Source organism: Canis lupus, chromosome 9 (assembly GCF_011100685.1).
Source record: "Canis lupus familiaris isolate Mischka breed German Shepherd chromosome 9, alternate assembly UU_Cfam_GSD_1.0, whole genome shotgun sequence".
In the NCBI taxonomy this organism is placed as follows: Eukaryota; Metazoa; Chordata; class Mammalia; order Carnivora; family Canidae; genus Canis; species Canis lupus.
Window position 1 is genome coordinate 21,018,048 of NC_049230.1, and position 67,705 is coordinate 21,085,752.

At 52.7% G+C, this 67,705-nt stretch overlaps 5 protein-coding genes across 6 annotated transcripts in view; all 5 read left to right on the forward strand.

Moving 5' to 3' along the window:
* The first annotated feature begins 1,349 nt into the window (after positions 1-1,349).
* KRT42 (keratin 42) lies at positions 1,350-12,858 on the forward strand. 2 transcript variants are annotated; one of them, XM_038547350.1, is made up of 10 exons: positions 1,350-1,595; positions 4,884-4,977; positions 5,622-6,164; positions 8,441-8,523; positions 8,651-8,807; positions 9,941-10,102; positions 10,703-10,828; positions 11,090-11,310; positions 12,376-12,425; positions 12,549-12,858. In XM_038547350.1, the coding sequence occupies exons 2-10, from the start codon at positions 4,939-4,941 to the stop codon at positions 12,644-12,646; spliced, it is 1,479 nt and encodes a 492-aa protein (XP_038403278.1). In that variant the 5' UTR covers positions 1,350-1,595; positions 4,884-4,938; the 3' UTR covers positions 12,647-12,858. The 2 variants fall into 2 exon arrangements, with proteins under 2 accessions (XP_038403278.1, XP_038403279.1); XM_038547351.1 differs by having other exon boundaries at positions 1,355-1,595; positions 5,974-6,164.
* Positions 12,859-13,419: 561 nt separating this feature from the next.
* On the forward strand, positions 13,420-19,814 carry KRT17 (keratin 17). Its single transcript, XM_038547353.1, has 9 exons — positions 13,420-13,528; positions 14,452-15,231; positions 16,280-16,362; positions 16,744-16,900; positions 17,524-17,685; positions 18,271-18,396; positions 18,489-18,709; positions 18,806-18,831; positions 19,610-19,814. The coding sequence occupies exons 2-9, from the start codon at positions 14,800-14,802 to the stop codon at positions 19,702-19,704; spliced, it is 1,302 nt and encodes a 433-aa protein (XP_038403281.1). The 5' UTR covers positions 13,420-13,528; positions 14,452-14,799; the 3' UTR covers positions 19,705-19,814.
* A 6,319-nt stretch (positions 19,815-26,133) lies between these two features.
* KRT16 (keratin 16) lies at positions 26,134-29,058 on the forward strand. Its single transcript, XM_038547352.1, has 8 exons — positions 26,134-26,738; positions 27,202-27,284; positions 27,407-27,563; positions 27,657-27,818; positions 27,910-28,035; positions 28,336-28,556; positions 28,652-28,698; positions 28,803-29,058. Exons 1-8 carry the CDS (start codon positions 26,205-26,207, stop codon positions 28,904-28,906), a joined length of 1,434 nt encoding a protein of 477 aa, XP_038403280.1. The 5' UTR covers positions 26,134-26,204; the 3' UTR covers positions 28,907-29,058.
* A 19,988-nt stretch (positions 29,059-49,046) lies between these two features.
* KRT14 (keratin 14) lies at positions 49,047-53,436 on the forward strand. The gene is made up of 8 exons (NM_001253741.1): positions 49,047-49,660; positions 50,895-50,977; positions 51,531-51,687; positions 51,839-52,000; positions 52,096-52,221; positions 52,313-52,533; positions 52,629-52,675; positions 53,180-53,436. Exons 1-8 carry the CDS (start codon positions 49,106-49,108, stop codon positions 53,275-53,277), a joined length of 1,449 nt encoding a protein of 482 aa, NP_001240670.1. The 5' UTR covers positions 49,047-49,105; the 3' UTR covers positions 53,278-53,436.
* A 9,142-nt stretch (positions 53,437-62,578) lies between these two features.
* KRT9 (keratin 9) overlaps positions 62,579-67,705 on the forward strand; it is a 6,893-nt gene continuing 1,766 nt past the window's right edge. The window contains exons 1-8 of the mRNA XM_038546100.1: positions 62,579-63,172; positions 64,710-64,792; positions 64,911-65,067; positions 65,344-65,505; positions 66,272-66,397; positions 66,522-66,745; positions 67,108-67,220; positions 67,320-67,547. Of these exons, the coding sequence (XP_038402028.1) occupies positions 62,579-63,172; positions 64,710-64,792; positions 64,911-65,067; positions 65,344-65,505; positions 66,272-66,397; positions 66,522-66,745; positions 67,108-67,220; positions 67,320-67,547 (1,687 nt within the window). The remainder of the gene's footprint in view (positions 63,173-64,709; positions 64,793-64,910; positions 65,068-65,343; positions 65,506-66,271; positions 66,398-66,521; positions 66,746-67,107; positions 67,221-67,319; positions 67,548-67,705) is intronic.

A 67,705-nucleotide genomic window follows, 5' to 3' on the forward strand; every position in this document is an offset into this window, starting at 1 on the left:
CCAGGGGCGGAGGTTGGGGGGTGTTGGTGGACAAAGTATTCCATGGAGCCCAGGCCTCTGCACAGGTCTGCTCCTGCTCTGTCCTCCTGTTTTGCCCTTGGAAAGGACAGATGCCCTACCTTCCCAGTGTGACCTCCTCAGTTGGGATCGAAGGCCCCCTTCTACCTCCTCCTGCCTGCCTTTTATCTGCCATTCCATGATTCTTTCCTGCTCTTCCTCTCCCTGAGCTCTCCTTCCTTCATCCTCCCTGCCTTGGTCCTCCACCTCCTCTTTCCTGATCCTCCTCCCCTCATCCTCCTCTCTGATCCTCCTTATCCTCCTCTGTGGTCCTCCTCCCCTCATTCTCCTTCCCCTGGTCCTCTACCTCGTCCTCCCTGAGCCTCTTTTCCTCTTCCTCTCTCCTTTGGTCCTCCTCCTCCTCCCTGATCCTCCTCCCTGGTCCTGCCTCCCCTGGGCTTCCTCTTCTTCCTCCTTATTTCTTCTCCCTGATCTTCCTCTGTGATCCTCCTCCCCCTCATCCTCCCTCCCTTGGTCCTCAACATCCATCTCTGTGATTCTCCCTCCTTTTTGGTCCTCCTTGATCCTCCCTGTCCTCCTCCATGATCCTCCCCATTCTCCTCCTTGATTTTCTCCTGTTCCTTTTTCTATGAGCCTCCCTCCCTCCCTCCTACCAAGGTCATCTTCCACCCCACTCCCCCCACTGCTCCTCCCCCCTTGTTGGTCAGGGTCACAGTGTGGTGGACTGGGTGGTCGGCACAGAGACAGAGAGCCAAGAGACATTGCCCCTCATCCTGCCAGCCTTGTTACGTGAAGGAAGAAGGAGCCAGGCCACGCTCAGAGCATCCCTGGGCTCACACGGGGAGGCACAGTCCCCAACCCAACTGAGCTCCCAGTCTGATGGGGGAGACACAGCTGTTGTTGCGAGGAAGTGTCCAGTCTGAGGGGAGAGACAAAGCCTCTCCCTGGGAGACTGGCCCACACTTGCCCCTGGAGATCACTCTAGGAGCATTAAAGATTAAGTACAAATGGGTGTGGATTGATAGGGAGCAACTGGCCAGTCGGGGGAAGAACAGAGTGGGCAGGTGGGGCAGGGCCTGAGGGTCTGGGAAGGCAGGGAAGGAGCCTGGACAGGTCCCTTCAGGATCTGACTTCTCTTCCCTCAGATTCTAGGGCCACCTCAGCCAGTTTGTAAGATAAAATGGGGAGAGGGTGTGAGCCCCAGGCCTGAAAGGGGAACCCAAGAGGCTGCTGCCCTCAGGCCAGGGAAGGTGGGGTTAGAAAGAGGGAGGGAGAAGAGGAGAGAGGGACAGGGAGGGAGGAATGGGAAGGAGGAGGGTGAGAAGGGCAGAGGAGAGAAGTCGGTCCTGTCAGGCTGGAGCCTTCTAGGCTGTGGGAAGCAGCAAGAGTTCCCACACATGCCTCCCTCAGGCCCAGACTTCCTCTCCACCCATTCCCGCTGGTTCCCTGCCCTCCTCCCTTGCCCTGTCTTCCTACCTGGGTCCTGTCTGGACCCCTAAGGGCTCTGGGTCCTTTTGGGGGAGGGGCCCCGGACAGCTGATGTGGCTCTCCTGGAACGGTGCGGTGTTCTGGGCGCTGTAAGTACCCTATGCGTTGGGTCCCCCCCAGGCTGATGGTTCCTGGAAACCAGTCAGAGGGAGGTGGCTGAGTCTGTTGTCCCTGAGGAGAGCGTACTCAGAGGCCCCTGATGTGTAAAGGGACACTGGGGGACCCCTGCCTCCAACTCCCCTAACTGGGAGGAGACTCAGGAGTCCCAAGAATGTTCCATACTCCCACAGCCCCTGGAGTGGAGGGGAGAGGCTCTCTTTGGAGCTCCACAAAAGTCCTCAGTGGGTGGATCTGGGTGGGGTGGGCCTTGGGCCTCAGGACAGAGGCTGAGGAAATGGTAGAGGAAGAGGAGGCTTCCACCTGAGGGCAGGTGTGGCTGGGCATGGAGGCCCTTCTGAGGGCATGCTGGCCAGGCAGGGGACCCGTGGGCTCCTTCATGGCCCTGCTGCTCCCATCCCAGGCAAGGTTCCCACACAGGAGGGGTGAGAAGGGCTCAGGGTCTGTGGTATGTGGAAAGGAGCAGATAGGTACCTAGTAGCAGGTGTCTGCGGGTAGCATCAAGCTCTTTGGGACCCCTGAAGGATTTAGGGCCCTTTCCTCCTCAGTTCAGCCAAGGTCCCAGTGGGGAGCCCCCCCGCCCCCCCCCAGACTCCTGGGCCTCTCACTTCCTCCACCTTACCTGATATGGACCCTTTCCCTCGGTGGAGAGTGAGAGATAGCCATGTGTTTCCTCTCTGGGCCCGTCTCCACCCCAGTCATGGTCCAGCAAGCACTTTAGAGCTCCTGCCTTGTCCAGGCTGTGCCCCGGGTTCTGGGTGGGGTGGGGGGTGGGCACTGTCCTAGGGGGTGACAGTTAATGCCTGGGGGGTGAGCCGTAGAGCCAAGGTCAGCTGGGATGATGTGGCATGACCTTGGTCAGTATTAATAGGCATCTATTTTTTTTTAAGATTTTATTTATTTATTCATCAGGGACACACACAGAGAGACAGAGAGAGGCAGAGACACAGGCAGAGGGAGGAGCAGGCTCCATGCAGGGAGCCCAACATGGGACTAGATCCTGGGTCTCCAGGATCACACCTTGGGCCTCAGGCGGCCCTAAATCGCTGAGCCACCCGGGCAGCCCCGGCATCTATTTTTTTTAAAAGTTTATTTGTTTATTTAAGTAATCTCTACACCCAATATGAGACTTGAACTCATGGCCCTGAGATCAGAGTTGCAGGCTCTTCCAACTGAGACAGCCAGGGGCTCCTTAACATGCATTTATTAGACATCAACTGTGTACTGGGGCCCCCAGTTACTCCACACTCTGAGCCTTCCATCAATATCACAGGGGTGATATCACAGGGGTGGTTCCAGGGACGCTCTCCCCACCCCCTGGTCCTGCTCAGATCGGAGGCAAGGCCTGTGTCTACTCCACCGGTGAGCACACTGGCTTCTCAGCAACCTCTGGAGACGAGACCCAGGGCCTGTGGGCTTAGGCAAGCCTCAGGCTGGCCTGACGGCCCTGGGGACCCTGGGGGTGATCTCAGCCACTCCCTGACTTCCTCGTCTGGTCCCCTCCCGCACTGTGCTTGACTCCCAGCAACCTCTGGGGCTGGAGCTCTTCCTCCTTTTCTTCTCATCCTCCATGTGGGCCAAGCTGCTGATGACTGCGGGGGCTGTGGGCCTGGTGCTTGGCTGCCAGGGGCCTCTCCCTGCCGGGGGTGGAAGGCAAGCCTGGGCAGGAGGCGTCATGGCCGAGAGGACCTCTGTGCAGCCCTCTGGCTGGCTCCTGTCCGACCTTCCTCCCCTCTCGCAGGGAGAGTGGGAGCTGCTGGGGCCCTGGCTCCGGGCCTGGCTCTGTTGCTAATGCCGGGCCACCCCACCTGGCCCTGCCTGCCTGCCCGCCTGCCACTCAAGTGTTGTGTGCCTCAGTTTCCTCTCAGCACTGCTGGGAAGGTGTGGCGAGGGCTATCCCTGAGCTGTGTAGGTCTCCTTGGCCAGGGATAGTCAGGTCCTGCAAAGTGTCAGGGAGGCTTCCCTGGGGTCTAACTCTGCCCTTTCACTCAGCCTGTGAGGCCTTCCTGGGTTGGGATGCCCTTGGGGGATCCGTAGATGGTGGATCTCTCTCCAAAGAGCGAGACAAAAGGCCTGGGAGTCACCAGTGTGGGGAGACAAGCCCAGACTCTGGCATGCAGTCTGATGTCAGGGGTGAGGGAGCTTGAGGGGCCCAGGTGGTGGTGATGGTAGGTGGGGCCTTGGTGATTTGGCAGGGAAGAAGGGAGGTTCATGAACTCTCTGCCCCCTGACACTGGGGCTTGAGCCTAAGATCTGGGAGCTTTGGAGGTAGGGTGAGGGCTGAGCTGTGGGCTCCAGGGAGAGGCATGCAGAGCCCCTGGCTGTGCTCCAGGTTCTGTGTGGAAGGCAGACGCTCAGCCTAGGGAGGCCTGCCTGGAGGGGACAGGTCAGTCGGCTCCTGGAAGACGGGGATCCCTGGGAGTGTGGTTCCCGTGGGGAAGGGAAGGGTCTGCTTTGCGTGTCCTCCTGTGAGAGGGCGATGGGCTGGTACAGGGCCTGTCTCTGGCCCACTCAGGTGACCCTGGGTCTTCCCGAGGTCCTGGATGGCCAGGAATTCCTCCCTGATGTCTATCCTCATGTGAGAACCCTGCTGGTCTGACCTGGCTCCTGTACCTTGGCTTCGAGCCCCCTCTCAATCCTCCCACCCTAGCCACACTGGGAGCCCCCAGAATTCACAGGCAGGGCCAGAGTAGGGTTAGGTTGGGGTTCGTCCCCTTTCTCCCAGATAGCTTGAGCTGTTCCCACTTCCCCAGAGAGGAGACATCTTCACCTGAGAGGCCCCCCCACTTTCTAAGCAAGACGTCCTTCTGGAAGTCTAGCCTCAGCACAGCAACCTGGCTTACGAGGAAACCCTGATTCCCACCCTGTCCCCGTGTGTGGGCTGAGAGCCCAGGCCACCCGCATGGGCTCCAGGTTCGCCCTCACCTGCCTGTCCCTCAGGCCCTGGGCGCCCCTGGGAGCTCCCCATTCAGACAGGCCCGGTGCAGACGCCAGTGTCCTGGCAGCACCTAAATCGTTAGCGCCGAGGAGATTAGGCTGTAATCTCTTGTTGGGCGGCGGGCGGGTGCCAGCTGCCAGGATGTGGGATGCAGCTTCCTCACTGGGGCGGCCCTTCCCTGGGGCGCCGCACACTAGCTAGGGGAGGCACCCTGCTTCTCCTCCTCCAGGGGGGCCCTCAGGAGTGGCTTTCCTTTGCTCTGGGGGCATGAACAGAAGTGGTCACCCTAACTCTCTGCTTCATTTTTTCCCTCTGGTTTCAGACCTCTGACCTCAATTTCCCTGATGGCACCGCCTCTCTAGATTCCATCAAAGACCATGGGAGACAGGAATTACCCCATTTTACAAATGAGGAAGGTGAGACTTGTAAATTGACTTCCTGGCAATTTGCATCCAAAGCTCCCTCGGGCCAGAAGAAATGTCTGTTCCGCTTAGATCCCGATCCCCCAGGCCAGGAGCTGTGTCCCCTCCCACAGCTGTGGACTCTTCAGCTGGAAGATCCCCCTCAGCCTGGGGGGCCCTCGCAGGGCCATGTTGTACCTGGGAGAGGGTGTCACCCTGAATCTCTCCACCCTCTCTCCCTGGGGCCCAGGAATGCTGGTTGGGGGGCCAGACCAGCCTCGGGGCTCCAGGCCTGTGGAGCCTTGTTCCAGGCCCCGTCTGGCTCCCAGGGCTGGGTTCTCCGGACTGCCCCCAAGAATGAGCTCAGCTGCTTAATTGTGGCTGAGGATGGAGGTTCACCCTACCCTGGGGCTGTGGCTCCAACACCACCTTTGTTTCTGAACAGACAATGGGCTGCTAAGAGGCCACCTGCCCCGGCCCAGATCAGGCAGGGGAGGGGTCCCCGGGGATGCACTCAGCATGTCCAGCCTGAGCCCCGGGCCCTGGGCGGCTGGTACCGAAGCAAATTACATGGCTGGGTTTTGGCTCTGACTTCAAGGGCCGGGGGCCCAGCCTCCCTTTAGCCTGGCTATAAAGGGCTGCCCGGGGTCTCTGTCCAGACCAGACCCTGCTCCCGACTCGTGGACACCATGGCTGCTACCACCACCAGCATCCGCCAGTTCTCAACCTCCGGCTCCGTCAAGGGCCTGTGCGGGCCCGGAGGGGGCTTCTCTCCGATGTCCTCAGTTCGTGTAGGGGGCGCCTGCAGGGCCCCCAGCCTCCTGGGAGTCGGCAGCTGTGGCACCATGTCGGTCACCTCGTCCCGCTTCTCGGCGGGCTTGGGGGGTGGCTACGGTGGCGGCTACACCTGCAGCCTGGGTGGGGGCTTCGGCTCTGGCTTCGGCTCCGGCTTTGGAGCGGGCTTCGGCGTGGGCTTCGGCTCCGGCTTCAGCTCCTCGGACGCCCTGCTAGGGGGCAGCGAGAAGGAGACCATGCAGAACCTCAACGACCGCCTGGCCTCCTACCTGGACAAGGTGCGCGCCCTGGAGGAGGCCAACGCCGACCTGGAGGTGAAGATCCATGACTGGTACAAGAAGCAGGGGCCCGGGCCCGCCCGCGACTACAGCCACTTTTTCAAGACCATCGAGGAGCTGCGGAACAAGGTGTGTGGGCCAGGCAGTTCCCTGCCCTCTGCCCTCTGTCCTTACTTAGTGCCCTCCTCAACTTTGGACCTTTTGGTACATTTCTTCTCTGCCCTGGGTCTTCATTCATTCATTCACTCTTACTCGCTCAGGAACCCAGCCCTGTGCCAAGGTGCCAAACCTGGAGGGCATCCCATGCAGGGAGACTGGAGTTCTCCCTTTGTGGGGGGGGAAGTATTTGTGGGTGAGTGATGGAGGAGTGGGTGGGGAAGGCTTCAGAGCTTTGAAGGCAGCAGACGGCATTCCTGGTACAGAGAACACTGTGGGCTCAGGCACAGAGGTGGGGGAGTTTGGTGTGGCTGCTGGGAGATGAAGCCGGCCGTCTCCTTCTCACTATTCCATTCGTCTCTGGTTGTGGCTCTCTGCCTGTCCCACCTCCTCCAGGGAGCCCTCCTGAATGGGTGGCACTTGCTTTCTATCCCCAGATCTTGAGGTCCCTTCAACATTCTGTGGTTCAGTCAATGCCCTGTTCACTGCGCTGGTTTCACGGAGTCTGGCATATTCTCACAGCTGGTTTCACTGTGGGTCATCCTCAGTCTCTCCGTGATGGTGACTCTGAGGGTCCCAGAGGGAAGGAGCTATGTATTCCTACTCAGACTGGAAGCTCCCAAGGGCAGGAATTACTCTAAGTCCGAAGGAGAACACAACACATGCCCACATGCTCATGACCTCTGAGAACATGGCCTTGGGCTTCTGTGCATGAGGCATCTGGGTCTTCTACACAGGCCTTGCCCTTGGAGGGTCCTCGGGGGGCTGTAGCCCCCAGAGGTATGTGAGACCTCAAAGAAATGTGGAGCTGTTTAGGGGAGGCCACGCTGGGGCCTGCTGTCTTCTGGTGGAAAACCAGGTCTGGTGCTGCCCTGTGAGGGGCTTTGCCCGTTCCTGCCCGGGACCTCAGCCAGGAAGGGAATTCCTGCAATTGCCCCCTGGAAGCCGAGCTAGTGGGAGTGCCAGATCAGATAATGGGCTTGGTCTGGGCAGTGGGGAACCCAGGGGAGCCCTGGTGAGTCAACGTTCCAAGCTTTGGGGTCAGCCAGCTCCTCACCACCAACCCCCAGTGCACCACATCAGGCCTCTGCCCTTCTGAGTCATTGCATCCCTCGGGGGTTTGCACAAGGGCCCCTTGCTAGGCCCAATCAGCCTCCTGAGCAGGGAAGTGACTGGGAGGCCGGTCTGTAGGCCACCGAGGCCAGGGATGGGTAACAAACTGGCCCTTGGGCTTGCTCTAGAAATAGGGCCTGACCCAGGGTCACTTCACAGGGCCCTCAAGGGGGCTCAGAGGCCCAGAATGAGGCTATTGCGGCTGCTTTTCCCTGCTGGGGCTGTCTCCTCTTATATGGTTCTGTGTGTCTGCCTGGAGCCTTAAAAACATCCAGAGGTTTCCTAGCTCGTCTGCCACCTCCACGGAGTTCCTCCTCTCTCCTGCCTCTGGGTGGCATTTGGGGGCCTTCGTGTCCTCCCACCCACATGGCACTTGAGTAGACCCTCTCTAGGCATTTCTCACAAAAACAATGACAGTAGTAGTAATAATACCCAACCCTCTGCTCCCTCCAGAGCCCATTCCCTGTTCTCATTTAAACCTCTGAGATGATCCTGCGGGGGGGGGGGGGGGGGGGGGGGGGGTGGGGGGGTGGGGGGGGAAGGAAACTTTGTTAAAGGCTTGAGGTGGGGCTGGTCATAATCTTATAAATAAATAAATGAATAATTTAATTGCTTAATTAAACTAATGTTTCCTGGGGGCTGACTGTGGGCCAAGTACTTTGCTCAAGGCTAGGGATTCTGAAGAGAATGACCTTGACCTCCTGGAGCTCAGAGTCCATTGGAGGAAATAACCAAATAACTCATGGAAAAGTCACAGTTGTGAGAAGTGTTGTGAAAGAGATGGGCAGGGAGGAGGTGTGACTGGAAGGAGGGATCCAGAGTCAAGGAGCGCTTCCTGGAGGAGGTGGCAACTGAGCCTTGAGGTCAATTTAGTTGGGGAGGAGAGTGTGAAGTCCATGCAGCTTGGCCAGTAGAGGGGTGAATATGTGTGGGTCTATCTCCTGGCCTTATGATTACCTGTGGCTAGGCTTTGTGCCCCCATCATTCTGGGAGCCCTCCAGCAGGGTGCTCAGAGGGGGAGACTGCAAGGAAGGACCCTCACCTCCTCTGTCTGGTCTACTCTCCAAAGGGCTGCAAGGAGGGCATTGCAGGGCTTTCCCATAGTGCTTGTTTATCTAGCCCACTATGCCCCCCAGATCCTGGCGGCCACCATTGACAACGCTAGCCTGGTGCTACAAATCGACAACGCCCGCCTGGCAGCTGATGACTTCCGCACCAAGTGAGTCTGGGCCTCCAGGTCTGCCCCTGGGGCCTGGTGGTGGGTCTGTCTCTGCACATCAGAGCTCTCTGTGTGTACAAGGGGGTGTCCTGGGGTACTCCTTGGCTCATGCCTCCACCCTTTCCAGGTATGAGACAGAGCTGAACCTGCGCATGAGCGTGGAGGCTGACACCAATGGCCTGCGCCGGGTGCTGGACGAGCTGACCTTGGCCAGAGCTGATCTGGAGATGCAGATCGAGAGCCTCAAGGAGGAGCTGGCTTACCTGAAGAAGAACCACGAGGAGGTGAGGCTGACCCTGGGGAATGCAGGAGAAACTCCTACAAGGAGCAAGGCTGGGATCCTCAAATCTTCTTGGGCCAGGGCCATACTCTCAATCCAGTTCCCATCTCTGGTGCGTTCCTGGTTCTGATCCTGAGAGACCCTTGGAGGGGCCTGCATGAAGCCTGGAGGGCTCTCTCCCCTCAGAGATATTTCCCTTGTCCCTTGAGGCACAGCCTCTTGAGTGGTGGCAGTTAACTATCTAATGAGCAAATCAGCCTAAGAACATGCATGCTAATTACTCTAATTAATTGTAATAGTGATAGTCATAACAACAACCAAAATCTGCTCAGCACATTACAAGTGATTCATGGCAATTATCTCAGCTGATCCAGTGGCGCTGGGGGTAGGGAGCTCTGTCCTCCCTTTACTGGTGAAGAAACAAGCTCAGAGAGGTTCAGAGATTTATCCAAAGCCACACAGGTCTACCTGACCCATATCCACACCCAGGCCACCACTTTGCCCCCTCTCCCACCTCCCTTTTTCAGAGGGTCTTGGGGCCCTGGGGACCCTAAGACTCAACCCAAGGATGGGGATCCCAGGCCCTATAGGGGGACAGCAGCTTCCTTCTCAGCTGACCTTTGGGCTGGCCTGAGATTAGGGGAACCTAATCTTAGAGTAGCAGGAACCCAGAAGATATCTCCACTTGGCTTTGAGGCTGGTCATAGGGATTGCATCCCCCCAGCAGATTAACATTTCCTAATGAGGTTTGGCTCCTCGCTGATACCAACATGGGGCTGCTTCCCCTGTGCCCATACTGTGTGGTTGGTGGTGGGGGATAAAGCAGGCAGTCAGGGTGGTGAGCAAGGCTGTCCTGGCTCATCCCCTGACATGTTGCGGAGTTGCCATCTCTCTTTGCCTCGCATACATTGGAACTGGGCAAAGTCCATCCCCGAGGACACGTTGAGGGAGATGGTCCATATTCACAACCCTGTGTGTTTGAGACAAGATCACATCTGCCTCCATCTTCAAGGGGAGGAGCCATTGAGCTGTTTGTGTCTGTCTGCCATCTGTGCCTGTCTCCCTGAGGCTGAGAAGGCAGGCCCTGGGGTCTCTCCCTCAATGGCCTTGGTGAGCTCCTGCTCTCCTCTTACCTAGGAAATGAATGCCCTGCGAGGCCAGGTGGGTGGGGATGTCAGCGTGGAGATGGACGCCGCCCCTGGTGTGGACCTGAGCCGCATCCTGAATGAGATGCGCGACCAGTATGAGAAGATGGCAGAGAAGAACCGCAAGGATGCCGAGGACTGGTTCTTTAGCAAGGTGGGTGGCCGTGGGTGAGCAAGTGTGCACATGTGTGCATGCATGTGCTGGGTGTTGGGTATGGGCTGGAAAACTTGTAGATCTACAGGCAGTCCCAGCTGGAAGGACCTTTGGAAACCAGTTGGACCTACTGCTCATGTCTGATGCATGATGTGAGGCTCAGGGAGGCCTCAGGCTCACACAAGCCATACTGCAGCTGGGGGAACAGATCCAGATCTCGTCATCCCTGTGTAGGGCTTCTCCCAGCACATTTGTAGGTGTGTGTGTGTTTGGATGAATAATTCATGCCTGTAGTAGATTCACACTGAGTAGCTACAGCGCCCAGGATGGTGACAGGCACAAAGAGAATTGAACCTGTCTTTGAGCCGTGCTCGGTAGGAGTATGGGATGCAAAGCAAGGTGCATCTGCTAAGTTCTAGGGTGGGACAGAGAGGGTGTCTGTGTGCAGCTGAGTCTGTAGCCCCACAAAGGCCAGGGAGAGGCAGGGGGTGGAGTGGGGTGGGAATTGGATCCAGCAGGTCAGGGCTCAGGGGCAGACCCTGTCCTCTGCCGCACCTCTGCAAGCCTTCTCAAGCCCCTGTGGCCCACCCTGCTTTTCAGACGGAGGAGCTGAACCGGGAGGTGGCCACCAACACCGAGGCTCTGCAGAGCAGCAGGACGGAGATCACGGAGCTCCGCCGCTCTGTGCAGAATCTGGAGATTGAGCTGCAGTCTCAGCTCAGCATGGTAGGGCCTTGACCCAACCCCCAACCCCGGCCTGTACCTGTCACCCCAGGGTGGGCTCAGCCTAGCAGACTTCCACTTGGAAAACTCGAATTCCCACCCACCCCCAGCCTGTCATTCACACTCAGTGACACGGGCCCTCACCCTGCCCCATGGCACCAGCAGTACCCATGACCCCACACCGGTGAGTCCTCCTTCTGGGTCCTTGCCCTGGAGAAGGGCCCCAGCTTGGTCTCACCCAGCCACCTCTACTCTGGCCCACAGAAAGCCTCGCTGGAGGGCAGCCTGGCGGAGACCGAGGCCCGCTATGGGGCCCAGCTGGCCCAGTTGCAGGGGCTCATTAGCAGCATCGAGCAGCAGCTGGGTGAGCTCCGCTGTGACATGGAGCGCCAGAACCAAGAGTACCAGGTCCTGCTGGATGTGAAGACGCGGCTGGAGCAGGAGATTGCCACCTACCGCCGCCTGCTGGAGGGCGAGGATGCCCAGTGAGTGGGGGCACTGGGGCACATGCTTGGTTCCGCTGGAGCCACTGCATCCAGACAGGGACATTTGTACTGAGGGGACAGCACAAATGGTGTAGGAGGTGTAGGAGGACAGGAGGTGTAGAGGTTTGCAGGAGGTGGAACTGAGAACACTGGCTGGTCCCACTGCTGAGGAACACTGAAGGCCAAATTAAAGCATCTAGACTAGATTGTGTGGAAAGTGGGGAGCCACGGAGGGATTTTGCACAGAGGAGAGTTTCTATCATCAAGATGTCTTAGAACATTCACTCTGGCTGCATCAGAGGGGCTCCAGTGGGGTCAGGGAGACCTGTCAGGAGGCTGGAGGGGGGAAGTCAGGCCAGAGCAGCCCTACTGTAAGGCAGGGGTGGAAGGCAGGGAAAGGAAGGTGGTGTGTGAAGAAGATGTGTTATAGTTAAAAACAGCAGGGCTAGCTGTCTGAGCGTGGGAGCAAGCGTGGCTCGCTGGCAGCATGCAATACATGTTGAGTGAGCACATGAAGTAGTGGAGAACGATGACCCTGGGTTTCTGGTTTTGATGACTGTGTGGTTGGTGATGCCATTATCCGGGATAAAGAGCAAGGTGGGTGGAGCTGGGCAGGTAGATCAGGGCCCTAGGGTAAAGTGGCTGAGAATGTCCTGGAGTCTCCATGCTAAGTCACCCACCCCAGCTTTTTGCTCCCTGACGATAGTGAGGTCCATGTATAGTCTAACCACAGTCCTTCCTGCTTTAATAGAGTCTATCTGTTGGGCCCTTTGGGATATGGAAAAACCACTTACTCAGCTTCTCCTTGTAAATCCATGGTTAGCCACAAAGTACCTCTGGGCCCTCTTTTGGGGTGTCCCCTTTCCTTAGTCCTGCCTACTGGGCCTTGACATTTGACCCTTGTGGTTGCTAATCTTTTCCATGTATTCTCAGCTGTGAGTTCTCTCTGGTTTGCTGGGGACCTCTCTCCCATGGTCCCAGGCCTCCCTAGCTGCTCCTCCCCCAGGGGGCCAGGCTCCGTGCCAGCACCCCTGAACTGACGGGTCCCCCTTTCCCTCCCTGCAGTCTGGCCACCCAGTACTCCTCTTCCCTGATTTCACAGCCCACCCGGGAAGGTAAGAGCCTGCCCCATCTGGCCCAGAGGGAATGGGGAGAGACTGAAGACCCTTCTGTGGTGGGGGGACTAGGGGAGGGGCTCCAGCCTGAGGTTCTCTGTGGCCCCCCTCGTCCTCCCACAGCCACAGTGACCACCCGCCAGGTGCGTACCATCATGGAAGAAGTTCAGGACGGCAAGGTGGTCTCCTCCCGCGAGCAGGTCCACCGCTCCACCCACTGAAGCTCCTTCTGACCTGTGACAGCCTGGCCTTGAGGGTCATGGGGCAGCCATTGCCTTGGGCTCCCAGCATGCTACTGCCGCACCCTGAGTGCCCATCTGGGCCACCACCCAAGAGCTGTTGCCTTTCTGTAACTGTTTCCTGCAGCCCCTCACTGAGGGGGCCTCCTGGAATTGCCCTAGTGACTGCTATTAAAGCTTTGCCTGAAGTTCAATGCCTTGTGTAATTTGGTCTGATCATTGGCTTAGGGCAGTGTGTGCTGAGGGATTGGGGAGGAGGACAGCTTGTTAAGTGTTTGGGTGCCACTTGTCAGCTGCCGGTCCATTCTGCCCACATCATCCAGGCCTGGGACTCCTGGGAAGGCAAAAGAGAAGGCAGCAGATCGAGGGCAGAGGGTTGGGAGAGCCCATCAAGCTGGGACAGTTTCCAAGAATCAGCCTGTGGGTCCCTGTGGGTCCCCATGGATTGGTCCCTAGGAGGGCCCCATAGACTTTCAGGGGAGCCACACCTGTTACAGGGAACTCCCTGCCTCAGCCTGGGGTAGGTCTGGGTTTAAGATCAGAGGGAGAGGGGCTGAACAGGGGGTTTTCCAAAGGTGTGGTCCAAGGTGTTGATGGATGAGAGGGGGTGGCAGTGGCACAGCTGCCAGCCCCGGAAACCAGCTCGTCCCGGTCAGGATGTGTGTGGGGCGGGGTTGCTCCTGTGCATGTGAGCGTGGGGGGCGTCCTGTTTGCTTTGGTGGCTTGGCAGCTCCTGGGCTGTTGGGGAATCTCTCTCAGCTGCTGGCTGGGGCTGTCTGGGCCTGTCTGGGAAGTGGAAGCCATCCGCATTCTAAGACATGAGCACATTCTATCCAGCAGGCCTGTCGGGACCCTGGGACCCAGGTGGGCAGGGAAGGGTGGGGCTGTGGGTGGCACAGGGCCAGTCTTGAAGGGCCTCATCAGGGACCTGGTGTGGGCCTCTGCGGGAGATGGGGGATGGGGGGGAATGCTGGCTGGGGGTTCCCAGGAAGACCCTCAGACAGTGTCCTCTACATTTCCAGCGGGCTCAGACTTGAGGTATATGCCCCTCACCTCACCCTGAGGCCTCTTCTGGCATAGGAGGACTAAGACGGGTGGCGGGCGACATGGCCCTCCCCGTTTTTTCCAGTCCCCTTTTACCAGGATGCTCTCCTGCCAGGCTGTCATGTCCCATCTATAGCCAAGCTCTTCTTTGCCCACCCTGGTTCAGGATACTTCCCTACAGGAGGATGGTGGGGGGAGATTAGAGAGGAAGGAGCCTGGGTCACCAGGGTTTCCAGGGATGGGGGTCAGTGTCAGAAAACCGGCCAGGTGGAATCACAGCTCCTGGAGTACTTCCTTGGTATCAGGGTTCTGCAGAGAGTGGGAGCAGTGTGCTGGGGCCCTGGGAGGAGTGGGGGTGCTGTGGAATAATGGGGACAAAGGATGCAGGAACCCTGCCAGCCCAGTTCTGCAGTTAGGTGGGGCAGTGGGGCACTGTCCCTCTCTGAGCCTCAGTTTCCTTATCTGTAAAATGGGGTGGTAAATTGAGGGTCATTGTATTGTGTGATGAGCCCAGTGGATTTAGGTCCAGTTTCCAAGGTGGGACAGGGTCTCAGTCTGTGTGTGTGTGTGTGTGTGTGTGTGTGTATGTGTGGTGGAGGAGAGCACCCTCAGGCTGGGGGCTACCTGGTTCCCCAACCAGTTTCCCCACCAGACACAGGGGCCAGGTGGGCTGAGCTGGGGTGGCAGCTGCCTGGGAGGGCCTGGTGACGGTGACGTCCTATCTCTCCTCTTCTCCGTATTAGGTCATGGGAAAGCATAGCTGGAGGGCCTGCCTGAATCACAGATGACAGGCTTGAGACCAGAGACACGCACATGCGTCTGCAGACACCCAGCACGAGGGTTCGGAGAAGGGAGGCACAGCCCCGATGGTGGGAGGGGAGGGGGCCCACAGCCACCTGGGAGCTGGCTGGCGGCCAGCAGTGATGAAAGCTCAGGGGAATGGAAACAGAGGAGCGATCCTGTTGTAATCGCTACGCCCACTTGGCGGCCTATAAAGGACGCGGGCGAGCCCCGGCAGCAGCACGCACCTTGGGTCTCCCTCCTCACCAGCCCTCTCGCTCTGTGCCTGCCTGCTGCCCGCTGCTGCCACCATGACCACCACTATCCGCCAGTTCACCTCCTCCAGCTCCATCAAGGGCTCCTCGGGGCTGGGGGGCGGCTCGTCCCGCACCTCCTGCCGGCTGTCTGGCAGCCTGGGTGCCGGCTCCTGCAGGCTGGGGTCTGCTGGGGGCCTGGGCAGTGTCCTGGGGGGCAGTGGCTATTCTAGCTGCTACAACTTCGGCTCTGGCAGTGCTTACGGTGGCAGCTTTGGAGGTGTTGATGGGCTGCTGGCGGGCGGGGAGAAGGCCACCATGCAGAACCTCAATGACCGCCTGGCCTCCTACCTGGACAAGGTGCGCGCCCTGGAGGAGGCCAATACCGAGCTGGAGGTGAAGATCCGCGACTGGTACCAGAAGCAGGCCCCGGGGCCTGCCCGCGACTACAGCCACTACTACCAGACTATTGAGGACCTGAAGAACAAGGTAGGGCCTGCTGGTGGGGCAGGGCCTGTAGGGCGTATGACTTTTCCTTCTCCATCTCCTCCCCTTGACTGTGGCCCAGAGTCAGCCTGGATGGCTGTCACAGGGTCTCAGGGAGCCTTGGTCTCAGGGAGCCCACCTTGGAGCCACTGTGTGGCATGTTCCCCTTTGAGGGGCAGCAGCTGGACCAGGGAAAAGCAGGCCTCGTGGAACTGCTTTGAGCCTTGGTTTCCCCATTGTGGGACTTACAGCCACCACCTCAGGTAATTGGATAAGATGCGTGGATGCATGTAGAGTCTGGGCTCCGGGGGCTGCTGGATACGTGGGTACTTCTCTTCTTGAAGCAAGGGGGGTATTTTGGGCCATGGTGGGGTGAAGGCAGCTAGTGAGTTCCTGATGGCACCTGCTGGAGGAGGAGGTGGAGAGAGGGGGCGGGACCTCGGAAATTCCTCTGTGTGCCTTATTTGGTGATTTTTCTGGCTTCCCCATCCCTCCCACTGCCCCCCTCAAGAATAGGACTCAGCAAACCTCTAAGGGCAGAGCTGCCTGCTGGAGTCTGGGGTTGAGGCCTAGCCAGGGTCATGACTTCTGATTTGGAACTCTTCTTTGGTGAGGGGTCCTGTAGGGCCCCTTCTGAGGGAGCCTCTTAGGCACCATCTCCCCAACTGTAAAATGAGGGGATTGTTTACCTCTCCTCCACTTTTTGGGATTCTGGGACATCTACTGCCCCAGGGACCATTCTTGTCTCCCTCGTTGGGCACTCCCGTCTGTCCACCTGTTCTGATTGAGGGCAAACCCCAGCAAGGGGGTCCATGTGGGGGGAGGCAGGGTCCGGGAGGAGGAGAGGCAAGTTTTCGCCTATCAGACTCCTGCTGGCCCCGCCTCTGCCAATAATTGCTGCCCAGTAAAGGTGAGAGGCTGGGCAGGAAAGAAGCCTTCCTGGAGAAGGCAGCCACATCCTGGCCTCCGGGCAAGAAGATCCATCTCATAACCCTGGTCCCGGCTGAGCTCCTCCCCACCAATGACCTTATCACTCTCCTGTTCTCCCCAGATCCTCACGGCCACTGTGGACAATGCCAATATCCTGCTGCAGATCGACAATGCCCGCCTGGCTGCTGATGACTTCCGTACCAAGTGAGCCCTAGCCAGTGGGCTGGGGGGAACTGGGGCACCCCTCCTCACACTAGGACCACAGTTGCTGTGGGAAGGGTCAGGAGCTGGGGGTGGAGGAGTCCACCTCTTAGTCACAGATGTGGCAAATGCAGTAAATTCTGAAGGTCACTGGGCTTAGGCAGGGAGAAGGAGGAGAGAGAGGCAGGGGGCATAAGAGAGAGAAGCAGGAAGCCAAGAGTGGTGGTGGGGCTTTGCCTTACATGGTCCTATGGCCCTGGGGCTACAGTTTGGTTCCACTCCACCCCTCTGCCCCTATCAACCCTCACAAGCTCTTAGAGCCTTGGCCAGGACATGGACCTGCACCACCAAGCATCAAGACTAAGTCTCTGGTTCCTTTTGCAGGTTTGAGACGGAGCAGGCTCTGCGGGTGAGCGTGGAGGCTGACACCAACGGCCTGCGCAGGGTGCTGGATGAGCTGACCCTGTCCAGAGCTGACCTGGAGATGCAGATTGAGAACCTCAAGGAGGAGCTGGCTTACCTGCGGAAGAACCATGAGGAGGTGAGGTGGTAGGGCAGCAGGTCATAGAGGCTGCAGGGGGTCACAGGACTCTGGGGCTTTGCCAAGCCTGAGACCATGGGAAGAGCACAGAGCAGGTGCTCCAGGGCTGTTGCCTTATGGGGCTGCCCTGTCTGCGGAGCCATGATCCCCATGTAAGGTAGCCTCCTCCAAGTACCATCTTGCTTACCTGCTTCTGGGGATCCTCCCAGCGTCTGCAGAGGCCTCTTCTGCCCATCCTGGCCTCCCTCATGAGGACAAGGGATAGGTGAGGAGGTCTCTTTGCTTCAACTCAAGCCTTTGAACCTGGACCCTATGTGGGAATTTGGGAATTAGAGGGGATATTTTAAGGGTACAGGCCTAAAAATTAGATTTTATCTTTGGAGAACCCTTGGTCTAATGGAGGAGACATAGAATCTGTCCTCAGGGAACCCCCAGTCTGATGGTAGGGACAGAGCCCATACAGAGCAGATGAACAAGAGTCAGCGGGAGGGGCAGAGGGTAGAGGATAGGCAGAATGAAGGAGAGCTCCTTGGGAGGGGTCTGGAGAGCTTGCCTGGGAAGGTTTGGAAGTAAGAGATCAGGACAGGCCGAGTGCCCACACCCACAACCCTCTCCCCCCACAGGAGATGAATGCCCTGCGAGGCCAGGTGGGTGGTGAGATCAACGTGGAGATGGATGCAGCCCCCGGTGTGGACCTGAGCCGCATCCTGTCTGAGATGCGTGACCAGTACGAGAAAATGGCAGAGAAGAACCGCAAGGACGCCGAGGACTGGTTCTTCAGCAAGGTAGAGGCTGCAGCAGGCCAGAGGCCTCTCCCAGGGGGTGGGGAGCAAAGACCGAGTCCTGGCTTATGCCTAGTACCTGGCATCTTGGGGTGCTCTATCCTCAGTGAGCCACATGGATCCCAGGGGACCAGGGTCACCCATTGCATCAATAGGCTAGGAGCTTGGCCAGAGTTGGGATCTAGGGGTGGGAGGAGAGCCCCCCGCAGGAATAAAGACCCCAAGAGCTTCCAACTTTTCACGAGGTCAGGAACTGGCAGCAGGGGACTGGTTGATATCTTGGCTGGTCCTCAAGTTGCCTATTTTAGGGCCTTCTACTTGGAGGGACTAAAGATAAAGCTTCACATCATTTCAAAGGTTTCTCTCATTTCTGGAAGTGGGATGCCGGTGAGAAGGCACTGCTCCTACAGTCAAGTTTGGGAAGGGGCCCAGGGGAGGTCAGGAAGGTGATCACATCCAGGGGAGTTATGTGGAGTGAGGAGAGACTGGGATGCCCATTTGGGCCGAGCATATGGAGACCATGGGGGTCATCTGACTCAGAGAAGAGATCCCAAGCTAATGCTGCACTGTCCTGTGTCCTGTCTGCAGACAGAGGAGCTGAACCGCGAGGTGGCCACCAACAGCGAGCTGGTACAGAGCGGTAAGAGTGAGATTTCCGAACTCCGGCGCACTGTGCAGGCCTTGGAGATTGAGCTGCAGTCCCAGCTCAGCATGGTAGGGGAGCTGCTAAGCCTGGGGCACATCTGGGACCCTGGAGGGGGCACTGAGCATCCTTGGTGACCCCTGGTCCTCCTGCCTTCCTGCAGAAAGCATCCCTGGAAGGTAGCCTGGCTGAGACAGAGAACCGCTACTGCGTGCAGCTGTCCCAGATCCAGGGGCTGATCGGCAGTGTGGAGGAGCAGCTGGCCCAACTGCGCTGTGAGATGGAGCAGCAGAACCAGGAGTACAAGATCCTGCTGGATGTGAAGACAAGACTGGAGCAGGAGATCGCCACCTACCGCCGCCTGCTGGAGGGCGAGGACGCCCAGTGAGTTGGGGGTCAGGAGCCAGGGCTGTGGACCTGGGGTAGGGGTGGAAATCTCAGACCCAAATCTAATCTCCTCTCTGTTTTTTTTCCCCCCAGCCTGACTCAGTACAAGCCCAAAGAACGTAAGGATCTCGGTAGCTGAGGGTGGGGGTGCATGGGGCTGGCAACCCATCTGCATATTGTTAGGGAGGATTCCCAGGAGCTCCAGGAAATGATGGTTGATCCTTAGCAGGGGTGGGGGAAAGGACCTGTTAGGGTCCAGGGGGTTGATATTCAGGGGAATCAGATGAGGGGGCAGGACAGAGAGATGGTCCTTACCTAGAGATCCTAATCTGATGTGGAAGATGTGGTCCTAGCTCTGGAGACTCTCTTCCGACGGGGAGATTAGGGATGTGGTCTCATGGTCTTTGTTCTTGAGACCCTACAGATGCACAAAGGCAGCCTTGTCCCTGGGGTCTCTAGTCTGATGGGAGAAAGGGACATGTTCCTTGTCCTCCAGACCCTGGTCTGATGGGGAAGATAAGATCCTGGCCCTGGGTATCTAATCTAATGAGGGTGATGTGGATCTGGTTCTTGTCTTGGAGATCCCAGTCTGGTGATGGGGGAGACCAGAGACAGACTCCATTGGGAAGTGTCCAACCTCACAGAGGGACACAGTGGGTCAGGATCATACCACCCATCTGGGCGGCTGGATTCACACAGGCGCAACAGCACAGGGATGGGATGGAAGAGGGAGTGGCAAGAGCAGGAGGGACACAGGTCTGGATGTGGTATTGAGAGGCGAGTAGAGGCATGGACAGCAAGCAGCGGCGGAGAAAACAGCTGGTTCCACCCGGGGGGCTGGGGGCTGAGCCAGGGTCTCCTGGCCCCTGCCCACCTCCAAGTGTCTGTCTCGTACAGCCGTGACCACCCGCCAGGTGCGCACCATCGTGGAAGAAGTCCAGGACGGCAAGGTCATCTCCTCCCGGGAGCAGGTGCACCAGACCACCCGCTGAGAGCTCTGCCTTCCTGGTCAGCCGCTCAGAGTTCCCCTGCAGCCTCAGCTCCTGGCTTCGGTCCCTTTCCCATACCCCTCCGCCTGACCAATAAAGCTTGTTGACTCAGATATGGAATGTGTCCTGATTATGGCCACTGAGGTGGGCCCTAGCGAGCAATGGGTAAACTGGGGGAAATGAGGGCAGGAGAGGAGTCTGTGGACACAGACTATTGTTGACTTGGAGGTTAAGCGTCATCTAGGATCGTGGTAAAGAGTAGGTCTGGGCAGAGCTTGGGGAACCATTTGTATCTCCTAAGGGTCAGTGATCCTTGGGACAGTGGTCCAGGCAATACCAGAACCAGGGTGGGGCCAGCATATCTGGGAAGGTCTCGGGTGACCTCTTCTTGCCCGGTAAGGAGGTCCATTACCTTGGGCAGTGTGGCTTTGCCTTGCTGAACTTCATTTCCTCATCTATAAATGGCCGAGGAGATGTCAGGTGGGAGCCGGAGTCCTAAAGGATGACACATCCAGTCAATTGCTCTGAGAGGGGGCAGGGGATGGGCAAGGATGGGAGTCAGGATCCTCCTGGAAAAGGCACGAGCATAGGGAAGGTGAGGAGGCAGGCTGGGTGGTTAGGGCTCAAGTTCCTTTGTGAGTCTCAGGAATCCCCCCAAGGGAATTTGGGGGCTTCCAGGGGTACTTCTATTTCCTCACTCCAGGACTATGGGTTGCAGACTCTGCTTCTAGAGAAGGCTGTGGGCCTCGGCAGGTGTGGGAGAAAGGGTGGGACTTACCTCAGGGATATTTCCTCAAATGGTCAGCCCGTTGTTCAGGATGGGGTGGAAAGGGGGCTGTGCCAGGGTAGGGCAGGGAGAAGCACCGCCTCCCTGGTAGCCTGGGAGAGGGGAAGGTGGGAGGAGCAGTCCTGCCCTAGCCACTCCCAGGACCCTCTGGGCCCCAGCCCTTTTCACTCTGGTGTCAGGCAATGGGCCAGTTGAGGAGGAGCCCCAATACCTGGAAGTCTTCCTTTGAGTAAATCTGGAAGCCACAGAGCAGGGCGAGCCTTCCCGGTTTTCTTCAGGAAATGAGGGTGGGTGGAAGGGGTTAATGAGAGGAAGGGCGCTCCCACCCCAATTCACTGACAGGTCAGGCTTCTGTTGTGGAATCAGACTAGGGCCCTCCTGGTGCCGGAGACTGAAGGTGGGGATCAGACCCTCATATGGGCCAGAGCCGCGAGACCTGGCGGGGTGCAGGGCTCGGGACTAGTGGTGGTTAGAGCATGGTCTATGAGGTGTCCAGGTGGGTGTGGGACTTTGGACAGGTCCCAGGCCTGCTCTGGACCTCAGAGACTTCAGTAACTGGGGAGGGAGATGAGCCCAGCTGATGGTCCTTCCAGCCCTGATCCCGGCGCGATGAGGACAGTGAGTTCCTTGCCTTTGGCAGGGACTGCTGGCTGGAGTCCAGAGCCCGTGTCTCAGAGGCAGCTGCAGTCACTCAGGGCAGCCTGGGAGTGTGGACTCCGCTCGGCCAGCAGCTGGCGTCTCCCACCTGCCTGAGCAGCAGTAAAGGATGGAGGGCAGGGGGAGGCACTGTACCCACCAGGCCCCACTGCATTTCCAGCTACAACCAGAAGAACCAGCCCTGGGTTGAGGATGGCTCATTGAGAGAGTGATCTCATTTGTCGGAATGACAGTCCCAGGAAGTGGGGAGGGCCTGGGAAGAGGTGCCCCATTGTGTGGATAGGGACACTGAGGTTCCAAGGAACAGTGACTCAGCCCTTGTCTGGGTTGTGCTGGGAAGAGGAGATGAGAGTCTCACCTCCTGCTCTGCCCCTGGCTCTTAGGCAGGGGCCTTCTCTCTCTGCGGATTCTGGGGGCCCACCCCTACTGATGGCGTTAGTGAGGAGGGGTCACAGCGTGGGCGTGGCCAAAGATAGCTGGGACTTGGCTCTTCTGCCCAGGAAGAAGGTCCTGCCCACAAAGTGAGTGGGTGGGTGGCTCAGGAGGCCAGATGGAGAGAAGGCAGGTGCGGAGAGCTGGGCCAGTAGAGGCAGAGGTTGCCTGCTAAGGATGGGAGTCCCCAGGGGGTGGTCCTGGGCCCAGAGAGGGGAAGCCCCACTCTTTCCAAGAGTGCTCAACCCACACCTGGGTAGGTAGAGCCACAGGATGGTGTAGTGACTGGGGGCTGAGACCTGTGGTCCCTTTGGGGATGGTGTAGGGGAATTTTGGTGGCTGGAATTTTTTTGTCCAGGCACCCCAAGCCAACCCAGGTTGCTGGGGATGTGTGCCTGTGGCCAGACTGGGGGACCCAGCTGTGGGACTCCACGGTTCATCCATATCCACCCATTAGCCTGCACAAAATATTTCACCTCCATCAGGGAACCGGTCTATAACCGCCCTTGGCACTGCTTTACCCGCTCTCATGTGATGGACACACACACCTGATTTCCAGGCCCAGGCCAGGCCCAGCAGTAGCCAGGCCCTGTGACTCTTTCTCTGCCATGCCCACACCCTGAAAGTGTGACCAGGCAGTGCTTTCCATAAGGAGACCAGGCGGCGGTAACCCTCTGTCCATGACATGGCATCACTCTGCGCTTCTGCACTGGCCCTGGGGGGAAGGAGGAGACACATGCCCTGGCCTGGCGGGACCCTGCAGGACCCAGTTTAGAGGTGGTGGGCACAGTGCTGAAGCTGACAGTACTCCTTCAGTCCTTATGCAGTGCGGTGGGGGTGGGGGTAGGAGGTTGAGGAGAACAGAGGGACTGGAGCCACCAGGCGCAGAACAAGGCTCTAACTGAACTTGATCTGGTTCTGCTGAGGGCCCCTGGGTGGTGCAGACCAGCATGATGGGCTGTGATAGTCCCCACCCTTGGAAAGGGGGCAGGAAACACACGTGAAATGAGAGGACCACCTGCCATCTGGCACTCACAGATTCACCCAGAGCCTGGGACCAATAGTGGGGCCAGAGCCCGGGCTGGGGACACCTGTTCATCCCCAGTGAGCCTGCCCCCTCCCTGCAGGCCCCCCGCACTCCATAGTGGCTTGGCCACACAGCATTGGGGTGGTTTATAAGTATGCCCCGAGGGCTTCTCTGTCTGGTTCTTTGTATCTGAGTGTCCAGTCCAGATCTAGCTCCTGCTTGCCTGACCCCAGGCCACTCTGTCCTGGCTCCATCGGGGATCTTCTCTTTCTTTACCCTGCCCTGAAGCCTGTGGTTCGGACTGCCACTGGGGGCTGGGGCCCTGCAACAGCCCCCTCTCACCCTTCAGTCTCCTTAGGGTCTCCCTACCTTTCCTTCCTCCCCCAGGCTGCCTCCTGCCTCCCAGCCTGGCTGGTCACCAGAATTTCCTGGGAGCTCATAAAATGTCCCTACGACCAGGCTTGTCCTGGGCTATGCTGAGACTGTGGGTCAGAGCAGGTCGGGAATCTGTATGAAGATCCTGGTGATCAGTCAGGTTGGGGAATCACTGCAAGTTGAGGCATGCCAATAATATTTCCCAGCCAACTCAGGTATGAGATGACCTCATACCTGAGATGGGGCGGGTGAAGGAGCAAAGAAAGAGGCCCCGGGTTGGGGGAAGGAAGCCACTGCCTGGAGGGATGCCAGTTTGGTGGGACTCTGTGCCCTGTGCCCACAGACCTAGCGATCCCAACTCTCAGCAACCTTGGGCAGGTTTGCCTCGCTGGCATGGAATAAATGTCCCCTGCTCTTCTCTGTCGGTTCAGATCTTCTGAGGCCCAGCTGGAGCCTCTCCTGATTACTCCCTCCTTTACTGCTGAGGCTCAGGGTCGGGTAATGCTCACCCAGCTGCATTCCTTGGGCCAAGCACCCCAGGGTTTCTTGCCACGTGGTGCCATATTCCAGGCCTTAGCTTTCTCTCTGGGATCAAATGGTAGGTTCCAAGGTCAGAGACTGTGTCATCATCTTCCCCACCTCCCATGCACCGGGTGCTGGGCACACGGTGGTGGGTGCTTGGTCTGCTGTATTGCCTGAGTGGTTGGATGGGTTGGTCGGTAACTTCCTGTAGCTTCTCAGCCTCAGAGATGTGCAGCCATCAGTGTGGGGCCTGTGCATGAGGCCACTCCGACTCCAGGAATGATGGCAAGGGGCAGAGCTCCAGTCAGAAGGGAGGGAGGTGGAGAGCATGCCGAGGCAGGGGAAGAGGAGCTCCCAGAGACCCCTGGGAGAGTCTGTGTGAACCTCAGGAACTGCACTGGAGCTGGGTTCAAGTTTCTGCTCCTCTGTTTCTGTACTCATCAACCTGGGACAAGTCTTTCTCTATCTCTGCTTGGTGGCCTTTGGCGGCCTCAAATGTGATTTTTAGTTCTGATGAGTCAGTCTGTAGTTGGACTGAAATCCAGACCCATCTGGACACCAGAGATGGCAGGGGTTTTGTTCAAGATTCTAGGACCCATTTTTGGGGGTTAGGAGAGGGGAGCATTGGGTCCTGTCTCCCAAGCCTGACCCTGAAGGTGTGTGTTGGGCGCCAGCTCTGCTCAGACCTCTGGGCCCTGTTCCTACAAGCTGAGTGACTGACAGGGTGCGATGTGGCAGCAATAAAGTTCTGGTTATGCTGAGACAGAATTTCCTGTCCCTAGGTTCCAGTAGTATCACCCAGCAGTGCTCAGGCTGGGACAAGCCCTCTCTGGGCTCCTCTCAGGGCCACAGAGACACTTCACAGCAAGGACCGTGGCCAGCTCAGGGCACCCCGAGGAAGCTCCTGTTTGGGGGTTTAGATCCCCTCTAGCCCTCAGGCCCAGGTCATGCCCACTGTGGACAGAGCTCATTTCAGGCACTGTGGGGAGGTAGAAGAGAAGAGACGTACTGGTCCCAGCCTGCAAGGCATCATGGGAAAGTGGAGACGTCCTGAGCCCAGGGTTCCAGTCTTGCCTCCACAATTTGAAACTGAGTGACTTTGGGCAAACCACCCCCTCACTCTGGTTCTCCCTCTCTCCTTCCCAGTTCACAGGGTTTATTCAAGACAATTATGCATGTTGGTGATACATGGATAAGGTGGTTCAGGATGGTGGGAAGGGCTCCGACTGGGCCAGCAGATAGGAAGGGGTTCAAGCCTCATCTCGCTGCTTGGCTGGGGTCCCACTTAACCTACCAGTTCCCCTGTCTGTGAACCTGTAGCAGGAATATTGGCCCTCACAGAATTGTGTGGCACACATACAGCATTGTATCCAATACCCAAGCATGGCAGGTGACAAGAGAGGTCACCTTCCCCCCCCCCTTGACTGAATGAATGAAGCTGCCAAGCGCAGTCCAGCATCTGGGGACACTCGAAAGAAAACTTGAGAACAGAGCCCTGGATACAGTGTGGGAACTTAGAGGGCTGTGGTGGGGTCAGAGGTCACACATGGCAGTAGTGGCAGGATGGAGACTCCTTCCCACCCCAGTTTATGGTGGGTGTCCATGATTAGGTAGGGATATGCACTGGGGGTGGGCTGCTCAAAAGGCAGGAGTGTTGGGGTACAGAGGAAAGGGCAAGGTTGTGGGAGGGAAGTGCCAGAGTGCAGAGGTAGGTGTGGGGAGGCAGGTAAGGGGGCAGCTGGCTGCAGAGGAAGGATGAGGAAGCTGAGGGGCAGAGCCACCACTGGAGAGGCACAAATGGGGTCCTGTGTACATGTTCCTCTGTGGCATGTCCTCCCCTTTTACAGATGAGAAAACCGAGGCCCAGAGGGGCTAAAGGGTTGGCTGCTATGCTACATAGCTTGTAAGGGGCAGCGTGGGGAGCTGTCACCTATCTGGCCCAATGGTACACGCCTGAGTGACTGACTGGTACACAACACTTCTGAGGACCTGGGGTCTCAAAGGCAGCCTCTGAAGCTGGGATTGGATCCAATTAGGGAAAGAGAATCAGAGGATTTTTAGAACAAGAAAGGATTCTAAGATCACCCAGTCCAACCTTTGTCACTTTGCCGAGGGAAATCAGAAGCCCAGAGAGGGGAAGCAAGGGGCCTCGGGTCACGCAGCGAGCAAAGCAGAGCGAGACCATGAATCCAGCTCTGCTGTCCTGAGTCGGGCAGGTAGGATCCCCACAGCACATCCCGAGACAGCCCCAGGCTGGCTGTCCCGTGGGGCAGGGAGTCCTTCATGGGCTGACTCACTGCCTGGGGACGCAGGCGCCACAGAGCTGCTGGTGCCAAGGCCCCGCTGGCCCCTGAGGCTCCAGGAACAAGAGCCCGATTCCTGCCGCCCAGCCTGAGTCATGACCGACTCGCGTTTGTGTGTTTTTCTCTCGGCCCCACACCCCCAGAGCTGGGTGGGAACTCCAAGCAGCACCCAGCAAAGTGAGTCGACCCCGGGCTGAATAATCCTGATCCGGAGTGGGGAGTTGGACGGGACCTGGCGTGATGAAATCCAGAGGGGAGCCCGCAAGTCAGCAGATGGGAGGCCCCGCCTGCCCTGGTGCATATAAAGGTTCCTGGGAGTTGAGCAGCCCCAGCATCCTCCCAGCCTTCCTGAGCACCTTTCTCTCCTCTCTGCTCACTCGCTCACCTCCTTCCCGGCACCATGACCTCCTGCAGCCGCCAGTTCACCTCCTCCAGCTCCATGAAGGGCTCCTGCGGCATCGGGGGCGGCTCCAGCCGCATGTCCTCTGTCCTGGCTGGAGGGGCCTGCCGGGCCCCCAGTGCCTACGGGGGCCTGTCGGTCTCCACCTCCCGCTACTCCTCCGGGGGGGCCTGCGGCCTGGGGGGCGGCTATGGCGGCGGCTTCAGCAGCAGCAGCAGCTTTGGTGGGGGCCTGGGTAGCGGCTTTGGTGGAGGATACGGTGGTGGCCTTGGTGCTGGCTTCGGTGCTGGCTTCGGTGCTGGCTTTGGTGCTGGCTTTGGTGGTGGTGATGGCAGCCTCCTCTCTGGCAATGAGAAGCTCACCATGCAGAACCTCAACGACCGCCTGGCCTCCTACCTGGACAAGGTGCGCGCCCTGGAGGAGGCCAACACTGAGCTGGAGGTGAAGATCCGCGACTGGTACCAGAGGCAGCGGCCCAGTGAGGCCAAGGACTACAGCCCCTACTTCAAGACCATTGAGGACCTGAGGAACAAGGTGTGTGGGCCAGGTGGGCGGCACTGGGGGGTGGAGCATGGAGAGGTCACGACTGCAGTGGCTCTTAGAGAACCACTTTCTAGCATCTTTATTTTACAAACAGGAAGATTGAGCCCACCTTGGGGAAGTGGCCAAAGGCAACTCAGAATTGGTGGCAGAGGGTCCCTTTTCAGCATCTAGGTTTCTGAGCTGGGACTGGAGCCCTGAGGCTCTTATTCCCTGCAAGTGTGCTTTGTACCCTCAGCTTCTCTCAGCCTGGGGTGGAAGATGGGGTGATAGGAGACTGGGGTGCGTCCCTCACATCTGGGTGGAAAAGACACCCAGGCTGGCTGGGGGAGCATAGGGCCTGACCTGCTAGCCAGGTGACCCTCCCATTTGGGGAGATACCTTTCTCCCCTCTCTGCTCTTCCCCCTTGAGCAGCTGTCTTGACTAACCAGGCCTGTCCTTCTACCCTCTCTGTAGATCATCACAGCCACCATCGAGAATGCTCAGCCCATTCTGCAGATTGACAATGCCAGGCTGGCAGCTGATGACTTTAGGACCAAGTGAGCAACTATGGTGGTGGGCTGAATGTGGTGTAAAGGGCGGGAGGCAAGCAGTGGGGTCGTTGGTCTTCCCTCAGAAGCCTCACAGATGGTACCTGATGCCTTGACTTCTGTCCTGCCAGGTATGAGCACGAGCTGACCCTGCGCCAGAGCGTGGAAGCCGACATCAACGGCCTGCGCCGGGTGCTGGATGAGCTGACCCTGTCCAGGACTGATTTGGAGATGCAGATCGAAGGCCTGAAGGAGGAGCTGGCTTACCTGAGGAAGAACCATGAGGAGGTGAGGTTGCTGCTGGCGTTGGCAGTGGGAAGCTGGTTCAGGGGCCAGGAAAAGGGTCCGCTGAGCTGACCACCTCCTGCCATCCCTTCCTAGGAGATGCTTGCTCTGCGGGGTCAGACTGGTGGGGACGTCAGCGTGGAGATGGACGCCGCCCCTGGCGTGGATCTGAGCCGCATCCTGAACGAGATGCGTGACCAGTACGAGCAGATGGCGGAGAAGAACCGCAGAGACGCGGAGGCCTGGTTCCTGAGCAAGGTGGGGCCCAGGTCCTCAGCCCTCCTGCAGGACTTCCCAGCTGGGGAGCAGCTCAGGAACGCCTCACACCTGCTCTTCTTTCCAATCGCAGACCGAGGAACTGAACAAAGAAGTGGTCTCTAATAGCGAATTGCTGCAGAGTGGCCGCAGTGAGGTGACTGAGCTCCGGAGGACGCTCCAGGGCCTGGAGATTGAACTGCAGTCCCAGCTCAGCATGGTACGAAGGACCCCACCCAGCCCCAGTCCCCAAGTCACCAGTAATGGCCACAGCCCTGTAACCCTGCTGCAATAAGTTCTGCCTCTCTTATCCCATAGCAGGATGGGAGGGATCATTATACCCATTACATAGACACAGAAATTAAGGCCCAGCACAGTAGAATAACTTTTTTCCACATTGTCTGGCTCATCAGTAGTCCAGCTGGGGTCAAAATCCATGTACCTCTCGGGAAAGATGCCCAGAGGTCTGAGGGGACAATAGCGACCACCTCTGTTGACTCTTTCTTTCTCCCACCCACAGAAAGCATCCCTGGAGAGCAGCCTGGAGGAGACCAAAGGCCGCTACTGCATGCAGCTGTCCCAGATCCAGGGGCTGATCGGCAACGTGGAGGAGCAGCTGGCCCAGCTGCGCTGTGAGATGGAACAGCAGAGCCAGGAGTACCAGGTGCTGCTGGATGTGAAGACAAGGCTGGAGCAGGAGATCGCCACCTACCGCCGCCTGCTGGAGGGCGAGGATGCCCAGTGCGTGCCCCCTCTTACCCTCCTGCCCCCACAGAACCTGCGGCCCCACCGTTGCTCCCAGCACATCTAACTGTTCTGCCTTTTCTCCCCCACAGCCTCTCCTCCCAGCAAGCATCCAGCCATTCCTATTCTTCCCACAATGGTAAGGCTCCTGAGGCTCTTCGGTGCCTCAGAGACCCCCAGCCCTCCCTCTGTGAGGCTTCTTAGCTCCAGAGCCCTTCTCATGCCCTCTCCTCTCTCCCACAGTCTTCTCCTCCTCCTCCTCATCCTCCTCTGGCCTCCAGACTCGGCCCATCCTCAAGGAGCAGGGCTCTTCCAGCTTCAGCCAGGGCCAGAGCTCCAAGCACTGAGCTGCCTGTTCCAGAGCCTCCTGCCCGCCTACCGGCCCCAACCTCCTGAAGGCCTGGGCCACGGCCCTGCTCTCCCAGCGCGGTTTCCAGCTGTCTCCCCTCCCCCTCCGCTGGTGGTGGGCTAATAAAGCTGACTTTCTGGTTGATGCAAACCTGTGCGATCTCTGTTTTTGAACTAGTGGGAGGGGGTTGAAGGTGTCTTCCAGGGACCCTCTGGGATGTCTCAGAAGCACTGGTAGGGTCTTCCTAGAAGAACCTTCTACTAGTGAGGGTGTGGGAGGTGGGACACAGGATGGGAAGGAGCTCCCTTGTGTCGACAACCACTCTGTGAGGAGGGTGTGGTCAGGCCTGTTTTGGAACAGAGACAACCCTGCCTTTCAGAGAGGTTAAGTAACTTGCATAAAGTCATGCAGATAGTAAGAGGTGTGACAATGGTTCACACTGGGTCTGTCTGGTTATGAAGACCATGACTTTTTTTTTTTAATGCCACTCTCTCTTTTTAGGTATTTTAACCCTAAGACTCCAAGGCTTGAGCTCTTTACCCTTTGGCACCTTACACTTGCCCAAGTTCTGTGTTGGATGGTGGGAAAGAGAGCTTTCTGCCACGGGGATGGGCTCCATGGTTAGAACTGAAGTTTCTTCTCCAAACCTGCTCCTCATCATCCCTTAGTAGACCCTTCTTTCTCATCCCCCTTGGGCAGGGGACTGAGTACTGTGGAGTTCCCTAGGAAACATCTGTCTCTCATGTCCTCCTCTTTATCTCCACACAACCACCCCTGCATTCAAACTTGCTACCTCTCTCCCTACAACTGGGTACAGCCCCCTAGGTAGGCCTTTTGCTGTTCATTTCTCACATTTCTGCCTGATGGCCTTTCTAGCAATAATATGGTCAAGATCAAGAACAAGGACATCAATCAGGACTCCTCTGGTTAACTTTTCCCTTTCTCCTCTGATGCTCAGCCCTCTGTCTCAACCTGCTTTGGTGCTTTCCCACCCTGCCCTCTTCTGCCCCCAAGAGCCAACCATCCTGTCCCACACCTCTCACTTGCTATGGGTGCCTTCTATATTAAAAAAAATTAATTAACAGAAGTTATTCATGTATCATATTCATGTATCAGCCTTTTTATGAAAAAGAGCTATCCCCAGGCTGTGTCACATGCCTCTCTTCCCATCTCCCATTTTCAGCTCTTAGGTGTTACTTTTGGCATTTGCCTTATTTCTAAATCATAGGCTTATACTACCATTTCTTAATTTTTTTTTCAATTTTAGTTTTTTTTAAGATTTTATTATTTATTTTGGGAGAGAGAGAGAGAATTATGAGAGCGTCTTGGGGTGGAAGAGGTAGAGGGAGAGTGAGAGAGTGAATCTCGAACAGACTCCACACTGAGCCCAGAGCCCAATTCGGGGATTGATCCCATGATACTGGGATCATGACTTGAGCTGAAAACCAAGATGCTCAGCCATCAGAGCCACCATTTTAATTTTTAATTGCTTGACTTCCTGCTGTGGAGGAGGGAGGGTCAGCTCTTTTTTACAGTATTACCCCTCCCTTCTTCTTCCTATCCTCTCAACGTATCCATATTTCACTAGTTACTTTTACATCATGACAATTTAACTATTCTTTATAGTCAAAAATATTTTATACTGTATTATATTTCTTGGGAATAAATATCTTTTTGAATTTGTTGAGGTTTTCTATGTACCTCTCCTAAATGTATTCCCTCGTTCAGTGCCAGAAGTATAGATCTCCTAAAATGTTAAATCACTGAGTATTCCATTAGTTTTATCTTCTTGAGAATATTTCTCTGGAGCCCATTGTCCTGCTCCAGCATGTTCTTGGTGCTATCTGTGCCACCTGTCATCCTGAATCTTCCTTTACTCTCCTCTTGGATATCCCTTCTTTCTGCATTGCTTCCATCTTTCTGGATCCCATGTCTCCCCTTTTCTTTTTCTTCTTTCTTCATTTTAGTGAAAAACATCCTCTGGCAGTTTCCTGAGACAGGATTCATAGACTTTTCATATCTGAAAACATCATTAGTCTACTCTCATTCTTGACTGATAGTTTGGCTGGGTATGCAATTCCAGGGTGCAAATAATTTTCCCTCAGCACTTTGAAGGTATTGTGTCACTATTTTCTGGCTTCCAGTTTTGCTACTGAGAAGTCTAATGTTGCTTTGATTCTAGACCTTTTATGCTATCTGATTCCCACCCCTTTCCCCAGAGCTTTTAGGCTCTTCTCTTTCTCTCTGCAGGCTGCAGTATCACTTGTCCTGCCTCAGTGTGGCTGTGTTGGCTCTGTTGGGCACTTGGCAGAATCTTTCAGTGTAGAAATTCATGTTCTTCAGAAAATTTCCAAGAAATTTTCTATTTATTTCCTCATTTCCTCCATTTTCTCTCTCTCTGGAACTCCTCTTTTTCTTATGTAGTTCATTCTATTTTTCATCTAACTTCTCTTTTTTTTGACGTCCTGAGATTTTCCTAAACTTTACCACTTAATCTTATTATTTAATTTTTTTAAATTTATGATAGGCACACACACAGAGAGAGAGGCAGAGACACAGGCAGAGGGAGAAGCAGGCTCCATGCACCGGGAGCCTGATGTGGGATTCGATCCCGGGTCTCCAGGATCGCGCCCTGGGCCAAAGGCAGGCGCCAAACCGCTGCGCCACCCAGGGATCCCTTATTATTTAATTATTTAATTTTTAAAACATTTTCAGTACCCTATAGCTCCGGATACTTTTTTTTTTTAAGGCTTTATTTCAGTTTTCTCTTAGCTACCTTTTTCCTGGTTTGTCCTGTCTCTTTCCTTTATGCCAGAGGCTTCCCTCCAATGTCTGTGGTTCTTGGTCATCAGTTAATATTTAAGAGTAAGTCACTAAGAAGGTGATTGGAATGTGAGTGTGTGTGTACTGCAGGGGGACTTTTCCCTTGGTGAGGCTCACTATAGAATAATCTAGTGGAGAATATGCTGTTTTATTGGAGGATCTCAAATGTCAGTATCTGTAGGCATTTTCTCTTGGGTAGGGTCTTCCTCAAGAAAAACGCCTCTAATTTCCTGCTTGGCTTGCAAAAAGCTACCAGTTTTAGGAAGCTATGTGGGGGAAGGGGATGGAGTGGGTCTCAGTCTCAATTATCTGAGTTAAGTCAGTTTATTACCCCACACTTAGCTGTGCTTCATCCCTCAGGGTTTAGTCCCTCTGAGTAAATTCTCCAGAGTACCCCTCTAGTTTCTTCTGAGGTAAAGGAGGAGTGGTTGGCATCAGGCAGGATTGGGGTAGAAAGGAGCTCTGAAAATATCTCTGCTTTTTATACAGACATTTGACCCATTTATCCTTCTATTTCTATTCCACTTGCCCTCATTTTCAGAGGTACTTGGTGCCTCCTATTCCAGAGGCTTCCCAAGGTCCTGCTTGCTTCTGGCTTCTCCCTGGGAAATACCACAATTACTTTTTTGTTTGTTTTCTAAATTCCAAAATTTTGTTACTGTGATCCCTTCTCCTGTTCTCTTTGTCCAATACAGGTTTTATCTTACACTAATTTTAGGGGTGCTTATAGGGGTGGTGATAAATGACACATTTAACCTCCAGTGTCATATGAAGTCCCTACTTCACATGGCAAAATATTTTTCATCTTTCAAGGCTGTCAAGCCTGATTCATCACTCTGTAATGCATAATCATTGTTGGTTGTTCAGCAAACATGTCTCCTTTCTTATGGTCAACAATCCTGTCTTCTGGGCCATAAGTGAGCTTATGATTCAGATTGGACCCTAAATCCCAATACCCAAAGGCAACCACTAATAACATTTTGATGAGTTTCTTTCATATATATATTATAGGTCTATTTGTCTACCTACCCATCTGTCTATCTACAATGACACTATATCATTTTGTATTCAGTTTTTATTAATATTTTAAGAGAAGCATTTCTCTGTGTTATTAAAAGTGTTATACATTTCAATGCTGTTTCTACTGGTTTTTGTTGTTGCAAATTAAAATAATAAAGAAATAACATCTTTCTGCATAAAGCTTTTACAAATATTTTACATTATTTCCTTAGGGTTGATTCCCAGAAGTATAATTACTAGGTGAGAAGATAACAAATATTTTAAGGGTCTTGACTTGAAAAAAAAAAGGGACTTGACTTGCACTGTCAAATTGATTTAAAGAAAAGTGGTACCAATTTACATATTTTGCCAGCCTATTTCAAAACTGCTCACCAACTTTGAGTACTATCTTTCAAAGATCTCTTTTATTAATTAATTCATCTGTCACTTTTAAAGCTGACCTTATGAAAGGACCCTCACACAGAGAGAGTCCTGGCCTGGGTTGCTAAAACCTCTTGGGCTGGAACACATGCTTATGAGTTGTTCAGTAACGAGTTGTCAGAGTAGAGGATGCAGAATGCCCTCTAACTAACAAAGTTGTCCATGCCCAAGTCTTCACGATGAGTATCACCCATCAGTGAATCTTCTGGAAGCTCCATGAGAAAGGCCTCCATTTGACAGATGGGGAAACTGAGGGCCCAACTAATTAAGGGGAAAAAAAATTTGTAAGGGTCTGGTATCTTAGCTAGTTATAAAACTACCTGAGCGCAGGAAGTGTGTTTCTGCCTTTCATTGTTGTATCCTGTGGAAACAAAACACAAACTCCTTTTTAAAAGATGATTATCAAGGCAGAAATGTGAGTTTCTGTTTCACTGGGGGAACTAGCTTTTCCATCTGGAAATGTCTTACTGCTTGGCTTCCCCAAGCTAAGATTCAAGTCCCAAATCAGACATCAACTTGCTCTTGTCTGGCCTTTCTAACTTCCTAAGATCTTGGCCCTGAGATGAGGAGGTTGAGTGCTACCGAATGTTCCTTGTAGCTTTATTTTGAACACACCCTTAGATTCTTTATGCTTGAGTTAGTGTCAAAGTTTGTGAAATATTGTTTTAGATAATTGCATAAAGAGCTAAAACAATGGCTGGAGTGAGAATTAATGATAGCCCATAAAGTGTATCTGCTGATGTAAATAAATGAGTAGTAAGCTCATCAGGTTTTGCCTTCTTTGGGCCCATTGTTTCTGAAGGCTATAAAAAACATGGTGTCACTCCTAGTGTCTGAGATAAGCCATTTCTTATGTTTGCCTTCCCACCTCTGAGGCTTGTTGTTTAAGACCTTCTGACAGCTCCCTGAGACATCAACACAAATGAAGCTTTTTGTTTTGCTGGTCTGTGCAACCCTCAGACAGCACCCAGTGCATTTGGTATACTCAGTAAGGATTTGTGGAATCAGGCCTTGGGTCTGGGGTAGAGACCTTACCTCCTTCAGGTTTCCATGGAATCTTCTCAGAAACAAGCTTGCTTGCTTTCTTTCTTTCTTTCTTTCTTTCTTTCTTTCTTTCTTTCTTTCTTCTTTCTTTCTTTTTTATTTCTGGTTTTATTTATTTGAGAGAGAGCATGTGAATGAGCAGGGAGGAGCAGCTGAGGATGCAGGGCTCGATCCCAGGACTCTGAGATCATGACCTGAGCAGAAGGCAGATGCTTAACCCACTGAGCAACCCAGCCATCCCAGAAGCAAATTTCTTGAGGATAGACTTCTCTGGATTCCATGTGCCCCTTGGCAGGTTGGCACGAGGCAGCCACCATGGTAGGTGTTGATGAGCTGCATGGAAGAGAAAGCGTCTTCCTGAGTCGTTGAAGGATGGGAGCTTGATCTTGCAAAAGCTGATACACTGAGACAGGAGAGTGCTTTATATGGCCCTTCCTCTGATGTGTTCTGTGCCCACTGTCATGGGTGGATGGAGCTCTGCATCTCCCTTTCCCCAACAGTCCAGGACCCCTGCAGGGCTTTGAGCAGGTCAAGGGGTGTTAAAGTAAAGATGTCAGCTATTTAGAAAAGAGAGTCCATTTCTGACTTAACTCCCTGTGAACACATTGCTGGAGTCTGGGGTCCCTTTCTGTCCTACAACTGATTATATTGTTACACATAAAACAGGTAGCTTTTATTTGGCATATGAATCATGTGACAATGTAAACAGAAATATAAAAAACAAACACATTCATCCATGGTTCTGTCCCTAGAATTTTTCTTCTCTTAGGCTCCTTTCTGGCTTCATTATGTGTGAGTACATGTCAAAGATGATTTTCAAATGATCAAAGGGCTTTATTATTAAGTGAATAAACTGATAGAAATAAGAGACCAGTGTAAAAGGACATAAGTGCAAGAATATCTGTTATTGCATTATTTACAGTGACCAAAAAGGGAAAACAAAGTGATTACTCATTGGTAGTATGTAGCTGAGTAAATAAGGATCCACTCATACAATGGAATGTTAAGCAGCCACCACAATCCATAAATTGGAGCTATGTCAGCTGGCAAGATGAGATTCTTCAGGGTATTGGGGAAAGGGAAATAAATGCACGATACAGAACAGCACAGGTAGTATATTGATCTCACGTGTATGAATAAATAAATGAGGAAAATATCAGTTCAGAAAAAAAAACATAGAAAATTTGGTAAATTAATTTAACTGGCAGTTATATTGAGTTGAAAAATGGTGCTTGGCCCACTGGTTAGGTCAAAATTATTGAACTAATTGTTTATAGAGACATAGTTTCACTAAGCTTTACTGTCCCCTATTTATGTAAATGCATATGTGTACATCTATATACAAGCACCAAAAATATGAAAAGGTATATATGTTTTTTTTTTTTTGAAAAGGTACATATGTTATTAACATGGGTTACCTTGGGGGTAGAATGGGAGGCCAAGGGGGTGTAGGGGATAGTAGAGGGAAAGAAGAGATACAAGAAAATAGGAAAGCAAAAAAAGACTGTACCCACTTTCATTTTTTTTGTATATTTTTTTATTGGAATTTGATTTGCCAACATACAGTATAACACCCAGTGCTCATCCTGTCAAGTGCCCCCCTCAGTGCCTGTCACCCAGTCACCCTGTCCCCCCCACTCACCTTCCTTAAACCACCCCTTGTTTGTTTCCCAGAGATAGGAGTCTCTCATGTTCTGTCTCCCTCTCTGATATTTCCCACTCATTTATCTTCTTTCCCCTTTATTCCCTTTCACTATTTTCTATATTCCCCAAATGAATGAGACCATTTAATGTTTGTCCTTCTCTGACTGATTTACTTCACTCAGCATAATAAACTCCAGTTCCATCCACGTCAAAGCAAATGGTGGGTTTTGTTGTTTCTAATGGCTGAGTAATAGTCCATTGTATACATAGACCACATCTTCTTTATCCATTCATCTGTCGATGGACACCGAGGCTCCTTCCACAGTTTGGCTATTGTGGACATTGCTGCTATAAACGTTGTGTACCCACTTTCATATATAACGATAGAATTGTGTCTGTGCATATATGAACAAAGAAAATAAATAAAAAATTTAAAGACCATAAAATCAGTTCATTTTTTGAATCCCACATCAACTTCCTAGTTAAAAACATGGGTGCCTGGCTGACTCAGTCAGAAGAGCCTGCAACTTTTGATCTTGGCGTTGTGAGTTCAGGCCCCACATTCAGTGTAGAGATTACTTAAAATAAATAAACTTAAAAAAAAAAGAACTAAAAAACCTATATTGCACACACCAATATCCTGGACTGTCAGTTTTATATTACCACGTAATAGATTCTTTTTTCCTTTTTTACCATTTTAATAATTTTTAAGTGTTGAGTTCTGTAGTGTTAAATATATTCTCAAAATTATACAACAGATCTAAGCTCTATACTCTCTATATCCCAATTCCCTTTTCTCCCTTGCCCCAGCCCTTGCTAATAAACTTTCTACTTTGTTTCTATGCTTCTGCCTACTTTAGGTACTTGAAGAGTGGAGTCACACAATATTAATCCTTTTCATGACTGCCTTATTTAACATAATGTAATGTCCTTAGAGTTCATCTGTGTTGTAGCATGTGATACTATCTAATAGACTTTATTTATTTATTTTTAAAGATTTATCTATTTATTCATGAGAGAGAGAGAGAGAGAGAGAGGCAGAGACATAGGCAGAGGGAGAAGCAGGCTCCATGCCGGGAGCCCGATGCGGGACTCGATCCCAGGACTCCAGGACCGTATCTTGGGCCAAAGGCAGGTGCTAAACTGCGAGCCACCCAGGGATCCCCATCCAATAGACTTTAAATTAACTTTTAATTTAGATAAAAATATGACTACATAAATCAAAAGTGATAACCAAAAGGGGGGAAAAACCCTAAAGTTAAATTGTAGTCCCTTGCAGAAGGTAATGTGGAATAGTGAAATGAGGCAAGAGGTCAACCAGGGGTTGAACCTGGAGTATGGTCCCTTCATCCCTGAATTTCGGCTCCTTCTTCTGTGAATTTAGGGTATTAGTATCTACCTGAAGAGGACCAGTTATTACCTTTGATTCTTGTGGCTAGGATGGGAGCAGGCAGTTGTGTCCTGTCTCCTAAGGATGAGTGGGATCAAATGTCTCCTTCCTGCCCACTTTCTGCTAAGACTCCTTGTTATGTCCCTGCACCATACTCATCTCATTTTACAGGTGGCGAGACTGAGACTCAGGGAGGCTGAGCGACCTGCTTAAGGGTGCATGACTAGTAGGTAAGCTATCAGAATTGGTAGGTACACTTTCAGGTAAGTTGCTACCTCTATGTTGATCTTTCAGATGAGCAGATTCCTGGCCTCACTGGACTTGATCAAGGTTGCAGAGAGGGCGAATTCCTGCGAGAGTGAAGTGAACTCAGCCTTCATCGACTAAGAGGTTACTCTGGGCTAGGAGTTGTGTTGGACTTAGGGTGGGTGGTGCCTATGGTGGCCAACTTCTTCTTTGTCAGCCCCTCTCCGACCCCTCCTCCTCCCCCCCTAGGTGATGGTAGGGTATTTACAGAGTGGAAATAGTAAATGTTACAAATCAGGCCCATATTTGTTGTGTTTTTTTTTTTTTTTTTAAATTTTTATTTATTTATGATAGGCACACAGTGAGAGAGAGAGAGGCAGAGACACAGGCAGAGGGAGAAGCAGGCTCCATGCACCGGGAGCCCGACGTGGGATTCGATCCCGGGTCTCCAGGATCGCGCCCTGGGCCAAAGGCAGGCGCCAAACCGCTGCGCCACCCAGGGATCCCTATTTGTTGTGTTTTATTGATTGTCTAGACTTGAGAAAAACTAGACTTATGATTTAAAGAAAAATTGTTAAAAATAATGACGATTAATCTTAAAAGTGTGTCGTGTCTCTAGCTGTTGCATAGTTAATAGCAAAAACTATAAGAAAGTAAGCTTTCTGTATTTTATTTTATTTTATTTTATTTTTTGCTTTCTGTATTTCAAATCTGCAATCTGGTTCAGCAAAGCAGACACTTGTTTCAATGATGAATGGCTCAAGTTAGGGCATATGTCTGTGCTGCTTCTCTTTTTTTTTTTTTATTTATTTATTATAGTCACAGAGAGAGAGGCAGAGACACAGGCAGAGGGAGAAGCAGGCTCCATGCACCGGGAGCCCGACGTGGGATTCGATCCCGGGTCTCCAGGATCGTGCCCTGGGCCAAAGGCAGGCACTAAACCACTGCACCACCCAGGGATCCCTGTGCTGCTTCTCTTTGATCTTCCTCTCAACATAAACAAAAATTTCAACTAGTATTCATGTCAGAACTATACTTGCTTGTCGATTGCCACTACAGGTTGCAAGAGGTGGCAAAAATCAATGAAAGCATTCTATGGAGATCTATGGAATTTACAATAAAGAATACTCTTCTTATTTGTAAGTTAAGTGCTATATATCTTTTATATTAGTACAATTTATAGTATTTGTTATATTATTATAATGTCTGTAAGATAATATATTTTATATATTAGTAAAATATATTCTATACAACATATATATTTCCCCTCTTGGGTGCCTTGGTTTGGGTTCCAGAAGCAGACCCTTTTTTTTAAAAAATAAATTAATTTTTTATTGGAGTTCAATTTACCAACATACAGAATAACACCCAGTGCTCATCCCGTCAAGTGCCCCCCTCAGTGCCTGTCACCCATTCACCCCCACCCCCCGCCTTCCTCCCCTTCCACCACCCCTAGTTCGTTTCCCTGAGTTAGGAGTCTTTTTCTTCTCCCTTCCCTTATATTCCCTTTCACCAGAAGCAGACCCTTAAACAAAAACTCAAGTGCAAGAAGCACCTTTGGATGGAGTCTCATGAAACATCATTAGGGAATGGGTAGGTGAGATGGGGAAAGGGAGGAAGCTAATAAGGGATGTATGATCAAACAAGTGAACACTGTGAACCACTGTAGTCTAATTCTTAGGGACACTGAAAAATAAGAACCTCAGAGTTCCTCCCAGAGGACAAGGGAGTTGAGGTATTTACCCTCATCCTGTTAGGTTGAGGGAGCTCTCAGGCAGGGGAGTGGTGTTAACTCTCCAGCACTACAGCCTGACCTGTGCACAGGCACGATGGGCTCTGATGGCCGGAGAAGGTCCAGGTCTCTGGTGCTGACAGTTGGAAGTCTGGCCAGTAAGTGCCCAGGAGAAGTGGCTGGAGATTGGTGCTTACAGGTGGCATGCTGTGATGCTGCCAGTGTTAGAGAACCTGGCTTTATGGAGCACCTCAGTACCTTTGAGACACCTCCATATTCAGTGGCAGCTGGGAGGTGCCTGGCTCTTGGGGAATGAGGCTCAATGGAGCTTCCCTACCTTTAGTTCTCTATGTCTATGAGTTGGACACAGTAACACCTTCCCCAGGGGGCTTCATAAGATTAAATGAGAGTATCACTATCAGTATTCAGGGTCTAGCATAGTGTCTGACAGAGCAAGACTCAGTGAATAGAAACCTCTTTGCATCCTTCAGAATCTCTGAAGAAAGATCCTTCTCAGCTCTCAGAAGTTAGAAGACATTTGTGTCTCTGGACAGGCAGACAGGCCTCCTTGTTAGTGAAGTTTCATATCCATTATGTTTTCCTTTTTGTCTTGGCTGCTGGGAAACCCAGACAGATGTCAGGTATAGGCAGCCTCTCCCTTTTTTTTTTTTTTTTAAAGATTTTATTTATTTACTCATGAGACACACACAGAGAGGCAGAGACACAGGCAGAGGCAGAGGAAGAAGCAGGCTCCATGCAGGGAGCCCGATATGGGACTCGATCCTGGGTCTCTAGGATCACACCCTGGGCTGAAGGCGGATGCTTAACTGCTGAGCCACCTGGGCATCCCAGACAGCCTCTTCCGTATAGTTTGGTGGTGGACACACATGGGGTAGCTGCTTCACTTGTAAAGATTGGAGCCACGTCTGTGTCTTCCTTCTTCTAATACCAGATCTCTTTTCCTTGGTCATGGATAGAGGACTAGTATGCCTGCTGGGTTGGTCATGTAAGATTCTAGCCACTATCCGTATCAGTCCTCCCTGAGATTTGTCAAATTTGAGCTGTTTCTCTCAGGCCTTGAGACTGAAGGGTGAGTGCAGGGCTGCCTCAGCTATGGCTGCAGCCTCATAGGGGTGGCTGGTCTGTGCAGGTGAAGTCAGGAGGCAGATCAAGGCAGGTGTGTGTGTGTGTATGCGTGTGTTTCTGTGCATGTGTTGGGGCAGGAGGGGAGAGTGGGAGAGAACAATGAGTCAATGAATCGCCTCTTTTTGAAACGAATTCAAGTTACTTCTATTGCTTGCAATCAAAACATGTTTATCAGTATACCTTATTACCTAATTTTGATTTGTCTTTGGCCCTTGCTGGATATTTTCAGTTTTATTATACATGTGTGTTTTGTCATAAGCTGATCCAGCTCTCTGTTTTGGAAATGAGTGACATAGAAATAGTGTGTGTACGTGTGTGTGCGCGTGCGTGTGGGCACTCAGATGTCGCCCCCATTGCACCAATAGCCAGGGCTGGGAGGAGAAGAACCAGGCCTTGGGTGATGCTGAGTGGCTAATGGGGCTTCCCTGACCTTGAGACCTCATTGGAACACCTGAACTGCTCCTTCCTTGTCCCCTTCTCTCCCAGTCCCTCTTCAGAATGTGGGCCTCACAGCAGCTCCCATGCCTTCTCCCCTCACACCCAAACCATCCTGCTGACTCTTCCCCAACAGGGCTTCCGGGCCTGCCCATTCCCATCCGCTCCACCCTAGCTGGGCCCTCACAGACTCAGCAGCTCATCATCTGTGTCTGCTGGCCTCAGCAGCTCTCCTGAGGCCTCCCTCCTCCTGCCACTCCACTGTCCAGCACTATCCTAGACCCCTCTTTGTTCTTTGACTCTTGTTGCCTGAGTTTTGACACTGTTCTCCATTTGAGTTTACCCCCTACCCCCATTGGTCAAGCTCTAGGGCTTACTTTAAGAGAACTTTTTGCCAAACATGTTCTCTGTGCCAAGTACCATGTTGGCCACTTGCCATGAATAATCTGGTCCTCTCAATAGTCCTGTGACATGGGAACTGCTATGTCCATTTGATAGGAAATAGGCTGGGGGAGCTGCAGTGACTTGTCCAAGGTCACATGGCTGGTCAATGGGGGAGCTCAGCCTGGAACCCTGATCTGACTGATTTGGGAGGCCCTGGGCCTTCCCCAGTCCCATGTGATGGCTCAGTCTGGGGGAGGGCAGGACGGCACTGAGAATGCCACCTGACTTCTGTCTGCTGGAGGTCCGTTTCTTTCTACTTGAGAAGCTGGAACTGCAAGGGGACCACTTTCTTTTCCCTTCCCTGCCCATATTTCAGGACTCCTGACGCAGCCATTCCAGCTCAGGTGCTGACTTTCCTCTCGACTCACCGCTGGCACTGGAGTTCCCACAGCCACGCCCCTGCCTGGGAATGCCCTGTCCCCACTCCACCCATGCAGGGCTCTTCTTTCTTTCAAAACCTGAGTCAAACGCACCCTTTCCAAGAAGTCTTCTATGTACTACCCACCCCACCTGGTGGCTCCTCAGCTCTGGGCTCCCCTCAGACAGTAGAGAAAGTTCTACACCCATTTACCCTCCCCCATCAGGTTGGACATCCCCAAGGACAAGGGCTGTGTCTCCCCCATCAGGCTGGAGCAATTACAGTAAATTGAATGCCAAGCACCTACTATGTGAGAGATACTTTGTGACCCTCTCAGGCAGTAAGGTAAGCTCTCCTGAGAGGTGGGACACATCACAGAGGCTGTGGGAAGGTTGAGAAGGGGAAAGCCAGGTGATCCAAAGTGATGGGGTAGGGCTTCCTGGCAGAGGAGAGGTCTGAGCCATCCCCGTCCCTTACTTGGATAATGGCAAGGCAACATCTTCCTGGTTTTCCCTTTTACCAAAGTATGTTCCACATGGAGTCCAGAGGGCCTTTGTGAAACACACCTAACAATGTCACTCCCTTGTGTAGAAGCTTTGTCCCCCTAGTGTTGTTACGATAAGGTCTATGATCCTCAACTCCACGTGTATCCCCAGCCGCTGTTCTCAGTTTTGTCAGGCAGTGCAGCTGTGTACAGCAGCAACTCTTAGATACTGCACTTTCCTCAGTTGCATGCCACTGAGTCTTTGCTCAGGTGAGCAAATGGAATGTCCTCCCTCACTTCCTTTCTTGCTCAGTATCTATTCATTGTCAAGGTTCAGCTAAGTTGAGAACTCCCATAGGATGCTTGCCCACCCTGGGATGGGTGAGATGACTGCCTTTCCTGTTTTCCATCCATCCTTTGCACACGTTTCCACCCACCATCTATCCACCTTCCATTCTTCTATTTCCATCCATTTTCCTTCCTTTCAACCTTCCATCCATCCATCTGCCCAACTACCGGCCCATCCATCTATACATCCATCCACCCATCCACTTATCCATCCATCCATCCATCCATCCATCCATCCATCCATCCATCCATCCCATGCATCCTTTCACATTTCCTTACTATCTTCCTATTCCCCCTCTTCTCCTTCCCTCCCACTCTTCTCCTTCTCTTTAGTTCATCTTTCATCTACTTTCTGCCACACATATTTTAAATCTGTGTGTTGAACTAAAGCTTGGCCTTAAATAACATGAAGAATTTAGGCAGGAAGAGAGGAGAGAAGTGGCAATTCAGGCAGAGGCTGGAGAATGGGTGGGGACATAGGGGTTGGTGACGGGACTGGAATGTTGGGGGTGAAGCTCAGTTTTCAGTGGGCATTATGGGTAATTGGCTAGAAAAGGTAAGTCTTACTTTGCCTAAATAGATAGCAAATAGATGGCTAGTGAACCTGTCTGTTGCTGGACTTTGGCTACCTAATTTCATGTTCTTAACAACCTAAATTGTGATTCTGGGGTATAGGCACAGCTCTTTTCACCCTACATATTCTCAACCTGCCTACCTCAGATTTCTGGGAGGCACTTGTTAAACATTTTACACTTGCAAATCAATCCCTGCTGTGGGACTTTGGACATGACCCTTTCCCTCTTGGGGCTTCAGTGTTCCTATCTGTAAAGTTAGGAGTCTGGTTTAAATGATCCCTGAGACCCTTTTTGGCTCTGAGTTTCAGGGATCTTTTATCAGAAGGGGACATGTCATTGAAAAGTGAAGCTCAGAGCCAGGCAGAGCTGGGACTGAATCCTGGCTGAATGGCTTTCTCTCTGTGGACCTTGGGAATTACCTCAACCTCTGAGCCTCCTGCATCTATAATGTGGAACAGTCAATTTCTGTCCTGTTGTCTTTAGCAGCTGGCAGGTACAGACAAGGCCATGGACACTGAAACACTTGGCTTGGCCCATCTGTTGTGTCAGTGCGGCTCTCATAAGGACAAGGCCCAGATGGGCAGGCTGGCCTGGGAAACAAGTGGGTGGCAGACCTTTCTAGGGGAATGGGGACTCAGGGCCTCGGGGAGGTGCCCCAGGCTCCCAGTAGCCTCCTGTGTCTGCAATCCTACCTGTCAGCCTGCTCACTGTCCCCATGCTAGCTCAGCCTTTCTGGAGGCAGAAATTGAGCTCCAGGTCAGCTCAGGCTCCAGTATGTCATTACTAGAAGTGACAGCCCTCAGCTCTAGGAGACATTACCCTTGCTATAGGCAGACAGATGGCTGGGACATGGTGGGGAAAGGGATGGGCCAAGTGAAAGGGGTGGACAGGGAAGGGTGTGGAGGGACAGGGAAGGAAGGGCAAGGGATACAGAACTCTGATAAGAGGAGAGAAGAAGCCTAGCCCATGGCAGAGGTCTGAAAATCACTAAGAGGGCTCTAACTAGGCAATTCTATGACTTTCTCTGGACCTCAGACTTCCTACCAGTGATATGAGGAAGACTGTGACTGTTGCCTTCTTTCCTCCAGGTTGGTGGGGGTCTAAGAAAAGACTCTGGACATCAATGATTACAGAAATAGTTGGTATGTCTTTTTCTTTTTAAGATTTTATTTATTTATTCATGAGAGATGCAGAGAGAGAGGCAGAGATGTGGGCAGAGGGAGAAGCAGGTTCCATGCAGAGTGTGATGTGGGACTCGATCCTAGGACCCCTGGATCACGATCTGAGTCAAAGGCAGACTCTCAACCACTGAGCCACCCAGGCACCCCAGTTGGTATGTCTTTAAGGACAGTGGCCTGGGAGCGTCTTAGGGTACAGAGAAGATTTGAGGAGGCCCAGTCTGGGTTTAGGGCTGGAAGAGAGAGGAAATAAGAGTTCTTTCTTGGGCCTGGACTCCCTTCCCCAAAGTGTTTCCTAAAAGCCACAATTCTTTGAGGAGTCCAAGGCAAATGACACTCTCAAGCTCACTGGGTATCAAGTGCTCTTTGCCACTGCTAATGGATGCAGAATTAGTGCCAAAAAAAAAAAAAAAAAAAAAAAAAAAGTTGAAGAGAAACAGTATGGTTGCACAGTCTCAAACTATCCTTTTCAAGGTATTTATTAATTTCAATGGGAAAAATAGTAATGCTACAATGGAGAAATCCACAAACAGTACCTTGGCCAATGGACAGCAATAAGACCCATTCCATATACGTCTACTATACCTGAGATGATGCACTGGACAAGGACACATAATTTCTGTGGTTTTCTTGCCACAATCTGATGATGAGAAAAATATGAGGAAAACCCAAACTGAGGGATATTCTACAAAATAGCTGACTAAGCCTCTTCCAAACTGTCAAGGTCATGAAAGAAAAGGATGGGCTAAGGAGCTGTCACAGGCAGGGAGAGACCAAGCTGACCTGACAACCAATGAAATATGGGATCCCACAACAGAAAGGGACATTAAGGTCAATGTTAATTTATTTGTTTTGATAATTGAACAATGGTTATGTACCATGACCATAATGGGGAAGCTGGGTGAAAGTTGCACATGAATTCTCTGTACTATTTTCGCAACTTTTTCTATGATTTCAGAAGAAAAATTTAAAAACAAAAATAAAAAAGGGCTCTCTCCCAGAGCAATTTTCTATGTATAAAGGGCCCAGAGAAATTGGGTGGTGGGAAGTGTGGCCCGGACTCCTGAGAATTCTGTCTCTCTGCTGCCCCATCCCCTAGTACCTTTCTTCATGGAGCTACCAGCTGCCCCTAGAAGCCTTCCAGACTGGCCCTGCCCACATCTTGTTACAGTCATGCCTCCACCAACTGTTCACCACCTCCCCCCCTGCAATGTGGATAGCTCCTGGTCTGTCACACGTGTTGTGGGTTGAACAGTATCTCCTGCAAAGTCACGTCCACTGGAACCTTGGAATTTGTGACCTTATTTAGAAATAGGGTCTCTGTAGATGTCATTATGGTGAGAATTGAGATCACACTGGGTTAGGGTGAGCGCTGAACCCAATGAGTGTCCTTAAAAGAGGCAGAAAAGGACACACAGAGAGAAAGACTGAGACATAAAGGGCCATGTGAAGATGGGGAGGCAGAGTTTAGAGTTTTGTTGCCACAGACCAAGGAATTCAGGGAGCCACCAGAAGCTGGAAGAGATAAGTAAGCGCTGTCCCCTAGAGCCTTCAGAGGGAGTGTGGCCCTGACGACACCTTGATTTTGGGCTTCTGACCTCCAGAACAGTGAGAGAATATACTTCTATTGTTTTAACCCACAACATTTGTGGTGATTTGTTACGGCAGTCCCAGTAAACTAATACATATGGATTGCACTTTTTGTTGTTGTTGTTGTTTTTTAAAGATTTTATTTATTTATTCATGAAAGACAGAGAGAGGGATCCCTGGGTGGCGCAGCAGTTTAGCGCCTGCCTTTGGCCCAGGGTGCGATCCTGGAGGCCCGGGATTGAATCCCACGTTGGGCTCCCGGTGCATGGAGCCTGCTTCTCCCTCTGCCTGTGTCTCTGCCTCTCTCTCTCTCTCTGTGACTATCATAAATAAATAAAAATTAAAAAAAAAAAGAAAGACAGAGAGAGAGAGAGAGAGAGAGAATGGAGAGAGAGGGAGAGGCAGAGACACAGGCAGAGGGAGAAACAGGCTCCCTGCAGGGAGCCCGACCTGGGAATCGATCTGGGTCTCCAGGATCATGTCCTGGACTGAAGGTGGCGCTAACCCGCTGAGCCAGCCGGACTGCCTGGATTGCACTTTTCTTAAGTTTGTCCGCATCTTAAGTAATTTTGATGTGTGTCCTCTTTCTCCTTGCAGGCTGCGGGCTTCCTAAGGGCAGAGACTGTCTCTTTTATTATACTGGGCTCTGGGGACAGGGGCAGGGCTTCTCTCCTTGGACTGGGATGCCACAAGGTCCCCTCCTTCTTTAGGAACCCATCCCCTGGTGCCCAGCCCATCCTCAGAACACAATGCAGGCTCTGTGGGGGGCTGCCTGGCTCTGCTGCCTCACCTGTTTGCATTGGCATTGGTCACCTCCTGCAGGCTGGCAGGGAGACTTACCAACCACAAGAGACACCGCCCTAGGCTCCTCTTTTCCCCTCTCCTTCTTGGGGCAGCTGGACTGAAGGTTAGGTACTGGGGTCCACATAAAGCCTTCTAGGAGTCCAGGGCCCAGCAGACAAGCATCAGCCCATTAATCCCTACTGCCCTCGAAAGCTACTTCTCCTCACAATGTTGTGAGCACCAGACTAGACCATTTGTGCCTGGTTCTATATCTGTAAGGATTAGTCTCAGGATCTGGGCCAGAGTTCTAATCCTGAGTGCTGGCAGGAGGGGGTTGGGGGGGGATCAGACTTATATCCCATGTTGGGGTTCCAGGGTCTGTAGGGGTGAAGAAAAGTACCCAGGCAAAGTTCTCTTCTTAGATTGTGTGTATGAGTTCATATGTCATTGGTTCCCTACCCTCTTTACTTTTAGTTTTTCCTTGGAGGCTGTCAAGGAAGAAGCCTCTTTTGGGTTCCACTGAATCAGGGTAGAGGGTAGAAGAGGAGAGCTTTTCCTGTGTCCTGTGCTCTAGGGATTTTATCCATGGTTTCCTGCAATGGAGGGAGATAGGGGGGTGGGCAGCACAGAGAAAGCTGGTGTTGGGCTCTGTCCCCTCTCCTGCTCCCCAGGTCCCTGATGCTGCATTTTTCTCTGGTAAGTGCCCCCTCTGCCCCACCCAACAGCAAAATGCCTCCTAACACATGCATCTGTCCCTCAGCCAAAATCCCTGCTACCTCTCACTGGGGAAGTTGTAGGGCTGGGCCGGGGTGGGGGAGCATCCTCTGGAAGGAGATTAGAGTGTCTGTCAGGGGCGGGTGGGGCAAGGTGGGGCCCTTACTTACTCACATCCTTGAGAGTCCTTGGGCGGCAGATTTGGGGAGCCCACAGCCTCCAGTGTCTGTCTCAGCATTGTCTCCCAAGCTCCTAAGCCCTGGTGAGGGGGTGCTTTCTGGTGTCTGCTTTGGTGGCAGTCGGGGTTGGGGGAGAAGGAGGTTTTGCTTCCTTTGTGGAAGCAGTTGATCCTAGGAAGAGCGTTGGAGCCTCCAGCGGGGGCTGTCGGGGCCTGTCTGGGGAGATGGGACGCGTCAGACAGCCCCAGACACGACTGCATTCCTCCCAACATGCCTGCTGGGGTCTGTAGAGCTGAGGGGCTGGCTGGCGGGTGGGCGGGGTGTGGCTGGAGGGGGTGTGGCTTTGGAGGTTGTCTGGGAGACGTGGGGCAGCTGAGGGCCCCGATATACAAATATCCAAGGCAGAGCCAAGTGGACCCCTGGAAATGTCCTCTGAACCTCAATGTTTCAGGAGTCAGGATCCCCCCTCAAGTCCACTCCCAGTGTCTGCATCCCCCCCGAAATCCCTTGGGCCAGCTCATAAGGGTGCCTGGGCCAGCTCTTCCACTGCAGAGAGACACCTGGGGCTAGAAGGAAAAAGGCCTTCCTGTCCTGTTCCAGGGGTGTTGCTCCACCGTCTTTGGGCCCAGACTAGCATACAATGCTAACCAGACTTTGCGCCACACTTGGCTTACAAAACCCTTTCGCGTATACTACCACTTTAGATTCTCAGAGCTGACTCTGCATTAGGCAGGGCAGATGATATTTATCCCCACTTTATAGATGAGTAAACTGAGGCAGCATAGGGTTACATAGCAGAGCCAGGATGCCATCTGACTCGGCTTTTTCACCACGGCTCTGGCTGTGCCTGTGATGCCACCTGCTCTTGGCCACCTGCTCTTGGCCACCCAATGCCACGGGCCCACCCACAGCTGTGTGGAAGATCTCGGAGGCTGTGCCCAGGGCTGGGGAAAGCTGCCTGGATTTCCCTTTAATGGGGGTGTCAGGGTGGAAGCCTGAGCCACCTGACTGGCGGGGCATGTTTCAGGGATGTGACAGGCTTCTCAGCACAGCCTAAGAGGTCAGATCTGAGAGACCCCCGAGAGCTTCTGGTCTCTTTATAGATGATCTTGCTGAGGGGGCATCCCTGTGCCTCATGTAACCTTGCCACGCTGGCATTTCTGCAGCCAGGTACCACCTGGAGTGATGGGCTTCCTCTAGGTGGATGTCAAAGGCCCACCTCGTTAATGGGAAACTGACAGGTCACCAGGTTTACGGGGCAGAGGCCCTCCTCGCTGCCACCTGGCCGAGCCTAGCATGCAGGCTCCTGATGGCTGTGGCTCCCAGGGCCAGATGGGAAAGTGTAGCCTGCAGGCCCACACCTCCTATGTGAATCACGCCTGGCGGGACAAGAAACCAAAAACACCCCAAACAATGAGTTTCCAGTAAAATATGACAGACGTGATGAGGCGGGGGAGGGGAGGGATCTGACAGGGAGTTGGCACTGGCCTGTAAGTGATGAAAGCCAAGGGGAATGGAAAGTGCCAGTCCCGCCCCCTACTCAGGAGTATAAAGCACCCACATCCTATTCCAACTTACCTGAGCACCTTTCTCTCCTCTGCTCGCTCGCTCACTCACTCACTCGCTCACCTCCTTCCCGGCACCATGACCTCCTGCAGCCGCCAGTTCACCTCCTCCAGCTCCATGAAGGGCTCCTGCGGCATCGGGGGCGGCTCCAGCCGCATGTCCTCTGTCCTGGCTGGAGGGGCCTGCCGGGCCCCCAGTGCCTACGGGGGCCTGTCGGTCTCCACCTCCCGCTACTCCTCCGGGGGGGCCTGCGGCCTGGGGGGCGGCTATGGCGGCGGCTTCAGCAGCAGCAGCAGCTTTGGTGGGGGCCTGGGTAGCGGCTTTGGTGGAGGATACGGTGGTGGCCTTGGTGCTGGCTTCGGGGGTGGCCTTGGTGCTGGCTTCGGGGGTGGCCTTGGTGCTGGCTTTGGGGGTGGCTTCGGTGGTGGTGACGGGCTCCTGGTGGGCAGCGAGAAGGTGACCATGCAGAACCTCAACGACCGCCTGGCCTCCTACCTGGACAAGGTGCGTGCCCTGGAGGAGGCCAACACCGACCTGGAGGTGAAGATCCGTGACTGGTACCAGAGGCAGCGGCCCGCTGAGACCAAGGACTACAGCCCCTACTTCAAGACCATCGAGGACCTGAGGAACAAGGTGTGTGGATTGGGCAGTAGGACTTGCCATTCCAGCTACTTCACTCCGGAGCAAGAAATGCCTCAGGCCGCTGGCATCTTTATATTCCTAGACAGGGCAGATTCCAACCCAGATCCCTTCTGCTCCAGACACGTCCGGGAGGGCTGGTGGGTCCCCGGCCTCGCTCATGCCCTTCTGGGCTCCAGACCTCAGACCATGTGAGACTAGGGATTCCTACCTTTACATTTCATGGAGGAAGAAGTCAAAGCTTTGAGAGGTGCTGTGACCTGCTCAAGGCCACACAGCAAATCAATGGCAGCGCTGAGGCTAGAACCTTGTGCCCACTTGCTCATACAGGAGGCAGCTACCTGTTCCCCAGCACAGGGGAGGAGCAAGGCTGTAACGGGAGCAGACTAGACACTCAAACCACTCATTAGCTCATTAGTCTGGGCTGTGGTAGCTGCCGCCCATGAGCCCCGGCACTGGCCCCTCCCCACAGCCAGGGGGTTCGCAAAAACCCCAGAGACAATCAGTGGCGATCCACTTTACACGCCCTGTGCAGGAGGGAGACTGGGGGACTTGTGTCACCTGATTCCAGCCCCACCCTCACCCCCTGCTCCAACCTTACCCTGGGATTCCCCCCCACACACACACACTGATCCTGCTTTTCTTGGTGTCTGGTTCTGATGCCTCTTGTGGATTAGGTAAATTAGATGATGAAGGAGGTGAACTCCAGCCAATCCAGGATTCGATCTTTGTTCTTCTTCTGTCTCTTCTTCTATCATCTCCTGTGCTGGCTTGGGTCTCCTCTTTTGGGAAAGCCCCACCTGAGATCCCATGCTCTTGTGGGCTTGGAAAGGAATGGGTGAAGACTGGCAGGGCTGGCTTGTGCCTAAAGAGGAAAATTCAGACCAGGGAGGGAGTCTTGAGAACCTTAGGTCACCCCTCTACTCTGTAGGTAGGGAAACTGAGGCCCTGCAGTTCATCAGTGGTAGAACCAGGACCCACAACTCCAGGGCTTTGGGTTCCAAGGCCAGGGCTCTTTCTATCCATTTTCCTGACCAGGAGTCAGCAAAGCCCTGGGTCAAAGCTGGACTACTGAAATTTGTCCTTTAGACTGTTGTGGCAAAGGCTTTTGGGAGAAGGGGGGACTCAGGTGAGAGCAGGAAAGCAAAGGCCTGATGTACACAGGCTGCAGTAAAGTCAGGCTAGTGATGTCCATTTGTCTGATGACCTGCATCCTTTCCACTTGCAGATCCTCACGGCCACTGTGGACAATGCTAACGTCCTCCTGCAGATTGACAATGCCCGTCTGGCTGCTGACGACTTCCGTACCAAGTGAGTTTGCAGTGTTGTTTCAGGATGTCCAATCCCCCCAGGGTGGGGCATTTTTGGGTTCCCTAACAGAGCTGATAAGTTGCCAGGACGGCCACGTGAAAACCCCTTGAGGTGCTTGTAAAAATACAAGGTTCTTGGGCCCCACCCTTGGAGTTCTGATTCAGTTATTTTTAACAGGCTGCCTGAGTGATTCTGATCCACAGCCAGGTTTGGGTGCCATTGCTTTAGGGAGAGGTGTTCCCTACTTCCCCACCTGCCCTCGAAGTGCAGGAGGCAGTCACATTTGGAAGCCTGTGTGCTATTGGTTGTGAGACCAGAAGCATCTCCCCTCCCTTAATTCTACAGCATGAGGAATTGCCTTATTCCCTGGCCCCAGGAATGTTCAGATCTGAGCTATCAATGGGTGCTGTGTTCAACCATGTTATTTTCAAGACTGACTCCCTAAACCACTCACAGGGTGCTGGCTATGGGAAGAAGCAGCAGGGGGCAGAGAACAAAGCCTTCAATGTGGCCAGGATGGGTGTCTCATTCTTTTTCTCTTGGGTCATTCCAGGTACGAGACCGAGCTGAACCTGCGCATGAGCGTGGAGGCCGACACAAATGGCCTGCGCCGGGTGCTGGATGAGCTGACTCTGTCCAGAGCTGACCTGGAGATGCAGATTGAGACCCTGAAGGAGGAGTTGGCCTACTTGAAGAAGAACCACGAGGAGGTGAGAGCTGGCATAGAAGATGAGCTGGGAGGAAGGGATGGAATTGAGCTGGGGGAGGGCAATGCTCAGGCCAGGAACACCTCTGACTTGGGAACCCCAACTGGCCTCCAGAGTGAGGCTCGTGACTGTGGATTGTGCTTTGGTTGTGCAGGAAATGAACGCTCTGAGAGGCCAGGTGGGCGGAGATGTCAACGTGGAGATGGACGCCGCCCCTGGTGTGGACCTGAGCCGCATCCTGAACGAGATGCGCGACCAGTACGAGAAGATGGCAGAGAAGAACCGCAAGGATGCCGAAGACTGGTTCTTCAGCAAGGTGGGTATCATCCTGGGTGGAAGGGACCCAGGAGACCCACTTTCCAGGAACTTCTGCTGTGAATGTTTTTTTTTCTTTTCTTTTCTTTTCTGCAGACAGAGGAGCTGAACCGCGAGGTGGCCACCAACAGCGAGCTGGTACAAAGTGGCAAGAGCGAGATTTCCGAGCTCCGGCGCACTGTGCAGAACCTGGAGATCGAGCTGCAGTCCCAGCTCAGCATGGTAGGGGAACTGCTAGGCTTGCATTGGACTCAGGACTAGGAGGGAGGGAGTGACTACCCTCACTGATCCCTGATCTTTCCCTCCCTCACAGAAAGCATCATTGGAGAACAGCCTGGAGGAGACCAAAGGCCGCTACTGCATGCAGCTGGCCCAGATCCAGGACCTGATTGGCAACGTGGAGGAGCAGCTGGCCCAGCTACGCTGCGAGATGGAGCAGCAGAACCAGGAATACAAGATCCTGCTGGACGTGAAGACAAGGCTGGAGCAGGAGATCGCCACCTACCGCCGCCTGCTGGAGGGCGAGGATGCCCAGTGAGTGCACTGCCCTCTAACCCAGTCCTGCCCCCTCACTATTCACCTGTTCTACCCTATATGTCTAATGATCTTGCCCTTTTCTGTCTTCATAGCCTCTCATCCTCCCAGTTCTCCTCTGGCTCTCAGTCCTCCAGAGATGGTAAGACCTTCCTCCTCCTCAAGCCTGAACTCATCATCACCTCCTGTCTCCCAGCAGGTCTAAGGAGGTGGCTTTTTGAGGGGTTGAGCTAGAGTTTTCTCATCCAGGATTCCTTATAAACCTTCTTGAGTAGATGAAGCCATTTTTCTAAATCTTCCTTAGCATTAGGAGCTAGTGGCTTCCACTTTTTACTTCTGTCACCTGGTACCCCACAGTTTAGGTGGTCAGCACCACGGACAGGGCCCCACGCACCATTTCCTGTGAATACCAGTCCACTTGGGTTGATCTGGACAGAACCAGTCTGGTCTGAGTTCTTAGGAGCCCAGTCTGAGGACACAGACTCTGTCCCTGACCTTAGGGAACTCTAGTCTGAAAAAAATGTCTTGATGGTATCAGTGCTGGGATAAGAGCAGTGAGTGAAGTGATAATCAGGGGAGAGAGCAGCAGGGAGATAGTTCACTGCCTATCCACTGTTGGTAACACCCTCTCTCTCCTTTTCCCCAGTGACCTCCTCCAGTCGCCAGATCCGCACCAAGGTCATGGATGTGCACGATGGCAAGGTGGTGTCCACCCACGAGCAGGTTCTTCGCACCAAGAACTGAGGCTGCTCGGCGTTGCTCAGGCCTAGGAGGCTCCCCTATGTGGAACAGATCTCACTGAGGAATCCCCTCTCTTGCCCCCCAAGCACTCCACACTTGAGTCCTGCCTCATCCTTGTCCCCTCCTGGCAATCAATAAAGCTTTATTATCTCAGTTGCACAACTCCCGCCTCTGCCTGGTCATTGTTAGGAGTGGGGGTGGGGAGACAGCGGGGGAAGTATCTCTTTGGAGCTTGTCAAAACACCTGGCTGTGGCCTCTGGGATTGGGAGAAAGGGCTGGAGGCGGACTGGGCTCAGGTCCTGGGATACATTCCAAACATACTGATAGATGTGTGTCCTAGGTCATTTGTAGTGTCTCCAAGGGCATGGAGGAACATTCATTCACTCACTCACTCACTCACTTGTTCACGTACTCATTTATTCATTAGTTTATTTATTCACTTGCCAATATTATTGAGTGCCTGTGGCAGGTTAAAGATTTTTTTTAAAAGATTTTATTTATTTATTTATTTATTTATTTATTTATTTATGAGAGAGAGAGAGAGAGGGAGAGAGGGAGAGAGAGAGAGGCAGAGACACAGGCAGAGGGAGAAGCAGGCTCCATGCAGGGAGCCCGGCATGGGACTTGATCCCGGGTCTCCAGGATCATGCCCTAGGCCTAAGGCAGGCGCTCAACCGCTGAGCCACCCAGGGATCCCAAGATTTTTAAAAACAATTTGGTCATCAGGGATTTCTTTGAGAATATATTGAAAGTTATAGATCTTCTCTCCTCCCCCAGCCCAATAAGCACACACCCATTTGCACATAACTCATGAGGTTCATGGGTCCCCTAAAGCTCGTCAGTGGAGGTCCACAAACCCAGTAGGAGCTCATACTTTACTGAGAGGTTGTCTCCCTCCATCCCACCTGCTTTTGCCTCTAGAGCTGGGGCTGATCCTGTCTGCTATAAGTTGACATTAGCACAGGTTCATTATCATCTCCAAGCCTCAGTTTCCATGTCTGTAAAGTGGGCACAATGACACTACCTATCTCATGGGTGTTTTGTGAGGATTTGCTGGAAGAATGCATGAAGGCCACTAGCACAGTGCTTGGCACAGTGCAGGCTCAGGGCATGACAGTGACTTATACTGGATGAGCTACCTCTCATGGGTGGAGATTCTCCATCTATGATTAGGGCAGTTTTAAAGGCTTAGGGAACAGATTGACTGGATTCTAACTCTGGCTCTGTTCTATGTTAGTTCTGTGATCTTGAAGAGTCTCACTTTCCCCACTTATCTAGTAGGCATGGTGAACACAACTTCTTAGAATTAATATGGGAATCCAGTAAGTGAATGCACATTAAGAACCAGATCGTAGGTTGTAGGAGACTTCTCTGGTGGAAAGTGTCTTCATTCTGTAAGGGGCTGGAAAAGGAAGAAGAAGGAGAGGATCTCACCTGAGTGCATAGTGAAGATTCCAGAGGTGGGTAGGGACCATTGCCTCCAGCTAGGAAAGAGTTGACTAGTCACTGTGTCAATTTCAAGAGCTCATTCATTGGGCTCTGTGAATGAAATTGCTAGGGGGGAGACAAGGATGGGACTGGGGTTAAAGAAACACTTAGTTCTTGAGGGCAAGGGATATAAAAGCCTGGACTTTGGAATTAGACACCCAGGGTTGGAGTTGTGGCTTACACATTTGACTAGCCTGGAAGAATTTGGAAAAGATCCTCTTTTACAAAATGGGAAATGAAAACCCTTACCACATAAGGTCAATGGTAGATTGAATGATCTCACTCAGACCAAGAGTTTAGCATTCTGGTTGGCACATTGTTGTTGCTCTATAAATGGTATAATAAGAGGGTGAATTATTAGGAATTGGAATGAAATGATGTTGGTTTCTTCTCTTCACCTCATCTTCACCCCAGGGAAGAGAGGCCTGCTTTGTGTTCCTGAAACTCTGTGATGTTTTTTCCCCTGAGTTTTGGCATTAAGAAGGGTTTATCTGGGATGATCTCTGGGGGAGGATGCTCCATTCTGGAGATGAATGATTAGTTTTGGAGGTATGAAGGGACAACTCAGGGAGGAGGGAGTTTGAAGGACTTTCCTTGGATACTGGGAAGGGATGGTTTTGTGGCCCTAAGAATGATAGGACCCTGGTGCAGAGGGCCACATGATATCCCTAGGGATGCTGAACCCTAGGGACTGGTGTTTCTAACTGGCCAATGAACTCATGTGTGATAGGATTCTGGGGAGTTGTTCACATTTGGGAGGCCACATGGACCTGGAAAAAGAGCAAAGCTTATCAGCAGTCATCCATGAGAAATACTGAAGTCTAGAATGTTCTGAACTGTGTAAGAAGGCATCGTTCTGCTGTGGAGGTGGTGGCAGATGAAAGCTTCCAGCCCCCAAAGATCTGATTTAGAGCAATATAGCATGTGAGATTTTTTTCTAGACTTGAGTGTGGTGTGGTGAGCTTCCCCTCCTCTTGACTGGTTGCCATTTTTCTTTAAAGGAAATATAGGGTGAGTGGGCTCGCTTGATGGTAAAGATGGCAGCTGGAGGCCACCTGACTGAAAGCAGGTTCCGTAGTGGGAGGAGAGGAACTCAAACAGTGGGCCTTGAGGGGCTTCCACCCTGTCTGGGCCCTAGAGGAAAAAAGCAGGCAGGGCTGCCATACCAGAGTCCCACATGGAGTCCACCTCTCTCCGAGGTCCCCTATCACCATACTGCGCTGGGAAGAATGGAGTCAACACTGTGGGTCCTGCTGCTGACCAGTGCTCTTGTTCACAAGGCCTGGGACCACAAGAACCCACCCAAGGACCCAGGCCAGCCACTCTGAGGATGGCAAGACTGCCTCCCCCACCGCCACCCCCAGATCTGAATGATAGGAAACCAGGAAAGTGACTCCACAGCACAGTCTAGTGGAGGCAGAAGGAATTGCCTCTGGGAGGCCTGGGGCAGGTCACATGGCCTCTCTGGCTCCTCTTCTGGCCTAAGCAATTTGGTAGGAGTGATCCTCTCTTCCTGCCCTCTTGGAGTACAGAAGGGCAGTGCGGGAAGAGTGTGGGAGACAGCTCCTCCAACCTCTTCAACTTGGGGGAACAGTGGCCTGCTCTAAGTCATACAGACTGAAAGTGGACCAGGTGCTCTGGTGTCTGGTCCTTGACCAGGCTTGTGCTTCATTCCTGCTGTGTTCTCTCTCAGGGATGAGATGAGGCTGAGAGCCTCACGGGACAATAATGATTTTTTTTCCTAGCTGACTCTGAGGTTTTTGTGTTATGGGATGGACCCACCTTGAAATACTGGGTCCTCTTCAGTTTTGGGGACCCTTTTTATTGTGAGAGGAACTCAACTTTGTCCAGGGAACTTTATGGGCCCAAGTGGCACATCGCCCTGTGGTTACCTGATCTGGTGAAAGGCTCTTCCTCAAGGCCACTGATGACCTGGTTTGGGTAATGTAGCCAACTAGTCCTACAGGTTAGTGTCAGAGGGGGCAGGTCCTGATGTCCTGGCCTGGCCCAACTCATTGAGCTTGGATGCTGCCACAGAGGGGACAAGGGGATGCTAGGGAGTTCCAGGGCAATGGTCTGGCCTTGGGAAGACAGGATAAGCACCAGCAGCTCCTCTTTTTCCCTTTGCTGGGCCAATAATTTCCTGCTGGGGCTTCCTTGTGTGGTACCGTCAGCTGTAGGGCCAGGCCTGGGAAAGGAAGCCTTTTCCTTTGAGGTACCCTTATGAACTCTGAGACGTCCTGGCATGTGAGAAAGGGTAAAAACAGACACAAAGAGATATAAACAAATGCATATAGATAGACAGAGTGAGACACAGGGAGACAAGATAGTGAAGGCGTTGGGCTAGGACTAGGCAGCGAGGATCACTCATTCATTTATTCATTCATTCACACTTATTTATTGAAATTTACTCTTTCATGTGTGGAGGAACATGGGGGTGCATTGAGCCAGCCTGAAACAAGGAGAAAGGCCAAGTGAGGAGGAAGGTAGAGAGGGCCCCAGAAGTCATGTGAGGCTGGGGGTGGAGAGAGGGAACCCCAAGCCTTGTGCCCATCTTAGCTCCCATTCACTGCAGGACAAACCCTGTTCTATCTTCTGTTTGTTTAGCTCTGTGACTGTGGCCAAGACACTTAGCCTCTCTGAGCCTCAATTTAGTCATTTTTAAAATGATTTAAAAATGAGTATCTACTTCACTAAACAATTGTGAGGATTAAATACGGCAGGGCAGGCAAAGCAATGGTGTTCTTGTCTGGAGCCCTAGAGGTCCCTTGATGGAAGAAATCATGATCCTCCAACCTTCATGTGACCTCCTCTCCAATCCCACTGAGCGCAGGTCCTCGATCTTACTAGGGACTCAACAGACCAGAGGAGTAGACTGGTAACAAGAGAGAGGGCTGAGAACCCAAGTTGTCCAAAGGGTTCCAGGGGAAGTTAGGGAGATGGTACATTGCCAGTGACAAGAAAATGTCCCGCTAGGCGCTGGACCCACATAAGTAGTTTTACATTAGCTCTTTTAAGCCTCACCATCAGCTCTTCAGCCACACTGGCTTTTTGTCTTTGCAGTCACATTGTTCCTTCTCACCTCAGGATATTTGTACATGTTCTCTATGCCTTCTCAAGGATACTCCTACTCACTCTTCACTGAAGTGTCTTTTTCCCAAGGAGACCCTCCCCGATCTCTCAGATGGGGCTACACCTTTGTCATATGCTCCCCATTTCCCTACCAATAGCACTCACCCTAGTTTTGAATTATACATTTATTCTTGAGGGTCTGTTTTATCCCATAACTGCCCAAGAAGGTAGGGGCTATGTCTGGCTTGCTCACCACTTTCTCCCCAGCACTCAGGACAATGCCTGGAATATAGTAAGTACTCAAGAAAAGAGGAATCCAAACTCACAATGAGGAAATTGAGATTCAGTGAGGGGAAGCAACTTTCCCCAAATGAGTGGAAGAACTTGGTTTTAGACTCAGACCCGTCTGGCTCCAAAAGTTGGTGTGCTGAGCCTCTTTGCTAGGTATGTCTTCGCACCCTTGCCCAGAGTCCCTGGTGTCATGGGGTCTAAGTCTGGCTAAGTAGGGTGGTGGCAGGTGCCTGACATGTGAGGAAAGAAGTGTTGGCAAACAGGTGAAGGTGCCTGGCCCTGAGCCCATGGGCAGTCCCTGCCTAGCTAGATGGGTAATGGAGGCGCCGGCCCACTGGCCCACGCCTGCCTCCCAGAACAGCCATGCATGATGACTCAGGGTGCTCCCTGGGCCCCACCTGGGGCTCAGTGACACAGCAAGTATGGGCTGCAAGCGGCTGGTTGCAGGCAAGCAGCAGGGCTCCTGTGGCTGGGGAATGGCTATCCTTGTCCCCTGCCCCCTGCCCTTTGCCGACACCATGTAGGTGTCTCTCCTCTGTTCGCCTAGTTGGAGCGGCCCCTTCTGTCCCACTCCTCTTGCTGTGCAGGCAGGGCCTGTGGATGCAGGCTGCAGCCTTGCCCATGGGGCTGCAAGGGCAGTGTGGATCCTCTCCGGGTCTCAGGCACCAGGGTGTCCTGAGCTGATGTGTGCTGCACCTCACTCATGTGCTGGAGGCTTCTGGCAGGAGGTGTTCAAGTAGGATTCAGAGGGCAGGGCCGGAGCCCTATGAGGGTAGGAGCGTGAGCCATGTCATACAGCCCTGAAGAAATCAGTTACTCTGCCCAGGGCTTGGTGAGCCTCCCCTATCCCTAAACTTGAAGGGATGGCACCCAGGGACCACCAGAGGAGGGCCTCATTTCTGGCCACTGCAAGAAATGCTTGGCCTTGGAAGTAGGGCTCAATGTGGAGAGGACTGACAGAGGACTGCAGGGCCACACATGGGGAGTAGCTGGGCATTTGTTCAGAGACCCCTCCAGATGAGGCCTGATGCACGCACTGTATTTATGGCCCCTGACACTGTGTATGGGAGGGCTTCTCATGAGGAGACTGAGGCCAGGCCCCAGGGTAGGGAGGATGGGGCTAAGAGGCAGCCCCTGCTCTGTCCATCCCACTGCTTCCCTGAGCCCCAGTGAGGAGTGCTGGATGGAGAGAGCAGAGAGAGAGAGAGAGAGAGAGAGAGAGAGAGAGAGAGAGAGAGAAAGCTCAGGAGAGGGTAGCAAGCATTGGAGCAGATGTGCAGGGACAGCCAGATGTGGGAGAAAGGCCTGACCTCTTAGCACTCAGGGAGGCTGGCAGTGACTAGGATTTCCTTGTGCAGGTAGAAAATTGGCCCCATAAGTCCGAAATTTGGGGGACAGCCAGATATGATAGTCTGCCTGGAGCACATGACCTCTTAAGTCCTCACCATACTGGCACCCTGGGAGATGGGCATCCCCACGGGCAGCCCAGCCTTCCTGGGTAGCTGCAATGGAATTCTGAGAATTGCCACCTCTGCTCTGAGCTTCAGGGGGTTAGGGCCAGCTGGAGGGTGGTGAGTTGAGGAGGTGGCAGGGGTTGGAGGGCTTGGGACCAGGCCTGGAAATGGGCTCTCTCATAAGAGTCAGCTGGGTAGAGGTACCCCAGCTGGGAGCTTCTGGTCAGGCAGGCAGGTCTCAACTGCCCTGACAGAGTCAGACCCAGATGTTTAGGACACCCCCCCACCAGCCCCGAACATGAATGCATTTGCAGAGAATGCACGTACAGGGCCCCAGAGATGCTGCTCTGCTGGCTCTTGCTTCCCCTGCTCACCCCAGCTCTGCCAACTCCTCCTCTATTCGGCTAGGGTACCCGAGACCTGGGGTTTACACACTGGGGTGGCAAAATCACCCAGAGATCAGGGGAGGGAGTAAAGAAAGATAAAGTCTTCCTAAATCTCCGATCACATTGCAGGCAGGTGCTGGGCTCACCAGCAGAGCTCGGCAGGAACCTGGGAAAGGTATTACCAACAACATGCTTGCCACCAACCTTGATCTAAGGGTTTCCCTGTGCATTAGGCATTCACAAAATGCCTTCAAGATTTTGTGTACTACCTGTTCAATTTTGTATTTGACATTTAATATTTGATATTAATATTGTGTACTACCATTTAAGTAGTTACTGCATTTGGGTACATCAGCTAAATGTCATGTCAACAAATACATGTTTATGAAGGAAATCCTATACCACCGTATTACTACCAAAAAAAGAAAATGAGAATCACTGGTCAGAAAAAGAAGGAAATAATAGAAATAAATACTTCACTTCTAACTAGATGCTGTTGCTTTCTACAGGTTCTGTGCCCAAGGCCAGCTTTGGTTTGTGAAATGGCGATTGGCAACTAGGGAGGTATGTTGAAGGGGCTGTCGGGTCCACCTGAGATTTTTCTCCTTGACTGACCAGAAGATTGAGAAATAGATAAAGGAATATTTTTCTCACCAAGTGACTCAATATTATTTAACAGAGTCTCCATGTGTCGCCCAAAAGCATCTCAAGAAATGTTGGTCCTTTATGAAGCCTGAACAACCTGTAGCTACAGCCCAGAGGTCATTGCCTTTTCCAGAAACTGTTACCAACCACCTGGCATCTCTTCTCACCTTTAGCTATTAGCCTGTCCTACTTGGAATGATTGGTTATCCTTCTTTTATTCTGTATGCGTTGGACAAGGCATGGTGTTGGGCACTGGGATGAGTATAAGATGAGCAATGGAGCAAAGTGCAAAGCCAGAGGAAGAGGACACAGGAAGGCTTCATGGAGGAGGGGGGCACACAGATGGGTCACCAGAGATAAGGAGGAGTCTCTGGGTAGAAAAGATGGAGAAATGTTTGAATTGGAGCAAGCCAGAAGCCCTGAGCATTATCTGAGGTTTGGAGGGTGTTTGGGAGTATTGCAGGATTTGGTTAGTGGGTCTGGGGAATGATGGCAGATAGGGCCAGAATGGAAAGATTGATATGGGCCTTGAGTGCCAAGAAGGTAGACCTTATGTTGGATGTGAAGGGAAGTGACTGGAAGTGATGTGGTCACACCCAGGTTTGGAAAGACCACTTTGGCTGCTGCATGAAGGAGAAGTCAGAATTGAGAAAAGCAGGAAGAGCAGCTATGAGCTGATGGCAAATCCAGGTGAGGGCAGAGTCCAGAGGGCTTCTGGGATTGAGTGATCAGAGGCAGTCAAACCATTTCTCCAGCACTTCTTGTGTGTCTCTTCCTAGGAGACCAGCACACCCTTAACATCATCCTTTTACAGAGAAAAGAGTAGAAGCACCGAGTATATAACTTGCCAAAATCACACAGCTCGTGAGTGGGGAGCAGGGGTTGACTCTGGTAGTCTGGCGCCAGAGGGACCCCACCCCTGCCCCGGCCCCGCTGCCAGCCTCCTCACCTCTGTCTTCTGGCTTTGTTCACCAGAACATGCTTCTGTCTTTCCATCTGGAGCAGGGGGCTTGCAAATTCCAGGAGGACTGGAAAAGCCACACATCTCTGTATCCCTCCCGGGACTCAGGAAAGGCTAGGCCAGCAACCAAGGTCAATTCCATACCTGGGCTGGGTTCCTGCTGGGCTCCTGATGAAGGACCAGGACAGTTGAGCCCCTTGCCTTCCCGCCCAAAGGTCAGTCAACATCAGCACCACTTTATTTCTTCAGCCTTCCTCTCTGCATCCTTCGCATGAACCCTACTTTCTGTTTCCAAGCCCTGGTAGGCATGTTGCTTTGTCACCATTGTGGCCTTTGTGTCATGCCACTTGTCTCCTTCATCAACCTGGAGTCTCTGAGAGCCAGGACAGGGCTCCCCAGCAGACTGGGGCTCTGAGAGGGCAGGGGCTGGGCTTCCCACCCTCACTGGTAGCTTTCTGTGGGCAGAGGCGGTGCTTCCCCCATCCTTCAAATAACTCCTTAGTACTCCAGTCCTCGTTCACCCACAGTGGGCACAAGGTGGGAGCAGCAAGGGGCGCAGACAATGATAATCACCAATGGGAGAGATGACTCTACTCCTGGGAGTTTCTATCCCAGAGGGGCTAAGTCTCAGCTAAGTCTCTGCTGTTGGGCCAGCTGGAGACCAAACTCTAGGATCTAGGTCACCCCCTTGGCAGCAGAGCTGATTTATGGTGCCCCTGACAGCCTAATATCACCAAATTACCCCACACAATGGAGAGAGGCTGGGCTGCCTCCTGGCAGTCGCTAAAGGACGCTGAGCCTGGGGCAGCCCTGCCGCCTTCTGATCCCAGACCTCCTTTGGGTCTGTGAGAGAGGGGGCTGGTGCAGACAGAGGCACACCCAGGCATGCCATCATCAACTGGGGGTATAAGTAGGAAGCCTTGGGGACAGCTCTGTACCCTGCACTCGGGAGCCAGTAGCACTCGGACGACTACTTCCTGTCCCACAAGCTGCAACAGAGCCAGCCATGAATTGCAGACAGTTCTTGTCCTCCCACTGCAGCCGTGACAGCTCTGGGGGTGGTGGGGGCAGCAAGATGTTCTCCTGCAACCGCAGCAGCTTTTCAGGGGCTAGTGGAGGAGGGGGCCGATTCAGCTCTTCTAGGAGCTTCGGAGGGGGCAGCTCTGGGGCCTGTGGGAGGGGAGGTGGTGGCAGTTTTGGCTCTAGCTACGGTGGAGGATCTGGGGGCGGTTTTAGTGCTGGTAGCTTTGGGGGACATTCTAGGGGCTTCAGTGGTGGTTCTGGAGGAGGCTTTGGCGGTGGATTTGGAGGAGGCTTTGGGGGCTTTAGTGGTGGTTCTGGAGGAGGCTTTGGGGGGCCTGGGGGATTTGGCAGTGGCTTTGATAGTGGTGCTGGTGGTATTCTGGGTGCTGATGAGAAGACCACCATGCAGGACCTCAATTCCCGGCTGGCCTCCTACTTGGATAAGGTGCAGGCACTGGAGGATGCCAACAAGGAACTGGAGAGTAAGATCCGGGAGTGGTATGACAAGCAGGGGTCTAGGACCTTCCATAGGGATTACTCCCCCTACTATGACACTATTGAAGACCTCAAGAACCAGGTAGGTGGGGAAACTCTGACCCCTCTCTCCTGGTCTCTCTGCCTCACACTCTCACACACACACATACACATACACTCACATGGTTTATCTTCCAAAAAAGTCAGATGCTAGACTCTAGGCTTAGATCATCGTCAAGGAATCCATTTTTTAAAGAAACATTATACTTTCATCAGAAACAGAGTTTGTTTGGTTCTTGATGGCACCAGAGCTGGGACTTTGGCCTGTGCTCTAGGCTTTAATCACCATGTTCCCAACTTTCAGAGTATGAGCAGAGCGGTGAAGAGGCTTAGATTAACATGGGTGAGCCTGAGACTGGATGTGGGGGTCTCCTTTTGGAGCCTGGCCAAGAGGTAGTGGGGTAGTGGGGAGGGAATAGAGATGGGGGCACTCCCGTTTATGAGCCAGGGATGTGGTCCTGGGTCTGTCATCAGTTCACTATGTGACCTTGGGAAACCTGATGCCCTCTCTGGACCTGTTCTATGCATTTAATACAGAGGATGGGCAGACCAGCTCTTAGGTCTCTGCTGGTTTAAAACTTCTGTAATCATGCAAAAAAGAGGTAAGAGAGCTACTGCCCCAAATTGGTAGATCATATGGCTCAAGGGAGGAGAAAATCTGTTCCTGTTTCTCCTCTCACTCCCTAAGAATTTAAAGCAGAAAAACTAGAAGCTGTATCTATTCCTTCCTACCTCTCCTGGGCTCCTATAGAGGCCTGTCTTGATCTTTCCAGTTTTGTTGGACCTAGGTACACATGCTAGTTGTTTAAATGATAACAGGATCTAGAACTCTGGGGATGGAAGTAATCTATCCACGTTTCCATCTCCCCACACGCTGCCTCCATATACCAATCCTCTCACCATCCATCCATATATCAACTCATCTATCCATCCACATGTCCATCTATCCATTTATTCATTCATTCACTCAATTTAATGAATAATTGCCTTCCATGTTGCCCGTGGCAGACATAGTGATGTATCAGACTTGGTCTCTGTCTTGAGGAGCTCACAGTCTAGCTATAGTTTGCTGTTCCCACCTATCTCCCTTGCATTTACAACTTCTGCTAAACAGCCTCTAGATATCCTGTTTCTTCTATCCCACACCTTTCCCGTCTACTTTATCCATGTGTAAACCTAGCTATCCTTCAGGGATCAATTCTATTGTTACCTCCTCCCTGAAGTCTTTCTTACAGTGCCATAGCCATATGTCATCTCTCCTTTCCTTGAGCTCTTCTATGATACTTTGGATGTGGTAGTTGACTGTGGGTTCCCTGAGGAGCAATATCTCATTGATGTCTAGACCTCACAGTGTTTGTTGTAGTAAATCTTCAAATATTTGTTGAATGAACACTGAACATCCTTGCTGAAGCCTGTGAGAGGTCTGTGCTGTGTACCAGCTTTTGGAAGCTCCTTCTACCTCTTAAGCATCTTCCTGGATGGGGTTCTCATCTCTTATGGCTTTGCCTGGCTTCTTGCCCTGCTAGCAATGAGTCATAGAAAAGGAGCATGAGTTCCATGCCATCTCCTCTTTTTCTTAGATTGTGAACATCACAGCGGACAACAATAAGACCCTCCTGGATCTTGACAACACTCGAATGACATTGGATGACATCAGGATGAAGTGAGCCCTGCTCCCACTCCCTATGCTGTCATCAATCTTCCTCCACCCCCTAGTGCTCTGAAAGTCCCTTTGGGACTGGTGTCCTCTTGCTTATTCCCTACCTGTGGCTGTTCTGCAGGTGTGATATAGAGAACAACTTGCGACTAGCAGTGAATGCTGACATCAATGGCTTGCGGAAGGTGCTGGATGACCTGACCATGCAAAAGTCTGACCTGGAGATGCACTATGAGTCTCTGCAGGAGGAACTGATTGCCCTCAAGAAGAATCACGAGGATGTACGGTCCTGGCTTCTTATGGCTTATTGAGAAAAAGGAGGAACAGAAGTTGCAGAGACAGTGAAGGGATAGCTATGGGCACTGCCTGGGTGACACCCTTTTCCTGACTTTTGAGGACACTCCCAGTGCCTCCTTAGGAGTGTCTATGGTGGTGGTTGGGCTTTGCCTTCACAACTGTGCCTCCTTTTTGTATCTCTGAGGAAGCAGAGAGGGACGGCTAAGACCTGGTGGAGAGGATCCCATCCTTTGACCTCATATCTCCTTGGTTCCTGGCAGGAGATGAGCCAGCTGACTGGACAGAACTCTGGAGATGTCAATGTGGAGATGAATGCTGCTCCTGGCAGAGATCTCACCAAGATCCTCAATGACATGCGTGAGGAGTATGAGCGAATCAGTGCTAAGAATCGTAAGGACATTGAGGAGCAATATGAGACTCAGGTGAGCAGAATGGGCTGCCCATTCAACATTCTCTTTCTCTTCCATAGATCTCTCCATTCCTCCACCCCATCTCTCTATTCCCCCATCCCTCCATCTCTTAGTCCAGCTGTTATCTATCCATCTTCATTCATTAACCACAAACACAATTATTAAGTAGCTTGTCAGTGCCAGGTTTTATGTGAAGTCCTGATGTCCCAGAGATGAGCCAAAATGAGACTGCTGTCCTCAAGAGGGTCATTACATATGTGAACAGTTTGTTACATACTGAACATTTACTTTCAATTATCTATTACATTTGTGAATACATATGTGAACAAAGGCCGAGCATGAACAACTCATGTAAGGCTATGTGCCATCAGAATCTAGTAGAGGTACATGGTGTGCCTCTCATGCCACACGGAACCTCCCTGGGCCTCCAATGCCTAGCATAGACCATAGCCCCTGGCCTATGAGAGCATGATCTGTGGTGTGTGTGTGTGTGTGTGTGTGTGTGTGTGTGTGTGTGTTTGGGGGTCAATTTGAAATAAGGTTAGAAAGGTGGTTTGGGGACAAGTGTGAAGAGTCTTGAAGCCTTGCTAAGAGGGAATGCTAAGTTGAGAGAATTGGATCACCTTGGCTGGCTAGCAGACCCAGAACTCAGGATGATTTGTCCTTAGTTTTGTCTCACTCTTGGCTACAGAGGCAAAGGTCCTGGTGAGTGGGGCAGAACTTTTCCCATTGCAGCCTCTGGTCCAGCCTGATTCTCACTGAGTTCTTGGGTTTTCAGATGAGCCAAATGGAGCAGGAAGTGATGAGTAGTGGCCAGGAGATGGAGTCCAACCACAAGGAGGTGACCCAGCTCCGGCACAGCATCCAGGAGATGGAGATTGAGCTGCAGTCTCAGCTCAGCAAGGTTGGTAGTTCTGCTCTAGAACCTCTTCCAGGATGGGGCACTGAAGGTGTGGTATGATCCCTAGGAGTGGGAAGGGAAGAGCTATGATGTAGCATCCCTCTTATAGCCTCTTCCTCCCTCCTAGAAATCGGCCTTGGAGAAGTCCTTGGAGGACACCAAGAACCACTACTGTGGCCAGCTGCAGCAGTTGCAGGAGCAGATCAGGAGCCTGGAGGGCCAGATCACTGAGATCCGGGGAGAAATTGAGTGCCAGAATCAGGAATATAGCCTTCTGCTCAACATCAAGACACGGCTGGAGCAGGAAATTAAGACCTACCGCAGTCTCCTTGAGGGTGGCCAGGAGGACTTGTAGGTTCCCCAGGACTCTGTGGAATCCCTGTAATTTCTAAGTCCCTGGCACCATATTGTCCCTGGTGTCTGGGGAAGTTCCTGTACACAAGGGTTCTGATGGGTTGGGGACTTCTTCATCCTAGGAGAACCTCAAAGGCTTTGGAAAAGGAGGTTGGTAACAAAGAGAGAAGGGACTAGTCCTTACTCCAGGGAGAGGGAGGCTCTCCTCTTAAACTGTGGTGCCAGCCCAGCCTGTTCTCTGCCTTGGAGAAGGAAAACTTAGAGAGACTCACATTTGGGTCTTGACTCTGTCCAGATCCACCCTTGAATATGTATGTAGGGTCATTCATTTTTCTCTCTGTGTTATCTTTCCTTCTCAGCGAATCTCATGAATCTGGACAAAGTCATTTTGGAAGTGGCGGAAGTAGACAGCAAGGTGGAATTGGAGGCAGTCATGGAAGAGGATCCAGGGGAGGAAGTGGTGGCAGCTATGGTGGAGGAAGTAGTTCTGGAGGAGGGAGTGGAGGCAGCCATGGAGGAGGAAGTGGTGGCAGCTATGGTGGAGGAAGTAGTTCTGGAGGAGGAAGTGGAGGCAGGGGAGGAAGTGGAGGCAGCTATGGAGGAGGAAGTGGATCTGGAGGAGGAAGTAGTGGCAGCTATGGTGGAGGAAGTAGTTCTGGAGGAGGGAGTGGAGGCAGCCATGGAGGAGGAAGTGGTGGCAGCTATGGTGGAGGAAGTAGTTCTGGAGGAGGAAGTGGAGGCAGGGGAGGAAGTGGAGGCAGCTATGGAGGAGGAAGTGGTTCTGGAGGAGGAAGAGGTGGTGGCTGTGAAGAAGGAAGTGGATCTGGAGGAAGAAGTGGTGGCAGCTATGGAGGAGGAAGTGGATCTGGAGGAGGAAGTAGTGGCAGCTATGGTGGAGGAAGTAGTTCTGGAGGAGGAAGTGGTGGCAGCTATGGTGGAGGAAGTAGTTCTGGAGGA

Bases quoted from the DNA above. Each gene is read 5' to 3' on its own strand.
- KRT42 (XM_038547350.1), top strand. From the start codon at position 4,939: ATGGGAGACAGGAATTACCCCATTTTACAAATGAGGAAG. The intron at 4,978-5,621 runs GTGAGACTTGTA...GTCTCTGTCCAG, and splicing joins CCATTTTACAAATGAGGAAG to ACCAGACCCTGCTCCCGACT. The intron at 10,103-10,702 runs GTGGGTGGCCGT...CCTGCTTTTCAG, and splicing joins AGGACTGGTTCTTTAGCAAG to ACGGAGGAGCTGAACCGGGA.
- KRT17 (XM_038547353.1), top strand. From the start codon at position 14,800: ATGACCACCACTATCCGCCAGTTCACCTCCTCCAGCTCCATCAAGGGC. The intron at 18,397-18,488 runs GTAGGGGAGCTG...GCCTTCCTGCAG, and splicing joins TGCAGTCCCAGCTCAGCATG to AAAGCATCCCTGGAAGGTAG. The intron at 18,710-18,805 runs GTGAGTTGGGGG...TTTTCCCCCCAG, and splicing joins CTGGAGGGCGAGGACGCCCA to CCTGACTCAGTACAAGCCCA.
- KRT16 (XM_038547352.1), top strand. From the start codon at position 26,205: ATGACCTCCTGCAGCCGCCAGTTCACCTCCTCCAGCTCCATGAAGGGC. The intron at 27,564-27,656 runs GTGAGGTTGCTG...ATCCCTTCCTAG, and splicing joins TGAGGAAGAACCATGAGGAG to GAGATGCTTGCTCTGCGGGG. The intron at 28,557-28,651 runs GTGCGTGCCCCC...TCTCCCCCACAG, and splicing joins CTGGAGGGCGAGGATGCCCA to CCTCTCCTCCCAGCAAGCAT.
- KRT14 (NM_001253741.1), top strand. From the start codon at position 49,106: ATGACCTCCTGCAGCCGCCAGTTCACCTCCTCCAGCTCCATGAAGGGC. The intron at 52,001-52,095 runs GTGGGTATCATC...TCTTTTCTGCAG, and splicing joins AAGACTGGTTCTTCAGCAAG to ACAGAGGAGCTGAACCGCGA. The intron at 52,222-52,312 runs GTAGGGGAACTG...CCTCCCTCACAG, and splicing joins TGCAGTCCCAGCTCAGCATG to AAAGCATCATTGGAGAACAG.